This window comes from Anabas testudineus, chromosome 21 (genome assembly GCF_900324465.2).
Source record: "Anabas testudineus chromosome 21, fAnaTes1.2, whole genome shotgun sequence".
NCBI lineage: Eukaryota > Metazoa > Chordata > Actinopteri > Anabantiformes > Anabantidae > Anabas > Anabas testudineus.
Window position 1 is genome coordinate 3,158,280 of NC_046629.1, and position 60,866 is coordinate 3,219,145.

The following is a 60,866-nucleotide window of genomic DNA, read 5'->3' on the forward strand; positions in this document are numbered from 1 at the left end:
GGTCAATGTCACCTTTGCCTCACGTCCCTCCCATTTCTTTGGCTCACAATGTGAAGATTTAATGCCTCTTGTGTATTTTATCTGCATTTCGGGGACTCGATCATCTGATTCACTGAAAAATACAAAAAAGATAGAATTGCTGCACTGCAGTTATAAGCCTCTGTTAACTGGTGAAGATTCTCAGTCCAGGTGAAGTTATCTCTCTGTTTGTCCAGACTGATATTCTAATAAGCTCATGCATCTGTCCACATGGACACCCTGCAGGTGTTTAAAGAATGGGGCATACCAATGACCTGAGTGTATATTTGTGCTTTCTTCAGACAACATTGCTGGAAACTACAGCAGGAAAATTAAATGTTCAAGCTGGATTTGATTTGTTGATACATCAGACTGTGGAGGACAAGGCACAGCACCAAACAGTCTTCAACTTTGGTCCGGACGGATCTTTAAGGTGAAACCAAATCCACACCATGTCCACCAGAGAGAAATAACACACAACACAAACGGAAACCTTCTTTAGGTCTGCATATATTTTCAATGGTAACATTCATTCTACCAGAGCTTCAGTAAGTTTAAATTATCAGGGAACAACACTCTAGAAATATCCTGATGGGAGAATAAATTATATAACACAGGGACCAAACACAATGTAGAAGTTGATTCTGCCGCTGCTGTCGATGCACTTAGTGCCTGCACCCTCCAGGGGTTAGTCTCAAATTGTTCTTCCTTTATTCCTTACATCTACTCTGTCCTTGCTCGCTTCTCAAAACACATCAGAGGAAATAAAACCCAGGAGCTCGGGGAATTTCATTTATCTCTTTTGACAAACACACACAAAAGAGTGGGCCGCAGAGAGAAAGCAGAAACAGCAACAGACATCTTATTCAATGGAGGTGGGAGGATACATGCATCCTCTAATCTCTGGCGTTCTGTGTACTCATGCCTGTTAATTAGTAACTGGGCAGGTTGGAGTAAGCACTATCAGCTCTCAAAAAACATTTCCCATTGGGATTATAAGGATGTCGGATAGAAGAGACAGGCTCCAGTACACACAGAACAACAAGGGCGAAGAGAAAAAGAACTAAATCAGGCAAATTACATTTCCCTTCTATATTCACCTCATGTCCAAAGTCAGATATGAACTTCAGAGTGCAGTGGATGCGACCTACTGTGCTGAGAATCATCGTTCAGAGAGGATGAATAAAAACTAGATGAGGGTCAGGGGAAAATAAAACTCCAAAAATATATATTTATGTTTATATTTATATATATTTATATATTTACGAGGTATGTATCCACAAAAAAAGAAAACACCCAAAATTTCCAAATAGGCAGTCTGTGTTTTTTCAAATGTGTCCTTGCTTGCAACACCTAAAGGAAACATTAATATTAATATCATTAGTTACAAATTAAAAAAATAAAACTGGGAAGCTTTGCTGTCCTACAGCCATGCTCTTGTGTCAAACCTCTAGTCTCTGAGAGCCCATTCTCCATGATTGGGAGTCCAAAAGCACCAGGGTGGCGCCGGCTGCTGCACTCAAGACCAAAAAAAAAAAAAGAAACCCAGCTCAAATTAAAAAGTCCAAAAAGGAAAAAAGTTCACTTCATTGTTGAAGAAAAAGCAAGTGAAGCCCTCCTAACCGTTGATTTCCCAACAACCAGTCTCAGAGTCTCCAAAATGGAGTGAGGAGAACTGTTGATGTGGAGGTCGGGAAGTGAAGGGAGGCCAGCCACAGATCCATAAGAAAGGTGTCTTTGTGCAACAAAACAAGCGTCAAGAATAATCAAAACAAGACCAAAAAAAGAAGAACCAATGGCAGGTGTCCTCCCGTGATTGTTAGTTAGGCTGCCAGTAGAGCATCTGTCCCCTCTGTAGTCATGCTAGGTACTGCTGCATCGCCGTCTTCGCCCTGACAGAGACACAGTCAGTCCACCCTGATCAGCACTTTATCACCTGTGTGAATGTTCTGTGCTTCATGAGTTGAGTTGAGCTGTGCTAACTCACCTGTCACTGAGGGTGGAGTCAGAGGCCTGGGTGAGTTTGTGCAAGATGTCCACAAAGCCCATCTCCCTCAGTTTGTCCTGCCGCTCCTGAGAACCTGATGGAAAATAATTCATTCCACTTCAATTTCATCTCAACTGAGATGTTCCAAAAAGAACGGAAATGGCTTATTAATAACATTAAGCGTTCCACTCAGTGTCTAAAAGATGCATCTCATTATCATTCTGAGCAGAGGACACGAGAACCTCTCTTGTACCAAAGAAGCAGGAACACGTTGATCTGTAAACGGAGCGATGCAGGTGGTTTGGAGGAGGTTTCCGCTCAAGCTGTCTTCACATTATAACAGAAAAACAGCTTTGGTGCATGTCTCTAATGTTTAAGTGGGAAAGTAAATAGCTGTGGAGTTTGGACTCTTGGTCCTAATCTGCTCATCAATAATGGAAATAATCTTTACTTTTAGCCCTAACAGACTGCACTGAGCAACACAGTTAATGCAGCCCCAGACCCTTGTTTTTCAGCTGCTTTGTGAATACACCTTCAGCCATACAGCTTTTATCAAAGCCCTTACCCCCCCCCCCCCCCGCTTTTCTTTATTTGTCTTTCCTCTTGTGTGGTGTGTCTCTTACCATCCTCCTCATTCCAGATAAGGTTTGAGACACAGAAGGTGGCAGCAAGCTGCAGTTTCACATTCGAATGCCCCTGTGAGAACACACAATAGTCCGAAAAATTTCAAGTGAGGAAAAGCAGAATAAAAACACAGATCACATGGCCTTATTAAGATGTCTACTAAAATCAGCAGGTGTAGAGGTGTTACTGCTGCAACAACAACATCAAATACTTCATATGATCAGCAGGACAAGGTTGAGCTAGAGTAGAGTAGATGGTTTTATTTACAGTACCATGTAGTATTTGATTTTGTGGAGCATGTCGTCATTGGTCATGATGAGTTCCTTGGCTGTGTTGCCGTCGGCAATGTTGGCTAAGATGCACAGTGTCTGACGGATAAGAAAAATGTAATCTCAGTGCTGCTGTTTGAACATTTTGTTCTTTGTGATTCAGAAAAAAAAATCTAAAAAAAGCAAATAGAACAAACACCAGTGGACAATCTTATGAGCAGTGTTAAAACCAGTCTGCAATGCAGGTTTTTTATGCAGCTGCACGAAAACCATTTGTAAGCCTGACACAGAAGGAGAGCTCACCTGTTCTTTGACCTCTATATTGTGCTCTGCTTCTAGGATCAGGGTCACCGCCTGCATTATCTGCTTCCCATGAGAACTCATGATCTGGTCGATGTGCTGACAACATGACAGCCAAGAGAGGAAGAGGAGGCAGGAGAGCATCAGTATTCATGCTGTGTTTTACTTTTCTGCAGAATTCATGCAAATGCAGCACATACTGGGTCATGTATTCAAATCTGCAGAGTGGCTGAGAAAGTATGAAACAGTCAAGGTTGACACTACCCCACTGCAACCTCTCTGTAATAAGCTATAAAAGCCAATATTGGACATCTGTGATCACAGTACTTCACAGAATATTCCAAGAAGCAACAAGATCACTCACCAGTCATTTTTTTAGGTAGACCCGTACAATCGAATGATATCAGCCGCTCTAAATTCAACTTTTCTATATAATTGTTTTTTGCTGACACTATTAGTACAGTGGTTGAATACATGTACCTAAAGAAGCAGTTAGTGAATGTATAAATCAGTCACAGCACGTAAACCCTAAAGAACTCCTGTTCTGCTGTGCAGGTTTCGAGATACACTTAAGTCTATCATATGCTACAATACTGAAATGTGATGTTAACATAACCAATGAGAAGACAGTATTGTTCAATTTAATATTTATTCTAAATGACTTGTATGGATTTAAGGTAGGGCTAATGTAAATGTGTCCTTCACAATGCTGTAAGTGTCTTATTCTGTTAGACTCACCGGGCGTGTTGACAGCAGATTACGCAGCAAACCGAGTGTCTTCATCAGCACATTAGTGTCGGGGTCTGACAGCAGGCGGAACAACTGTTCTGTACCCAAACACCGAACTATCTCCACCTTCACCTTCTGATCTGCCTGGAATGCCATGTTCTTAACACACAAATGTTCCCCATTGAAATTATTTCCTATTCATTTATATATGAGCTGATATATTAATTAATACATATAAAGATAATATGACATAAGGATGAAACTTAAAATCTATTGCCTACCATCAGAGCCCAGATCCCGTTGACCCTCAGTGCAGGACTGTCACTCTGGGTCAGACTGCATAGTAATTCAATCACCCCTGACTCCAAGATGGGCTGCAGAATATCACAGAACAACATACACTTATTGCAATAGCTGATTTCTTTTGGTCATCAGTCAAGAACAAGTCAGCAAAAGGTTCATAATTATACATCCAGCAGTTGTGAAGAAGGATGGTCATTTTTATCTATTGTAGCCGTTTCTGTTCTCTACAAACTCTTGAGGGAAATCTCCGGCTCTCTAGCTGTTAAATCCTGCACCATGTTCACTAGTTAGTTTCTAACTAGTTTCTGCTTTGTGCACTACCTGTTGAGAGGCAGAGTGGCTTTTCAGAGGCTCTTCTCTACAAACAGCTACAGACAAAAATGCTTCGTTCCACACATTCATATGAGAAATCACGTACCTCTTTGCTGGGTGAGAACTCCAGTAGTAAATTGCATAGTGTAGAGGAGGCCATGACCAGGACTTCATCTGGGGCATTCTGCAACAACTATATGCAACACACCAGGTTACTCTGTTGTTTTTTTTTTCACTTTCACACTCAGTGCATATCAGGCCTGAGAGCCAAAGTTGTGTTTTTCTGCATCACAGAATCTCGTTCAAACTCCACTGACCTTCATTAGGGGTTTCCACACTGCGTGGTCATGGAAACTAGTCCTCAGCTGCTGCACTGATCGCGAAAGACTGTGAAGACACCTGGACAAAAAAGAAAAGAAAAAGTTATAATCCTGCAGCTGAAGGAATCTCACAATTTAGACAGTTAAATTAATTAAGAATGTCATATTCAGTGCTTATGCAATGTCACAAATGTTGTTTAAATTCTTGGCAGAGAGAAGGCAATGAGAGTGGGAACAAACTGTACCTGACTGCTGCTAAACGAACTTTAATGCTGGATTCTGATAGGCCACTGACTATTCTATCCATCATGTTTTCTGTCTCTGTGATCTGAGGAAAACAATTCGAACGTGTCAGAAAAAAGAAACATGTATGTGCAAAGTGACATATGCAGACAAAAATACACCGTGCACAGTAGGGATCACCTTTTTGCGGATGTCCTCATCGTTTGAGCCTAGTGAGGCATAAAGTTTGAAAGCAGCTTGTCTCAGCTCGTGTGCGTGTTTCAGGTCATGGTCCAGCTGCAAGTTACAGAGTGGAAAGTGACAGAACTTTATGATAAGAAAGATAATTCTTAGTCTTTAAAGTCTATCACAACACATGAGGAGTCAATTTTCACTTCCCAGTAATATGTTGTGATCTATTAAATGCATTAGTCATAACATGTATTGGCCATATTTATTAGTTTAACATGATATCTTGACATCTGTTTTAACATTTAGCTCATCTTCAGTTCTTTGATTAAGCATTTATGTAAAGGTACTGTCTCATACACTGTGTTTATATATAGAGTAAGTGGCAGCAGTAGTAGTAAACCGGTTACAGTCATGTAAACAACAACATAATCGTTTTAGGAGATTAAGAGAACCCTGATGTGAAGTGGGTTTTTCCTGAATAACAGAAATTTCTCTGCCATATATACATGTGATCGAGTGTCTAATCCATTTTTTGCACATGTGTAAGAGAAAAAGACTGCAGACAGTGATAGTAGTGAAGTAGAGAAAAGCATCAGGATCTATGACTAAAAACCTGTGAGCAGTACTTCCAAAGTAGTAGTAGAGCAGAGCAGAAATGTGATTACTGATCTGTTGCATGTATACGTGAATTTACAGCAACCAGGTTACGTAAGTGATGTAAATCCACTGATGGTGCCACTGGTCTTGATAGCCAAATGACTTGGCCTAACAAGTGGCAAACATCTTTAAAAAAAAAACACAGAAAATAACATAGCCTGTTCAGGCCCACTGACCCACCCTCTTGATGTCAGTGATGGCGGACACAGAGCTGGGGTATTTGAAGTAGTCAGCCAGCATGGCCACTAGGTGGTCAGTGGTACTGGCAATCCTCTGTAGCTCTATGTCAGGCTCCATCAGGTAGGCCAGCGTCTCTGCACCCTCCACCCTCTCCTCCAGTAGATGCTCTTTACTGCACATCCGCACGAGACAAGGCAGGGTCTGGAAGCATTCAATAAAAAGGTGCCACTTATACAATACACTAGTAATAATAATAAATCAAATTGAAGTTGTAGAGATCTCAAAAGACTCACCTTTAGGACTATGCAGCTGTCATCTGTCCTGATGGCACCTGCTCGACACATGTACGTTAAACTGGGAAAGAAGGATAAGGTAAGGTAAGGTAATAGGTTACATTAGAAGAGAAGCTATACAGGAAATACAGTCATTATTAATGAGTAATAATTAATCAAATGTTGTAACACTTACCATTTGGCTGCTGTTAGCTGCATTTCAATGGGTTGATCCCTTTGCATCATTCTGACAAACACCTGAGAGAGCAGCTCACCATCCACCAGTACTGGAAACACAAACAAATTAAACAAAGGAAGAACGACAAGAAGAAATAGAGAAGAGAAGAGAAGAGAAGAGAAGAGAAGAGAAGAGAAGAGAAGAGAAGAGAAGAGAAGAGAAGAGAAGAGAAGAGAAGAGAAGAGAAGAGAAGAGAAGAGAAGAGAAGAGAAGAGAAGAGAAGAGAAGAGAAGAGAAGAGAAGAGAAGAGAAGAGACTCACCATTCACTAGTGTCATGGAGACCTGAGTGTTCTCATAGGCCAGGACTGAGAAACACTTTAACGCCTGCATCCGGACCTGGATGTCAATGCAGATACACGAAAAGAAACGTCTACATAAGTAAATGAGTATTAGGTAGTGTCACACATCTGGGTGAACATATGGAATTACAGAGAAGCAGTCATGTACCTTGTAAGAGGGTGAGGTTAGCAGAGGAGCAATGTTCTGGATGGCACCATGGTTAAATAGAACTGTCTGGTGCTCTGGGGTCTGGAGACAACAAATGTCCAGTCAATAGAGAACCTTTGTTTGGCACCAGCTGTGATTTACTCCATAGTGTTTGTGTGTGACTAAATACCAACAAATACCTTACAACAGTGGGAGAAAATCTGTGTGATGTACTCCTGGGTTCTCTGTGAGCGGCTCAGTAGAGACATTAGATGAGGAATCACAGTGGGGTCCTAAAAACAAACATCATTTACATTTTTTGATCTTCACATTTGCATAATGCGTCATTAGGTATTTGTGTTTTAAATGCTTTCTATTCTTAAGCAGAAACTGTACAAAACAACCTACAGTATAGAGCAACTGCACAGGGGTGACAGGACTGACGAAGACAGTTCGAAGACACCGTAGGCAAGCTTCAATGAAGATCAGGTCTGGACACAGGAGACCTGCGAGCACAAAGGACAGGTACTGCTCAGGTTTGTGTCTCTTCATGGTACTAGTTCTTGTCCTTTGTAGTAAATATTTGCATGACTGAGTATGTGTATCAACCTTGAAGAAGAGCAGGGATGATGTGACAGTCCACCAGGGACTTGATGTTGTTCTCAGTGCCCATGGCTAGGCTGCCCAGCACCACAGCACACTCAGTCCGTAGCTCCAGACTGGACGAGCTCTGCTGCAGCAGGTATAATAACCTGGAACCCAACAACAAACACACACACACATTACAGTAAACTCACTGTAACACTTGAACCTGTGAGGTGTGGGGAGGAAGATGATAATGCAAGTCAGTTATACTCTGTAGCTTTAGCAGTTCTGTTGTTCTTCCAATTCAGTAAAAAAGTGAAATTCAATCAAAAGTGAGTTCATTAAATCGGTATCTGACACATGGACAAAACAACTGTGTCTTACTTAATCTGACACGTTTTAGTTTTTAAGAGTTTCTTGATTTGAGGGTAGAAGACTTTAGAGCAGAATGTTTAATGTGGGACAAAAGCATGATAATAAAACGAGGAGAGCAGCAGAGTAGAAAGGGCTAAATACAGACCTTGTTCACTGCACATATGATTCTATGTATCATCAACAACAGAAACTAAGATGGGGTGGAAGTAGAAAGGTGATCAGAAAGGTACCTGGGCACAGCTCCAAGGACAATCAGATTGGCCTTCTGCTTGTTGTTTCCGATGACGGCATTCTTCATGTCACTGTGAGGTCAGACACACACACAGAGATGATCAGATTCTTGGTAATGTATTTGAAGCAAGAGTCTGTACAGTAAAAGTTTAGATTACAGTGAAAGACCTCATAATTTTTAATGTAGCCATGCACCAGTAAGATGTCACGTTATAAGGAATAAAGGAAATAAATAATGTTTACATTTAGCAGCTGTACTAAATGTTCTTATATGACACACAATCAGCCTGTTTATTTGTATTCACTGCATTTTTCTCCATGCAGCAATTCCCCTGCTCTGAGTGTGCCCCAGATGATATCAAATAGCAGGTGAGTGAGGCTAGTGGAAAAGTACAGCTGTAGCAGGCGGTCAAGTCAGTCAGGTATACGGGTAGTGAAGCGGTACGCCCCGTAACCAGAGCTAGTCTCCTCAGAAGTTAAAAATAACAACAAAACAGTCAGAGTCCAAGGCACTGCAGTCGAGAGGGAGAGGGAGAAATTAAGTCACATGAAAGCCTGTGCATTAAAACACAGAGATTAGACTTAAAGTGGAACATCACAATTAATAATGTTAAACAAAAAAAATATATTTTGATATTCTAAGAGATATTTTTATTAGCAAATGTAATGAACAATTACAGCAATGTAGACTTTATTCAGCCAGTGCATTTCAGTAGAGGACGTTCCCCAGTGTTCATTTAAAAAAAAGAATCTGTTTAACTGGCTGAATAAAATCCCATACTGGAGTGTTCCAGTAAAGCCAACCAGTGAAATAGCAAAGAGACAGGCTGTCATTTATTTCCCCTGCTTGCACTAGGAAAGAAAACATTCAACATGTACAGTGCTGCTGGACTTACATGACTCCCTGCAGCACTTTCTGTGGGTCGGGGTCGAACAGTCTGTCAACATAATGGCGACTAGTGGCAGTGACTTCCTGTGTGGGAACAGACATAGCAGAAACATTAGTGACAAAATTAACTGGACTTACTGAGTACAGTTTTTATGACTTTCTATACATATATTTAACAACAATTTAAAGTTGTAAAGTTAAAACAAGGAGCCTAACAGACTGCACGTTTGCATAATAAAATAATTCTCAAATGTCAAGCATTTAAATAACTTTTACATTTATCAATAAAATTCAATTATACATAACAGATTTTCCCTAATTTAACTACTCTAATCAATTGTTAAATTGCTTGCAGACTCTGACAAATCCACACTCATGCACACCAACACATACAGCCATGTCAGGATCCTTTAAAAGCTGTTGTATATGGTACCCAGTGGCAGCATGTGACACCAGAAAACTTTGTTTATATCACTGACAGCTGGAACCAGAACTTTCCACATGACCCCAAAGGAGTAAACATCGTCCAGCTGACAACACGCTGCTACTGTTGCCGTCTGGTGCCGATACGTTGCTGACAAGGTGTTCGGCACAGTCTGTATTGTACCAGCACATTTGCTTAGAGATCAACTTTGATATACATTTAATAAATCCCCAGAGGGGAAGCATGTTGTTAGCTATTGCACAACAACCAACAGCTCACAGCAACACAGAGCATACAGCCGGAATACAACCTATTTGTAGAAGATAAAGGACAGGAAAATATAATGAAACAAGAGCCCTATTATATATTATATATTATTTTGATATACATTTTATTTATCAGCTGTTCATTGACAACAGTCTTGTTACCCGTACATACAGCATACAACAAGTCACTGGACTTGATCTACTCTGATTATAGAAACATGTATTGTGCCTTTTAATATGCTCTGACTAATTTATTTTCATGTATAGTGCCAAATATTTGTAAGAGAAAACTTCAATCTGATGATCATTATAACGTTAGATGATGGACTAATGCAACAACACAGCTGCTTATGCCGAAAAAGGTAAATACGATCTAATAAAATGTAGTTAAGAAGTGTGTTCATGTCTGGATGTTCACAGCTTTACGGTGGGGGCGTTTCACTGAGTGTGTATGTAAATTAGCTACACATACAACTAACGTTAAGGGGAGCTGCTTTCAATTTAGCCAAGTTAAAATACACATAGCAATTGCCGTCACACGCTGAATTAAATTACAAAACCCTACATATTTCTGGGCTTTTGGCTGCCGACAGAACAAATTAAACTCTGTTAAATCCTCTTCAATATGTAGTAACGTTAGGCAGCCAGTGAGTTTTGTTGGCTTGGTTAGCTAAACCGCATGCTAGCTAGTGCTTAGCTAATGTTCCTTGAAACGTTAGTTATCTTAACAATGTTAAGTTTGCAGTTGTAATTAGCAAGCTACAGTGGTTATGTTCAAATAATAGCAGGTGATGGGAATACAAATCACCTCCGTGCAACTTCTTTTTCATTATGATTTATGAAATATCTAAACAAGTTTAAGTGTTTTCTAGCAATTAGCTGCTAACTCATTCCGAGTGACAGTGACAGCTATGTTCGTTTGATTCCGTTTACATCATTCGCCGACGGGGCGAACGGGCGTTAACCGCGGGCACCCCTTCAAATGTTCGGGATGTTCCCGCCCGTACGGAGGAGGTTGACATTAAAAACCGCTCACCTCGACAGCTACGTAGGCACGCCGCTACATGTTGCTAAGCCTTTAACTTAGCTCGTAGGCTAACAGGAGCGGGTAACCCGTCAGTTTGACAGCCCCTAGCTTCTTAAGATTGCTCAGATTAAATTAACCACTCACTACTGGAGCGACCATAATGCACATTTGCCAACGCTACTTGTAAGTATGACAGTGGCACTCACAGATAGCACGCTGATGCGGAGAGGGGCCTCCAACAAGCACGACATCTCTCTTCCCCCGATTGAGCGCCCCAATCGGCGCACCACTTTGCAGACACTCCGCCCCCCAGAGCTGCTGTGAGCGGCTTTTAAAAAGTAAGTGCCCCTCACTCGCGCAGCTCCACGCTGGAGTTATCGTAAGAGCAGCTCACTATGGTCCTCTCCGGCGGTGGTTTGGATCACCAGCAGCAGATAAACAACAGAAAAGCAGCAGCCAACTTGAAGAGCTGTCACACAGACCGGGAGTGATCAATGAGGTAAATGTTGTTTATAAGTGACGTATGAGCGCCTCTGTGAGTTTCGACACAAAAACTCAACCGATAAAAACATGTAATCAATACGAACATATTAAAAATGTGAATAGCGTGTGAATTATAAATAATATTGATATAAACACTAAATGATAATAAAACATCCAAATGCCTTTTACACCTTTTTAAGTGGAATCTGCTGCCGTTGATCAAACGTCGTTTGCTTATGCTCGTGACGTAGCGCGCATGCGCTTCTCGTCGTAGACTCGAGGTGGGAAAATTCATCTGTCGTTTTGCTGAAGTCCTGAAATATAAACATGGTTTTCAGACAGAGTTTGTAAGTTTACAGCGTATCAGACGGGACGCACACGTTCTGCAGTTATTCGTTTATCATTGTAAGTGCTAATTTTGTTGGTATGTTTTGTTCTAGTGAGATAAATGTTTCAGCCGTTTCAACACGATGTAACGTTGTGGATTAACTTACTACTTAGCTAGCCTAGCTAGCTACTACATGCACTGTTCTCCTAATGTTTTTGAAGTGTCGCTGTTAATAGGACGTTGTAAGTGGACACATCTACACAGAGTAGACAACTGCAAAGCCCTTCTCTCCAGGACACGCGTGTAAAACAACGTTTGCCACATTATAATGGTCTGGTAGCATGTTTGCAAAGCAACGAGAGGCCACTATCAGCTCCATATAGCTTGTGCCCTCATGCAAAGTGAATCCTTATATGTCATGTATTACAAATAAATATACAGTGTAAGGCCTGTAGAGAACGGCTGTTGTAGTTAATGAATAGTCTTCTCATTAATCGAGCATTTGGTTAATAAACATATCAGAAAACATTAAACAAACGCTTTGATAAAGTAGAGGATTTAAAAGAGGAAAGAAATCTTTATTGTCATTGCAATAAAGATTTCTTTTGAGTATTATTTTAAAAAAAAGGTAAACAACATTCCAAAATCAGTAATCTATTTAATTTACCACACTGTAAGGCCAAGTAAAGCAGCACATTACTACATGTAAGAGCCTGGACCTAGAACTGCAATGTAGTAGATAAACAAAAAATTAATGGTTTGATAAATGATATTTTTAAGCTTTTTGGACATCATTATTCTAAGTCATTTCTAAGCAAACATGCCACTTATTAGTGGCAAGACCTGTTTCTTGTTTGCCAGATATGAGAATTTAATCTTGGGCTGTTGTAAATTATAGTCCAACAGGAATGTACTTTTTAGGAAAAGAACTGGAATCACCACTGAAGGCAGGGACTATCAGTTATTATTTTTTTTACTGTGGATTTAGGTGATGATTTTATTTATGTATATTTTTGACTAATGGATTAATTGTTTCTTTTATCAACTGTAAAAAACAACAATAATCAAAAAGTATCATCAGAACTTTGCAGAGTTTGAGGGTTTGTAAAGAAAGTTTGCCTTCATCTACCCTTTTTGGTTCAACCAGACTTCCAAAAACAATCATGTGTTTTTTTTTTTTTTCATCTATTTTTGCTTAAGAAATAACAAAAACAATCTGTAATCAAATTAGTTGGAGAATACATGTATTTTTATTATCAAGCAGTCATCTGAGATCTATTGCCACTGTTTTGAAATGTGTTTGAACAACTAACCCTAACCTTATCCTTGCATATGTTTATCATAAAGTATTTGTGCATATGGACACTGACAGCGTCTAAAAACCAACTCATTGTGAGTTAAATGTTCTCAGGGATCCTGCAGCTTACCTGACTCTACAGCATGAAGATTGCAGTAGAAGGCTGTTGTCATGGTGAACTGGACAAGATCTATGAGACAATTGCCTATCTGGAGAAGAAGGAAGGGGTGAAAGTTGATCTGTTGCTATGCTGTGGAGACTTCCAGGCGGTGCGAAATGAGGGAGACATGAAGTGCATGGCCGTACCGGCCAAGTACAGAACGATGCAGACCTTTTACAAGTCAGTGCTTTGTTTTATCTGTGTTTTTAAAAAGTGTTAGATATGAGTGAGAATATTTACAGATTTACTATTACTGTCTCTGCTGAAGATACTACTCTGGAGAGAAGAAGGCCCCAGTTCTGACCATCTTTATCGGAGGGAACCATGAGGCTTCCAATCACCTGCAGGAGCTGCCTTATGGAGGCTGGGTGGCACCCAACATTTATTATCTTGGTAGAAACCAGCAATATACATTGTTATCACTAGTCTACTATTCTGTTAATCTTCTGACTTGACATGAGTATATGTCCCTAGGTTATGCTGGTGTTGTTCGCTACAGAGGGATTCGAATCGGTGGTTTATCTGGAATCTTCAAGTCACATGACTACAGAAGAGGTGAGTGTTTTTGTAAATTATGTTTTTAACTGAATTATTTTTGCGGTGTGTTACAAGTAGTGTGTGCTCTTTAAGGTCATCATGAATTCCCTCCGTACAACCCTGAGACACTTCGAAGTGCCTACCACATCAGAAATATTGACGTATTCAAACTAAAACAGGTAAATATGCATTTAATGCTTTTTTTCCTCTTTGCCTTTCTCTTTCATTCATTAAAACAGTGTTGATTGATCAAGATTAATTCATTTTAAGATCCAGATGCCCATAGACATTTTCATGAGTCACGACTGGCCTCGAGGAATCTACTATTATGGAAGTACAGAGGAATTGTTGCGTAAAAAGAAGTTTCTGCGTCAGGAAGTGGAGTCCAACAGTCTGGGAAGTCCTGCTGCTGAGGAGCTCCTTGCTCACCTCCAGCCCAACTTCTGGTTTTCTGCACATCTTCATGTGAAATTTGCTGCAGTTATGCAGCATCCGGTGAGAATGACAGCAGCTAGTTGTGTTGCAGCTATGTCTTTATCCGTTGTTTCTTTTAAAATGTGTTGCTAGTTATTCTTTTTAAAAAATGGTGAATGTTCTTGATTTTAGCCTAAAGGAAATGCTGCTCCACGTGTAACCAAATTCCTGTCTCTGGATAAATGTCTGCCCCATAGGGAGTTCTTACAGGTGAGCGCACATTTTGTTAACAGATATACAAAAGGTCAGAGTCTTGTTTAAAGTGTACTTGGTAATCATTTCAATACAATATCATTTGTATCATTGTTTTACAGATTGTAGATGTTCCAGAGAGACCGGGTTCATCTGAAGGTCTTGAGTATGACCCAGAGTGGCTTGCTATTCTGAAATCCACAAACAGTCTACAGAGGACCAACCCTCATCCCTGGAACCCCCCAGAGAATAATGGCCTGCACGAACGGTACACAGATAATTAGACATACTGTTGTATGTAAAAGTTCACCACACTCACTACTCCTGGGGAATTAAATATTTAGGTGATTGTTTGTACTACACCAAATTCAACGCCTGTAGAAAACAGAAATAAAAAATTAGCCTTAGTTTAAAGGTTAAGGTAGTACAGTTTATATTTTTTAATTTCATGAATTTAGGCAAAACAACTAAACCATAATTGTTAATTACAAAAGTTTGGACACTCAACTTAGTTAACCACAACTTTGCATCGTTGATCTTCTGTAGAAGTCAACTGGACAATGATGCAAAAATTATTATTTCTTTCTGCTATTTGAGTTAATGAAGTGAAATGTGCATTCAAATTTGAGGAGAGGCTCATTTTAAATAAATGTTTGCTGCACAGGCTTTATTTTCTTGTTTTTGGATGGGGTGCAAAAACTTTCACACACAAAGGTAAAATAACAGTGAGATCCAATACTGTCAGTTGATAGTGAATTAAACATAGCAGAGCCTATGGAAGGAGATAGGAAGCTGCTGCTTACTAAATAAACATTGATGCAGCCTGAAGTTTGCCAAAGAGCTCATTGACACTGCACAGCTGTATTGAAAAATGTTTTGTGGACTGAAGGAACTATATTGAACTATTTGGAAAGAACCCACATATCATCATGAAAACATCATCCCTACTGTAAAGTATGGAGGACGAAACATGATTTGGGTCAGCTTTGCTCCATCAAGGCCTGACCAGCTTGCAGTCATTGAGGGGAAGATGAATTCCCAAGTTTATCAAAAATTCTTCAGGGTAATGTGAGAATGTCTGTAAGTCAGCTGAAACTCTGTCAACCACTAATTAATTCCAAGGGTTTTCCCACTAGCACTATGAGGTTTGTTCTCAACTAAGACATTAAATATCAGAATTTTTTGTTATTTTTAGGCACATTATAGTTGTTAATACTTTTAACTTAGATGAAGATCAGATCAGATTTTATGAGAAATTAATGAAGAAAACCATGAGATTCCACATACTTTTTCACGCCACTGTATAAATAGGTATTTCCAAAGCTTCTTTCATTGCGTGAAAGAGTCTGGCGATAAAACCAAAACACAGCTTCAGGGACTAAAGTTGCTGTAAAGCTTCTCTGAAGCAGTCATATCATGTGCGTGCATGTAATTCCAGCTGAACCTGTTTTTGTTAGCTACAAGAACTCTTCCTGCACCAAGTGAATGGTTCTGAGAAACGCAACACCAACATGTACAGTCTCTGGTTGTGTTGAACCTTCATATTTTTATATATTAATATCCACATATACTTTCTGATGGAGAGTTCACTTTACAGGTATTGTTCTTGGATGCTATAGTTTAAAGCACCAAGATGCTGCATAGTGTGGTGGTTGTAGCAGAAATATGTGTAGCTGACTTATACGTACAGTATATACATCAAAGTTTGTGTTTTGATGTATATACTGTAAGTAAAAACATGCATTTATCCAAATTATTGCATCATTAAACCTCTACTGCAACACCCAACGCAACAAGCCAGAAACAAGATGTGTTTGGTTTGGTTTGGTTTTGATGCTTACATTTTTTTTTTCTCAATTACAAAGTCAATAAATCTTTGTAATTTACTTTAACTGCTGCTGGTTTTTATATCTGTTTCATGCAGTCTTTTATGTTGTGGCCTGTCTGTACACAACAGGTGGGACTTCAGTGCTTCAGAAGCAGCCATGATGCAGGTGGTGGAGGATCTCAGCGGTGAACTTTCCATTCCAGACAACTTCAGCCAGACAGTGCCAGCCTACGACCCCAGCAAGCCCCAGCCCCACATCGCCCCAAGCTACAACACCAACCCTCAGACAACCGAGCTCTGTGCCACGTTAGGTCTCACAGACATCTACGCTCAGGTGGGGCACGCAGGTGATGAACTGCAGAGAGTTCGGGGCACAACTGGAGGAGAGGAGGAGGAGGATGAAGATGGAAATAGTGTAGGGAGTGTGGACGAGCCCAGCGAGTATCCAACCGACACATCGGGACTGTCGAGTTCATTTAATCCTGATGAGATTACTATAGAGGATGAGTGGGAGGAAGAGGAGGGAGAGGCCGAGTCAAAAGCAGCAGAGGAGGGAGTTAAGGTCTCTGACGTCTACACCCCAAGCCGAATGGTTCTGCCAGAGCCCAGATCTGATGTCTCACCCATTTCTCTGTCCCGTCCAATGAATCTGCCACCTCCATCCCACTCCACCCCAGCAGCAGACCGCTCTCCGCCCGGGGCAGAAGGACTCGGTGAGGGCGACGATGAAGACGCCACAGCTGCACGTACCTTAAAACGTACCAGCAATGAGACCGGAATTCCTGGCAGCAGAGGTACAACTCCCATAATTAAACGCAGGAACCAGGTCATTTATGCAGCAGAGGAGGATGAGGAGTGTGATGATTAGAGGTCAGGGTGAGGACTCATTCCAAATCATTTCTCCTCCATTAATTTATATTAATTTGCAAACCTTGACTTTAATTTGTGTATATATACTGCCCTCATTTTATACAGTTTCCAATTCGAGCTTTACAAAGTCGAATTATTAAAACGCCCCAGAAACAGACTCTACACAACAAAGGAGGATTAGTTTCTGGATCCAGTTTCTACAGAAAGGCTGTCACAGCCATAAAAAGGTTTCTTTATTCAAATATCACATTTTTATGTATTTTAATCAAACAAGGGCATTTTAGAGGACTGATTTTTGATTTCTGTGTTTAATGTTTTGTACATGTAACTTTAAGACAATAGCAATGCGGCTAGAAACTTTAAATATCCTTTTTTAAGTGAATAAATGGCTACTGTCAACAGGGACTAATAAAAATGTGGCTTTTAATGTCTTTTGTTTCACTTATTTGAAATGAAAGAAAAGCAGCATTGAGGACTCAAAGCGCCATCCACAGCTGATGACAGGTTATTGTTTTGTTCTTTTTTTTTTTTATTGTACAGCAAACCAAAATTAGTTGTGATAACTGAAGATTGAATGACTGCATGTAATGAGCTCATGATCCCTTTGTTTCTTGGTAGGAAAAGTATTTTACATTTTTACTTTCATTTTAATATGGATTGAAAATTTGCCTTTTATTTTACATGTCATTCTCATTTTGATCCTGTTAATTAGTTCACCATATTTTTTTTTATCAAAATGCCTTAATGTGCCTGTAAATGTGAAATAAAGCAGAACAGAGGATTCTCCTGGACACCAGTGTTTGTTTAAACCAAACCGATTTATAACATTGATTAGAGTCCTTTTAAACAATCTGTTCCACGTTCACTAGTGTGCTCTGCTAAAATCAACATACACTTTGATTAAAATTAAGACAAGAATATATAACATACAGTGTATTTGACAAGATCTCCTTACATCCATACAAAGAACCAATGCAGTCTAGTCTAGTCTAATGAAAGGGCGCCAAGTTATTGGGTTATGGTTCAAGCCAGTATCAGGGAAGTGGTTTTCCTGCACTTTGCACACAAAGAAAGCTTCAAACATGATTCACAGAGAAAGAAAACTGGGAATAGGCACTTCTGTTTTCTGTTTTCATTCATTCTTTTCTCTCTTTTTTTTTTTTTTTTTTTTAACAAATCCTTTTCACAGCAACCAAGCACACAACTCTGGCCTAAGAGCATCATACTCGATAAAAGAATCAGTAAAACTATTTCACAAGATCACTGTGATTCCATGTTCACCAACAGCTTAGGACATATGAGACATAAAACACAAGATGAACTGATCTTTTCCTACAGTGCACAATAGTTTTATTACATGTTTTTCTTCTTGTCTTTCACTCTGTCCGTAACATTTTATCTACAAAGCCCACAATATATTATTTATCTGATGCCAATAATTTAATCTGAGCTGAGCCACAGCTTCAATATAAGAAATTAAAAATGAATCTATTTATCCAAAACAGGGGCTTAGTAAGACGCCCTCCTTTAGTTTTGGGGGATGTGCTCTGGATGTATAAACATGCATAATAATAGTAATAAAGGAGTAGTTTGTGATTTTTTTGAGCTGGTCTTAATACAAAATTAAGGTGCATATCAGCAATATCTGTTTATAAGTTACAGTCAATTTAAACCAAATTTCCATCTTCAGCTCCTCGCTGAAATCCAGTGGGAGGATACCGTCTAGTTCTGCTCTGCCACATGAAAGACTGAAATTCATCTTAAATGACGACTTGATAGTGTAGTGGTTAGATCACAGCCCTCTGTGAGAGGCCGACACTAAATCGGAGGAGATAAACTTGACGTAGATTAGTGGGACTGCTGAAGTTTCAAATGAATGAGTCTCAGCTGAACTTTGTGAGTGCATGTTTTGTACAGAACAAGTGCTCTGCATGCTGTCTGCATGTCGTCTATCCAGTAACACAAACACTGTTGGGGAAAAAACACTGTGGAAAGCAGCCAAGACTTTCTGTCACGTACATTTAGGTCTTTCAGTTTTGTGTTAAGACCAGTTTAAATAAATCCTTTAAAGTCATGGGACTATATTAGACTCCATATGAAGTGGATATTGTTGCTCATGGTTAGTTATGAGCACTCAAGCAACACAGCAAAACCTAAACAAACCTTCTTTGATACACACAATGTAAAATCATCAACCTTTTACCTATTTTCTTCCTTCTAAATCTGAATCTTTGTTGACTATTTGTTTACCACCTATAATGAATTTCTGTCTCTACAAATGGACAGAGAGTGGAATGGATGCTACAGAGACACTGGAGCATCACCACCAGCAAGAAACACCAAACAAATATGCACAAGTTGACTTATGTTGGACAAACTGTGCCAGGGGTTTTATCTGCTATGGACCTGGACAGTGTCAGTGACACCAGGGGAAGGTCAGGCAGGAGAGAGAAGCGCTAGGAATTATGGGATCATACAATATGTGGCATTATTCACAGCAGGATTTCATTGTTTCAGGACTAGGCAGAGGTAAAGCAAGCAAGAAAGCAGCCACAACCAAACAGTTGGGCTTTTTTATTTCATCCTTTGGACGTTTTTTCTCCCTTCCTGTCTTGGCCACTCGCCATGTATGCTGCTCAGTTTGTGCACGTTTATGCAATCAAACAGGGCTGTTACTGACATGTTGCAAGGCAGAGTGAAAACGAAAGAAAACTAGTGCTAAATACTACAACAGGTTTGCCACTGTCTTCCACATTCTTTATTTTCCTCCTCTCAATCTCAGTTTTCACTTTACCTCCTCCTGTGATTTCCAAATGCAGAATCTCAGTCGTGGTCGACGGACACAGATGTGCAGCACTGTCTCTTTCTTCTCCATCTCTGCTCGCTCTTTTCTTCTCTTATTCTCTGCTATGAATTTCTGTCTGCTTTGGACAGGAAGATGAATGGAGGTGATGGGGTGAGCGGATTTTTGGGTTCCCCCACATCTGGCCTACCCCAGTGGGTTGGTTGAAGGAGACAGGATGGTTGAAGGGCTGTGGCGGTGTACATGGTGGAACACTGGTCGGAGTTGTTTGCGTCTAGTTCCCTCCACAGCAGGCTCTGGTAGAGTGGGCATCTGGGTCCTGGAGGTTGACTCCCCGATGTCGGGCTGCATGTGTCGGGTTTTGGGTGTCTGTTTTTGGCATCTTTTTTGCTGTATTTAGAAGAAAAGGTGAAATATCATCAACACATCAATCTAAGATGAAAGCGTATATTCTCAGAATATAACAAATATTAAAGTGTCTCATTGCTCTTACAGACAAATTTCTAAAAGTATTAAATATCGTCTGCATTGAGGTTTTGATCGTTTGGTCCATGTATTAGTTCATTATCATTCAAAAACCAGCACATGTGCAGCATATTTACTGGAACTTTGAACATAATGATTATTGAATTATCATATTATGTTTTTAGAATATTAATTGTACCAAAGTCATTAATTTGGTTAATAGACCCGCCTATGTTCTGTTGTTTATCTGGGTCCTAGTCACATTAACTTAATTACTCCTATGATCATTAGGAAGTATTATATTCTGCTGGAAACGTGATACAAAGAAAAAACAAAGCGTTTAATATCATCCCCACTGGTTTTTTCACTTTCAATAGTGTGATGATGAAAGTGGAATGAATTAAAATTATTGTATGTATATGTAACACTCATTTTAGAGATTCTTAGCTCTGCATCATAAATATAATCACTTATTATTATCTGTCCATAGTTTATGGATGAGGATGATGACTGATATTTGTCAAAAGAAAGGAAACTCACCAATGGCCAAGAAGAGCTCATTGACGTTCATGGCCGTCTTAGCAGACGTCTCCATAAAGAGCAAGCCTGTGTCTTCAGCGTACGTCTGGGCTTCCTACACCAGAAACAGACATAGAAATGAATCAGCATTAATTTCAAAACAGTTTTTAACAAAAATGAAATCAGTTATTTTTAGTTGAGTCTATATCCCACAAAGAGGGAGTGGACAGGAGGGTGGTACCTCATACTCTACGAGTCTCTTCTCCGCCAGGTCTGCCTTGTTCCCAGCCAGGGCAATAACAATGTTAGGACTGGCCTGCCTCTGCAGCTCCTTCACCCAGGCTTTGGCTCTCTCAAACGTCTCCTGAGTAAACACAGCACCAAGGTCAGATAAACCATCAACACATGTAAATAACGTGGGGACGTGGAAGCTGTGCATGAATCAATATAGTTAGAGGACAAACTGCTCGCCTCCCTCAGATGTAAACATACAACTCAACATTATACTGCTATGATAATCAGATCAGATTGTCCTGGATATTGCTGATACTGTGATGTAGTTTCTACCTTTAATGACTGTAGAACCTCTGCATACACCAGTAGTCACTTCCTAGAATAATAGGACTATATACACGGTCCGTCCAAAAACGAAAAGGACCACTTCTAGTTTTCATTACAGCGCTCACTCAGCGTGGCATCGTTTCGATCAGCTTCTGCATTTATTCTCGTCCAGAGTTGCATTAATTTTTAACAAAGATCTTTTATTGATGAGATTCTCAGTGGGGTTCAGGTCTGGACTCAATCCATGTGTGAAAATGATGTGTCATGCTCCCTGAATGACTCTTTCACCATTTGAGTGCAATGAATCCTGGTACTGTCATCTTGGAATATGTCCGTGACACCAGGTAAGAAATAATCCATTGATTAATAACATTAATAACCTGCTCATTCAGTATATTCAGGTAGTCAGCTGACCTCATTCTCTGGACTCATAATGTTGATGAACCTCGACCTGATCAACTGCAGCCCCCCCAGATCATAACGTGTTGGCAGCTGAAGAATAATCCTCCATGCAGTAATTATCCAATAGGAGGCTCCTTCCTATTTGCTTAGTTAAATCCAGGTGGTGACTTTTTTGTTTTGCATTGGCAGTAAATATACACAACCAATAATTACTGTTACTAATAAGTACATACCGGCTTGGTGATGTCGAAAACAACAATGGCAGCCTGAGCACCACGGTAATACATGGGAGCCAGGCTGTGGTATCGCTCTTGTCCTGCAGTGTCCCAGATCTCGAACTTCACAGTGGTATCATCTAGACACACAGACTGAGCCAGAAACGCAGCTGCACACAAAGACAGACAAACGACAGGTTATCAGACGTTTTAAAAACCTGTTGTGAATTACGTTTTGACAGTTTCAGTGGTAATAATACTGTATTTTCTATTTTATCCGACTTGATATTGCCTCTTCACTACATTACAAATCCACTTTCACTATTCACCTATTTGACCATTTTAGTGACTTTGCAGATTCATTTTAATACCAACTAGTACATTTGGATGCAATAGTTAGAGCTTAAGCCAGCCAGCAGTATATATGGTAATTATTATTAGCACCATCGTTACCAGCTACAACGTTTAAGTAGTATCTTATTAAAGATGAATCTGTCCGTGATTTTATTGATGAACTGAACATTCACTTGGTCTATAAAGATATTCAGTTTACCGTCATGTGGGATGATGAGAAGAATAAAACATAACCTCATAACTGAGAACTGATTCCGGAGTGGTTCGTTCTGCTCTCTACTAATCACCTGATCAGCATTCTACCATCCACATTTCTAGCCCTCACCTCCGATGGTCGTCTCCTGGAACTCATCAAACTGTCCTTTGACGAAACGCAGAACCAGACTGGACTTGCCAACGGCCATGTCGCCAAGCAGCACCAGCTTGAACTGGCAGATCTTGGTCTGTGGTAGTGTGCCGTTGGAGCGGCCTCCACTCCCTCTGGAGCTCATACCGACCCGTGGAGGAGACGGTGGTGTGCTGGGGGGGCTGGGCCTCCTCCCTGGAGCGGAGACAGGTGCTTCAGGGAATCAGTCACGTCCACTGCCTCCCAGACAGCCTGAGGACGTCTTGGTCTCTCTTCTCTCTTTGCTTTGTCTGTTGCACAAGTGAAACATGTTTTGGTGACTTTTACCTCATGTACACATTTCTGTCTCTAGTCTCTCCCCGTGGATCCATAATGAACCATGATGGTTTATAGCATGAGTTAACATAATATATCATGATACCAGTCTTCACTACCTCAAAAGGGTAAGTTTGCTATTTTTGAAGTTTGCTTAAATCAATATTCAGTAAGTGTTAAGTATCTAATATGTATTAAAACTGGAGTTTCTTGCTGTAACCATTGCTCCTGTTCATATTGGACACAGTAGATTCCCTATGATTCCACTTTCAATGTAAATGATGGGAAATAAAATTCACAGCATTTATCTAAAGTTAACAAATTCTCTCAACACTTGGAAACATTAGAGTTTTCTACTTAATGTGAATTAAAATGAATCTTTTAGAGGACAGTATGAACAGGAAGAATGATTAAAACAAGCCCAAACTGTTTGATACAGACACCTAGCCTGTCCTTTCTGGAGGATTCATGCTTCCACTGTTTTTATATAAGACCCTGTGATGAGTGATGAGTTTATCAGCTGTGACACAGAATCAGGCTCATGATGAAAACAAAGACACGGAATCAAACTGCAGCAGCTACTGTGTTCAGTGAATTAAATCCTCATCTAAAGATAATACCTCATTCCCAGCCATAACCAGTAACAGACTGTAAGAGCATAAGGGAAATGCTGCGCCTCACATTCCTGTCTCCCACCTCACAGACAACAATGGTCAGCACCCATCACTGCAGCACATTACTCCCATGAAACACTCTCAGTTATATTAGACAGAGAGCAGCTCCTTCACTGTCAGATTACTCCCATCATAAATGTTATCAGATCAGATCAGCAGCTCTTATCTTGCGTTATGTGCTAACGGGACATCGACCTGACACAACTGGACCAAAGCTTGACATTTCGACGCCCAGTGAAACACATAAATACACCTTCTGTGTCCGACGGACATGCCAGCCGAGGGGATCACGTTAAATATTTACCGTGTGTGCTGTGTTTTCGTGAGCGCAGGTATCGCAGGTTTATCTGTTGACAGTTCGTCTCTCAGCTGGTGGAGGAAAACGTTAACACACTTCCTGGAAAGGGACGCATGCGCGCTGAGTGTCGCATTGTCAAATAACCGCATTCCCCAAGCAGCGGTGTCAGATGTGACAAAAAGCACGATTAAAGCATAAAATCCGCTCAAGCGTGTTGGATATGGCACAATTAAGTAAGCCGAATTCTCTATTAATGGTTCCTGTTTGTAGACAAACAGCTGCCAATTAAATGCCTAATTAATTACGACGACGAAAAATTAAAAACGTCATATTCATCAGTCAAAATCTGGATGTAAAAGAAACGTCTTTTTTTACGGGTGGCTGGACGTTAATTAGTGGTCGACATCAGAGATAATGGACTGACAAAAGGTTTTCTAGTCTTAACCTAGCGACAAATAAGCACAAAGAACTCCTGCAGCATCCGTGGCCCTCTTTCCTTTATAATAACCCAGTTGTCACATGTTTATAGTGATCAGTCAAAGGGTCTTTATAAAAACATTTAAGAAGGTCTCTACAATCTAATCTATTCAGACTGTGATTACACAGACTGCTTTGTTCTGTGACCCCTCACAGATCATTTTCATTTTAAACTGGAATGATGTTTGATTTATATTTATATTAATTTGGTACTCTCATTAACTCTATTATTGATGTTGAATTTGTGACATTAAGCCTCTCTGAAATTAATACTTTAGTTAGTAATCACTGTCACTGCTGTGTCTCTGTTCTTAATATATCATTTTTCTGAACGGAGTTTTGAACAAGGCCTTTGCGGCCTCCGGACGGCAGGGGGCGCTGTGCCACAGGGAGGCAGGAAAGTCCGGAAGTCATTCCCATGTGCAGGATGTTTGAAATGTTTGAACTCTTTTAACTCTGGATCCTTCTGACACCGAAAAGTGTCCAGTTAACGATCATTTTACACTTTGTACCATGAGCGGAGGTGTTTTTCTGTTGTGTTGACATTATGCCAGCTACAAACAGAAAGAAGCAGGGCAGAGACACCGCGGTGAGTGGATTACTAACTATTACTAGAACTGTGTTGAAGACAGTATTTGTACTTGAGTATTTCTGTTGCACCACTGTGAACATATACTGTACTACAGTTAGAGGGGAGATATTGTACACTAGTTACGAATAGAATATGAGGATGTAGTTTGTTCAGCTGATGCTATAAGACATTATACAAAGCATTGTTTTAATCTCCATGTTACCAGGTAGATCCTGCTGAGGTTAGCAACCAGTTTGAGGTAAACATCAACATAAAGTGGATGAAGACAATAAAAACCAACATGAAACACATGCACTTACAATACTGAATATAAGATTAAAAAAACAAAATGTGTTGTACTCAATATCCCTCTACAGACAACTTTAAGTGGCTGGAGCAGAAAATCTAAATGAATCTTTTAGCAAATACACACGTCGTTCATCTAAAGAAAGAAAAAACTGGAGTGTTCTGAAGTAGCTGCTTCAAATGCTTAATTCATATGAAATGTATTGAACAAGCTCAAACTGTCGGTAGAAGATGCCTTGTAAAGCTGATAAAACTGGAGCAGAAGAGTGGAATGGGCTACCAGGAGAGAAATGAACGAGTCTCCAAGTAAATTAAAGTAAAGTACAGTTGTGATGCGCTTCTGTTGCTTGATGTAGGTCCAGGGAACCAACGACAGCAGTGTGGTGAGCAAGGTGTCTGCTGCAGCACAGGGCTACTTCCAGGATGATTTCCTCCAACACTTTGTCTGCAAAGTGGCCAGGAGGGCCCCACTCATCAACAGGTCGGTCTAGATGGATTCTACTTTATTCTATTCTTGTGCTACATACAAATATCAATGATAATATGTTGAACACATAATAGATGTTTGCACGTTTTAGGGGCTACTATGTGCGCTGGAGAGCTGTGGACCACTGTGTGAGGAGGTTTCTACACATTACTGAAAACTGCCCAAGGAGACAGGTAAGTAAACAGTACATCCTCCCCTCTCATAGTGTATTTAATATTCAGTTTTTCACCTGTTTCTCTGACATGATCTTGCTCATTTTTCTAGATTTTGTCTTTGGGCGCGGGCTTCGACTCTTTGTATTTTCGCCTACACGCAGACGGAGCACTCGAAGGAGCTGTTGTGTTTGAAGTGGATTTCCCAGACGTCACCCGGCGCAAAGCTGCCCTGATCAATTCTAACATCACGCTGAGCGGGGCGTTAGACTCCCATTTGTTTTCTGTTGCAGGTTTGTCGTTTCATTTATACAACAAAAACTCGTGTCCACTAAGATTTAAAACGATCTTCAGCAGTCTAGAAAAAAAATGCTTTTGTCTTATAAGTTATGCAAAATATCAAACGCATTTGTCTGCAGGACCTGTGTATGTGTCCAGCAGTCGATACCGTCTGCTAGGGGTGGATGTTAGAGACGAGTCCCAGCTGGAAGAGGCTCTAGGTGCAACTGGGATGGACTGGGCTGCCCCTACTCTAATTCTCTCTGAAGTGGTGCTTACCTACATGGAAACACAAAGGTGAGCCCCATACTGTTTATAACACAAGAGCTAGAACCTCATCTCACTTTCATACAGAAAGGAATGAAGTCATTTTGATCTTAGCTGTAATCGTCCAGTTTGTTTGAAGCTGTTGTGTGTCTTCCAGGTCAGATGCTGTTATTAGATGGGCAGCAACGCTCCTGCACCAGTCATTCTTCGTTATGTATGAGCAGATTCATCCACATGATCCTTTCGGTCGAATCATGCAAGATCACTTCCTGAAACTGAATTCAACTCTGCACGCTCTTCGACAGTACCCAGACACGACTGCACAGAGACACAGGTTCCTAGATAAGGCAAGTATGCAGCTTATAAACCTACTGCATGTAGTTCCTGTTGGTGTCAATGTTGTCTTCATGAATGTCTGTTTTTATCTTCAGGGCTGGGAACAGTGTGTCTGTCTGGATATGAACGACTTCTACCTGGGGCTTATCCCTGAAGAGGAGAGATGCAGGGTAGAGAACCTGGAGCCATTTGATGAATATGAGGTCAGCTGTTATAGTGCAGCAGCTACGAGTACATCCTCCATTTATATGATAACTCAAGCTGCTCAGTGAGCCAGGGAAAATGTACAGTACATTCCTAATTTGTGAAACAGGGAGTCTTACAGTCATAATATTAGACAGAATAATCAGTCAGGGACTGTGTATCTGCCCCCCCTTCAGGAGTGGCACCAGAAGTGTTCTCACTACTTCATCCTCACTGCGTCTCGAGGCTCCTGTGTGGCGCGGTCTTTACTCACACATCGTCCAGGTAGCTTTATGAAGCATTCTTACTCTTTTAGATAATGTGGTTGTGTGTTTCTGCTTATTTATTTATTTCTTAAATTTTTCATCAGTACCATCCATTAGTCCATCTTGGAGTCCCACAGTGCTGAATGTGAGGACTGTACCAGCTAATCTGGAGGGGCTAGGGATGGCTTCCTCCTTGATGAGCTCAGGGCAGGTCTTGCTGACAGGAGGCTCCAGCAGAGGAGGCAGAGGGACAGTAACTAGGATCCTCCTCAGGAGCCAGGAAGGTTGGAGAGCGATCAGCGTGGAACCATCAGTAGATCTGAGTGAGGCGACTGTTTTCAATGCACAAAAAGTCAGAACCAGCTTTGATTAGAAATTGTGTCTGTTGTAAATGCCCCCATCATAAATGTCTCTTCCAATCTAATAGATTAGCTGGACGAAATTGATATTTATGTGTAGTAGCTCTGACTATAGCCCCAGCTTGTGCCTCTCAGGTATTACATACATTAGAGTCACAGTGGTAACATAGAGCAGCACATGGTGACTGTTTCTAACTCTTCTAGGTTGTCAGAGAAAAATATTCCAGTTCAGTCCACAAAAAAAGCATAATTTTAATTTCTGAGAGAAAACAGTTCTCCATTCTCCATTAAAACAAAGATGGCGACTTTACCAACATTAATATTTTAGGTGTTTTCATGTTTTTTTTTTTTTTTAAGGAGGAAATGAACATGATGGCATAATGTATTTAAAATTATAGACATTTGTCACCATCTTTGTTTTTGTGGAGAAGAAACAGTTTTCGACTCTAATAACCCCGAGTCCTTCAGGACTTAGGTGAGTGTTGTAAAAACAACTCTACTGATTTAGAAATGGTCGCCATGTTCTGCTTTACAGGGTATTCAAAGAGTTAGAACAATCTGGGGCTACACCGATGTAGGCATCTGTACAAAGAAGATCAGAGAGACTTGGTTATGGTTCTGGTTCTGTGTGGTTATTGTGCTGCTCCTTCCCAGGTGTGCGACTCTACCACTCAGCAACCTCTGTTCCTGGAGGAGGGACTGTGGTATACGGAGGTCGCTCCTCTCCACTCAACCCAGTCAAAGGCCTTTTCAAAGTGACCCCTGACCCTGTTGGTCTACCAGGACCTGGTGACTCAGAGGAAACAGTAAAGCTTCATGTAGAGCAGATAGAGTGTACAGGTGATCCACCGCTGCTGAGGTGGAGGCACACTGCTTCAATAATCAGTCACCAAGGTGAGAAAAAAAAGGAAAGTTTCTCTGCCTCCTACTCTTTTATTTCCATATTAACTCATCACTCAACAAACCCTTATTTTCTCTTCTAGGCAAAGACTTTCTATTTGTGTTTGGTGGAAAGAATGAGTCAGAGGCAGCTTTGGGTGGTGGCCACTTCCTGTGTCTGGACCGCTGGCACTGGACCGAGGTTTGCTAATGCGATCTTCATAAATAGATATTTTTAAGTCGTACAATATGGTACCGCCTACGTTACGTTGTCTCTTCACTTTAAATAACACCAGCATGTTATGTAAGACAACAGGTTTGTTTATAAGAGACATGTAGGAGCAATTTGAAGAGCGCGCCCACTTCATTTAATTTAGAAGGACAAACATAACAAGTACTTCTTAATATAATGCAAATATGTTGCTGCTCCTCTCTCATGGAGAAACGTTGATAATTAAACAATTGAGACAGTAGTAGTAGATTAGAATGGCCTAGGCAACAGCAGGGGGGTAGGAAATGATTTATGTCAATGAGTGTCCTCACAAAGACTGCCAGACAAAAATGTGTGTGTACTACGTATTATATATAGATCCCGGTCGGGGGGGCAGCACCAGAGGCCCGGCATTCCCACTCAGCGTGTTCATATCAGGGAGGTATGGTGGTGTTTGGAGGACTGGACAGAAGAGGAGTGCCCCTGGGGGACACCGTCGTATTAAGGCCAACTGAGAGAGGCTTCTGCTGGGAAAGAATTGAGGTGCAGCCCCCTCCTGTTCCCAGGTCTGTTGTCTGATTATAAAAACCTCACACCCCGAAGTTCCTGCTGAAGAAAACGAACTGAACATTTGCTGAAACGATGTGCTTTGTTTTTCAGATACTCTCACTGTGCCCGTGTGACCGGTGACAAGCTGGTTGTGGTGGGAGGTGTTTGGCTGCATGCGGACGCTGTGCCGGGTGTTGTCGTGATCGACCTCATCACAAGCAGCAGCGTGGAGTTCGGTTTGGACACGGTCAGTTTACTCCAGCCGCTCCAAACCACTAACTGCATTCATGTTTCAGTGATACTGGAAAACTAACCACTGTGTGTTCTGTGATCTGTAGACGTCGGTGCCCTGGCCTCTGATGCTCCACTCTTTCTGCTCTGAGCTGACAGACTCGGAGGAGCTGCTCCTCATCGGTGGAGGAGGGAACTGTTTCTCATTCGGGACTCACTTTAACCCTCAGCCGGTTACTGTGGACCTCAGACCTGTGCTGGGATGGAAGACTTCTATAAGACCGTCACAGACTCAGACACCTCAGGACCAAGACCAAATTATTTGAGACAGTCTGAAGAGATCAGAGGTGGCTTCAGGTCAGGTCTTACTGAACCCAGATGTCTTAAATTTAAAGACAAAACTGTTCAAAAGACATTAAACAGCTCTTTAAAAAAAACACCGTCAGTCTGCTTGCTGGACAGGTTTTTATTTGTGAGACCTCAGTTCAAAATTACTTAGTAGTTAATGAAATTTCGAGCCAAATATCCTCTTATAATGCCCTGACAGAGATCATAACAAGTCCTTTAATGCTTTGGATGGAGGGGAAGTCATTCGGTGAAGCGCCTGAAGGACTGGACAGTAGGACTGACGGCACCCCAGTCGCCAGGCTTGCGGTATTCCCCCTTCTCCAGAAAGTACTGGCGTCCGCGGTAGTTGGGGTGCTCGTAGAAAACCCACCAGCCGTCATAGACCTTACAGGAGTTGACCTCCCTCCAGCGGAACTTCTCCAGGAGCGAGGGGCAGTCCTCCGTGGCCTCATAGGCCTGGCCCCCAAAGTCGGCCTTCTCATAGAGCTGCATCTTGTACTGGGTCCCACTGGTCTGCAAGGTAATGGGAGACATAGTAGAGGGTTTGGGTGCAGGAAGGTCAGATTAGTGTCTAACCACAGGAATGTGCAGTATGTTTGTAACACTTAATTCCCTATTTATCATTTATAAGCAACATGAAAATGTTTACTGGATTTATAATACACAGAGGCAACTGGCTTTTGGATGGACTGTGTGCTCAGTGTATCTTGGATCATCTACTCGTCCAAAAGATCAGTGATAAGATTAAGCTCCAGTCGTTGTTGCTTCCCTCCTGCATCTGTTTCATGCCTTTATAAATAGTGCTAAGCTGTGCACACAGCTCGTACTAATTGCATTGATTTTTATATGAAAGTGGTCTCTGAATGTGCCCACAGGCTCTGGGTCGGTTGGACCAGATCCTGATCACACAAATAGGCTGATTCAGGTCTTCATCTTCGGATTCACATCGGCATCAAAGCGTGACCTCTTCACTGTCCCCTGCACTCGCTGCAGTTGTTAGTGAACTGAGTCTGAGTCATGACGCTCACAGAGTAAAGCTCCTGTGTTTTACAGCTGAGTGAAAAAATAATGATCAAGAGAAATTAGACTTACAAAGTGAATCATCTTGCAGGAGCTGAGGCGGTCGTTGAGTCCCATCCAGCGCTGGTACTCTGGGTACTCCCCCCTGGTAAGCACATACTGGTATCCCATGTAGTTGGGCCTCTCGTACACCACCCAGGCCCCACTCTCCACCCGAATAGAGTTGCAGCGGCTCAGGTAGGTGTGGAAATCTGAGCAGTCGCTGTCGCACTCGTAGCGGCGACCCTGGAAGTTCTTATCCTCATAGAAGACAATCTGGGGGGGAGGGCAACACATGAGGCTCAGCCTTCATCAAGATTTTACAGTGTTAGATTCTCTAGGAAGGTGAGAAATGTCCTGGTCCGTTTGAATGTTGATCACAATCTTTACAAAATGCCTCGCTAAGATTTTTCTTCCTCTCTTCAGTTCAGCTTTAACCTTCACCAGAATAAAAACCAACAGATCAGCCCAGTCAACAACACTGTGTGAAACAAAACCAAATTCAAATGCCCCCCAGCAGAGAGGGTCACATATACAGCCTGGTCCACAGCTTAAACCCCTGCACCTTCATAGTTGACCTACCTGCCTCTGAGGGACCTGACTCTATGCGAGCCCCAGGTTTAGTTTGTGTGAACTCACCCTGCCCATCTTGGATGTGCTGTGTGGGTTAGCCCTGGTGATGTTAAGTGGTGGTGGTTCCCCTGAGGTCTCGATGCAGCACTGGCCCCTCACCGGTCCCTTTTATACCCCCTCTCTGCCACGTTTATAAACAGCAACAGTGGAGGCATAAGGGGAACAATCGCTTTGTCATGAAAATGAGATCCAAAAATTGAGTCAGTGATTCTAGTGCTATTCAGTTTTTCCAGAAAAGCGAGGAAGGATTACGGCATAATGGCCGGGCATGGTGAGCGTCCATTGACCCCTCTTCTCTACTGGCTGGCTCCAGTGCCCAGCCCCCGGCCCCAGCTCTCGCACCACGTTTCACATGCCAGCTCCACCAGTTTGCCCCCACATGCCAACTCATGACTTATTTCTGCCTTACGGATTTATCCAGTGCTCAGATCCTTCACTTAATTAAAAGTAGCAGTACTGCAGTATAAAATACTTTATTTTATATACTGTACCATGCAAAATAAAAGTATAGCAGTATAGTAAGATCAGAAAATGTACCAAATACTCCAAGTTAAACCGGCCTTGCAGAAAAAGACTGTGAGTTGTAAGTTATGTGTGGTATATTCATTTGGGCGGTTCAGTCTGATGCAGCATGACAGATAAAATATGCTCAGAACAAACATAAGTAGGTGTAACTGTGCCTAATAAAGTGGAGACGTTTGGACTGGAAAGCAAGTTGAAACTACAGTAACAAATGTGGTAGATAAAAATATATAGTATTTCCTGCTGAAATGCAGTAGAGTGGTAGTATAAGGTGAGTATATAAAAGTCTAAAGTGTGAAAAAGTACTGATACTACTTATATTCAACTATAGATACAACAAATAGTGAGTATACATTGTGTGTATTTCAGTGTACACTCAGCTGCAGAGGTGGTAAGTAAACACATTTCCTTTAGTTCTGTATAAGAGTAGTTTTGAGATACTTTTACTTTACTAGGGTATTTTTGGCTCCACAAACTAAAACTATCTGATCCAACAGTGCTGCAGTGAATCTTCCTTCATACTGTCAAAATGATGGTGCAGTCATTCATTTATTACTCACATGAGGTTCATGTTGATGTGTCCAAACACAGAATCAGAACAGGTGATGCTTTAAAGTCAAGTTTTTATTTTTTAACCATCAAAACTTATTGTGCTTTCTTAAAGCAACAGCATAGAGGTGAAAATGTCTTCATGAGCAACAGCAGTAAAACATTTTACAGTGTAATCACCTTCCTCAGCATTTAGATTTATCTTTTGTTATAGTTCTGTCATCTTATCCCATCACTAAAAATGCCGCCTTGAAGACACATGCAGTACTTCTGTTGTATGGAATGTCTCTCAATCTGTGAAGAGGTTTTAAACACTAAAAGTTTTTCTAGAAACGAGGCGGTTTTATGAAAAATTAACTCAATATACATATTTATCCAGGTGAATTCATATAAAAATAAAGATTTTGGATTTGTTGCACAACTGGAAAACAAGTTTGTTAAATGTTACTGTAAACCTGTTAAATGTGTCAAAATCAGCTAGTTCTAGTGTAGGGAAGGAAATTAAAGGACAAGTCCGCACTAACTCTAGGAAACTCACAAACATTTCATTCAAACAGCTATTGAGAGATCAATAACTGGTGTTTGGCAAAAAATACAACCTGCTTGAAAGATTCAGCCTAAGGAGAGCAGTGTAGCTATGTACGCTTCAGGTTTGGACAGCCCAATAACATACCTGTAATAAATCATGTTATTATTTCTTCATTTTCAACAATTGTGGAAAAATAATTTCTAATAATTTATATTCTAATGACACAAAAACCTAAACACCATGACCTGAGCTAATGACAACAGATGCACCAACATGTCCTTAAAATCTAAAGTGCTACATTTATTTAGGAACTCCATTCTGTGTCATCTCCCCTAATGCAAATACTGTTATATAGAAAATAGCATGTTTATATATACATATATACTTTGACTCCAAACTGTGCAGAAGAACTCAGTGTTTACAGCAGGTCCTGGACATGTTCTCGTTTTATCACGTCATGTCACTCTAAGCTAAAGCGTCCCTGTGACTGACAGTTGCAGATGATCTTGGTGCTGCAATAGAAAACTTTCACCAGCAATGGTGGCTAAGGAAGGAAAAGAAAATGTCTTCATAAACCTGTGGTGACTTCACAGATGCTAGAACTATGTTTCTTTTTATCTTTACCTCACCTCAAAACAGTGGTGATGTGTTGTAATTTAACAACAATCAACCCCCCATTTAGAGCAGGAACACTAAGGACTCTGTAGCTGCCTTTTCACAAAAACATATTGTACAAAACTTGCAGCAGCTCCTAATGTCAGGAAGACCACATGTACTCTGTGCTACCTTAACGTACAGCTACAATTATCCTGTCAGTTCAACAAGCCATAGGTGACTGCCCCACTGCCCGTCCAGTTCTTGTAAGTTTTGTATCATTAACTCGAGATGTGTCGGTTGCAGGCTCACAGGGATCCTTTAAAGAGGCTATGGTGGGTGGGATAAGGCTGTCAAGTTCCTGCCTGTGTCCTGTTTCCAGAAGCCACTCATGGAACTTGATTTCCACCAACTCCTGGAACTGCCTCTTCTGCTCCCTGGAGAAGAGAAGATGAGAAATCAGCTACAAGGGGAAAACTACAGAATGCAGTACGATGAGTGCTGTGTTGTTGTGCTCTGCGCTGACAGGATCGGAGTGTAAAGACCCTCCAGCAGGTTTTCTGACTCTAATGCCACCACTGACCTCCACAGTAACACCAGCTGAGCAGCTGACACACTCTTATTGATTTTGGATGTTCTATCTTTCCACTGATCATAACAGAATGCTGGGTTACACAATAAAACACTTTTACACATGCAAAACTGACCGAGTCTTTAAACAGATCACATTTATTAATGGCGGGAAAAGACCCGACTTGTCACTCACTTGTTAAGCCGGGCCTCCATCACCGTCTTCTGCCACCTCTGTATCCTCTTCTGCTTTTCATCCAGTGCTGCCTGATACTGAGGAGGCAGCTCGCCGGGAACTTCACACGTGTCCCCCTCCATCTGGAAAGGTACTACCATTGTGTGAAACTCAGCTGGGGGGAGCAGGCGGAAGCAGGCAGCGTCTGGGTTGGACGATGCATTGTGGGAAGGGTTGACGAGGCCCTCTGCCCCCAGAAGCAAGGGTTGATCCCAGGCATTGGGAACTACAGCGAGCCCCACACTGGCCATGTGATCCTCCAAGGAGGGGTAGAAAGTGTGGAAAGGCCCCAGGGTAATGTCTGTGTTCCCAGGTAGGAGCAAAGGGTTGGTGGGCGTCAGTACGTGAATAGTGCAATGTGAGGAGGCTCCGATAGCGATCCTGCCGGCCACGCACACCACCCGCACGTTCTGGCAGCTGTGGATGTGGACGCTGGTCTCAACGGGACCCAGAACCACTGTGCTGTCGCGGCATTTGTCGATGCTGACTGATCTGAAGGAGCAACAACAAAGATGAAGAAGAAGAAAAAAACATGACAGAGGAGCTGTGTCCCAAAATGTCCACGACATACTGTAAGCTGCAGTAATGGAAGCTCACTTCACCTGAGAGGTGAGAGAAGGTAGATGAAAGCTTCAGAGCATCTGTGGATTTTGATGTTGGTGCCCGTCAGCTTGTCTGAGGTCTTAGCCAGAGTCTGTTTGAAAACCTGGAACATCAGTACAATCTTACTGCCAGGTGGAGCCGTGTGGGTGTTCCTGGCTATTTTGACTCTCTTCATGGCCCCCTCCACTAGAACAGACAGAGACAATCAAAGAAACAGACTTAACATATTCACTTTTCTTTCCCCTTTTACACATCAACTTAAATCTACAGCATGAAATTCATTCCTGAAGATGCTTAGATACCTTGTTGAGCCCAGGCTAGTTTCTTGCCTGAGTGCAGGCAGGCTGTCATCCCGAACGGGTTGAGTGTGAGGCTCTGCTGCAGACAGGACAGTAGCTTGTGCAGGGGGAAGGAGCGGCTCAGTGTGGAGTAGCCAGCTTGTGTCTGAAGTGAACCTTTGATCAACAGTCTGTGGACAGGCTGAACAGCTTTACCGCGGCTAACTGAGCCCTCCAAGAGCAGGCCCAAGCTCCGCACAGCTTCCAGGGAAATCTGAACAAAGACAACTTATCTCAGCTACAACTCTACGAACATTTGTGTGTTTTAAAACTTGATTTCAGTCAAGATTTCAAAAAGAACAGGTGATGGTATCTCCTTACATAAATAACTTCAAAGTACTTTAAAGTACAACACCACATATTCATCTTTTTGATGTGGCTGCTGCTGATTAACATTGATTTGATCAATAAAGTACATGCAAACACACATTTCTGGTAGATTACTTTGTAATGTGAACACTGTACCTCTGTAACAAAACCCAAACTAACAGTTGCGGTCAGGTGTAACTAGGTGTGTCGTACTATAAACCACTGCCCTCCATTATATTGGCAGTTTGTTTTACCTTCTAGCTTTGTTTGGTTATTGTTATTCATCAGTTGCTGTGTATGGTGACCACAGTCACGCCATGTTCCTGAATTGAATTTGATGCCCTTTTAACCAAAGCAGGACTCTCAACACACCTGACAGTCTCTTAGGGCCTGTCCAGATTGTGACAGCTGGCCCGGCTCCACCAGTAGCTCCAGAATCTCGGCTAGGTGGCTTTGCACAAACGACAAATGGGCCTGATCATCCCAGTTCTGATAAAGCAAACAACAAAACATTTGTGCTTTAAACCTGTTCGTGTACAGTAGATCGCTTACACTGGTCAGTGAGTAGTTTAGTTACAGAATCCTGCATTAACTGTCACAGAAGCACAGACCTTGTTCTGAGAGCTTGTCTTGGCCTCTCGGTCTGATGGAGACGGGGAGCGAGTGCGGTGACTGGGCCACTCTTCACCGATCATAGATGTGCGCAGAGACACACGGTTAAGCTGCTGGATATAGAGGAAGAGGAGGAACTGCAGCGTGTCCACAGACAACTGGAGTAGAAAAGGAGACAAAGAGTAGGATCATGGAGTTTGGCATAAATAATGAAATTCCCCTTAAATAGGAGTAAACGTATTGTCTAAATGCTGCCATCTCTGTCTAAAAAGGGCATAGAGGTGCATTTAGTTTTTACAACATCACTAAACTCAACAAAACATTTAGCAGCACGCCCTCCTAAACCAGTCAGATGTAAAACAAAACAGTTAACTGGGACAATGAGATAGTATTACATTCGTAGGTAAACTGAGCCAGCTGCTCAGGTAACATCCCTGTCACTTTTTTCACCTTGCTCCTTTGTTGGTCAATATCACTTTTGGACGAGCACTGGGAAAGGCACTCAGCCCACTCCAGCCTCTCCTCTGGAGTGTGGCCTATGAGAAGATCGAAGGTCTCGAAGTAAAGCCACGCAAGGTCTTCTGGAAGCTGTAGCTTTCCACAGGCAATGTGCCTCCACATGGGCCAGCGCAGAATGGGGAAACAGCCGTCACGTGTCCGCACATACATGGCCATCTTGCGGAGATAGTGCAGGCTGAGCTTGGAGGAGGGAGGCACCTGCAATGGTATTCACTCCAGTTATTTTACAACAACCACTCTGTGATATCATTACATTAAACAGTTGTTATAAGGTATGCTTACCTGCAGGGCGCCCAGTAAGAAGGGTTCCATGCGAGGCCATATGCTCACAGTGTCAGCCTCCACGTCTAAATCGAAAGGAAAAAAGAAAAACATGTGGAAGTTGAACATTATTAAACGTTTTTTGAAGTCTTCTTCAGTCTGAATTTGACATATTACACTGATATATTTACTGGATACATTGCTTTCAGTATCAAATTCTCCTTGTTCTTTTCATTATCGTTTCATTAGGGCCAGTAGGAGGATGATCGTGTGTTGGCTACAATCTGGTAATTCGATGCATATTATGATACAGAGATTTTAATACAATAGTTTATGATAACACAGTATATTGTGATTCTTTTAAAGTCTAATGTTGGGAAGCTGTCGTGCTATAAAAGACCACACCTCCATGTGGAGTAGGAGTTTAGTTCAGAACATCTGTAAAAATATAACATACCTAACAAAGAGAAAAACTGATTTCTGTGCTTAAAATGTTTCATATATATTATATCTAATAGATCTGTTAACTTTAACGTGTAGGATAAACGTTTGAAAAGACTGTTCTCCATCACTTCCATTACATGTGCATTGATAATTAATTATACGTGTTGCTGACGTCACCTGTTGACCTCAGGTGATCGTTACCTGACGCCTTCACGCTCCCATGACAACTGGGCACCAGGCTGCTGTCGCCAACACCTGACTTGACTCCATAACACCAGGTAACCGAGCTAAAACTCGTCCAGTCAGACAGCTAGTAAAGCTAATAAAGAAACTAGTTTGACACAAACCCACTCTCTGTTGTGATAACATGTTAGGCAGCAGTCTGGCGGACAGAGAAGTAAAACTACAGCTGAACCAAAGTTAACTAACTAACTTAGCTACCGTTAGCTAAAGGCTAACAGGAGGAGACCGTGAACAAACTTACTCTCTGTCCGTGTCCTCGTCCCCGCAGCGCGCTGCTCCATCTCGGCGGGAGGTGGGTCGATGGTTCGGGTCAAACGGACGTGAAGACCTCCATGGGTCCGGGTCTGATGCGGTTTCTTGTGATCGGAGCCGGACTCACATCTGCACTTCTTCCTATTTGGCGCTCGGACCTGAGCCGACATCTGTTGCGCGCAACTCACGCGAACGCGCTTTATGTTGCGTTCAAAGTCTCCGTAGAATCGTCCACCGTCAGATCAGATCCAAAAAACAGCCACAGTTGGAAGGATCAAATCCGGACTAGATTATCGAGGAGAGTGTAAAGACTCTCTAACAATCTCTTGCATTATGCTTTAGGTAAGAACCCAATTTAAATCACGGTACAATTTCATATCTGAACACGTTTTATCATGTCATTTGTAATTTATCAAAACTGCATCAAAAAGTTTGTTTCCTGAATGCAATATTGTTTATTAATTAGTATTATACAGTATTTTATTTAAATCACTATTTACATTTCTAGATGCAGACTCATCTATGGCTGTCAGCTCTGTCATATAGCTGTTTAACTATGTATTCACTTTTATACAGGTAAGGATCTTAGATCAGTGTGTGAACAGGTGGGTGCAGCTCTCCCAGCTGCAAAACTGATCAAATAGCGTGTTACAGTGAAAATAAATAAATGAATATCTAAATAATGAATAAATTGTAGAATTATTGCAGACTGTCAGCTTTAATTTAATGCAAGTCAAAAATATAGTATGGACCAGGTAGTAGGAGGTAGTCAAAATAATCTTTTACATATTTATATATTCACAAAAAGAATAAAGTGGAGGAAATGTACATAGGAAACCACAAACAGACTCAAATCGACCCTGAAGAAACTAAAAGTGACCACAAAAAGATGCAAAAAACTAGGTTAAAAAGAGAAAGAAGAAAAAACTAATCGACAAAACAACAAAGTCGTTTTTCCAGTTAGGGGGCTGTTACCTATAATTATGCCCAGAAGCTCATCCCGTCTATGAGTTGTGAACAGTATGAGTTTAATTTAAAAATCCCTGAATTAAAAGTCATAAACTGACATTAACGTATTTTTCCTACTGGGCTGCTTTGAATTTCGATTTAAACGTTGGGACGTGAACGCAGCATTACTCTGCACTGTGGATCTCTTTCAGACAGTTAATAAATGATGTAAACTTCATTTTTTGCTGCACTTGAATCACTGTGTATTTGTTATTATTATTATTTATTATTATTATTATTATTATTATTATTATTATTATTATTATTATTATTATTAATAATCATACCAGTAATTAAAAAACAAAGGCGGTGTTTCTTTAACGGTGGGCGGAGCTTTGAGTGACGTGCAGTGGGCGGGTTTAGTGTGACAGCAGGAAGAAGGTTTGAGTGGCAGCAGGACCGAGCTCCAGAAGCCGGCTGTTCTCTTATTGCTCCCTTCACAATTATCTGGATCTTACTCATGGCGAACAAAGGGATGAACCTGTGCAATGTGTGCTGCCTGCTGCTCTACGTTATCACGGCGGTGCTGGCGGGGTAGGTGCTTGGTGCTCGGACACAGCGGTGAAACAGCATCGCCAGCTGGTACACATGTTCCTCTGTGATTGGTCCAGACCGGTTCTACATGTGCGGACCGGACTCGAGCTGAACGAGGAGCCGAGCAGCTCCTAAATGCGTTTTCTGGTGCTTTGCTTCTTTCTAGCTGAGCTGTTTACAGTCAGGACTGCGACGACCACACTTTAGATGACGACGTAGCTTAGTTAGCTACGAGCTAGCTAACAAAGCTAACCCCCACACCAGTCATACTACGCCGGTTCTTCTTAGTGACTGTAGCTAGCTCCAGATCGTGTATGAAAAGTATCACATTTTTATTTTCTCTCGTGTGTCAAGACAATCCAGTGATACTTGGATGTACATTTAATGATACATAACAAAATGCATCTGCAACCAGCTTATTCGGCGTGATTTATTTTCAAGGACGTCAACAAATACAGGTTCTAAAACTGGACTCTTTTAGTCCTCAGCTGATCGGCGGCCGCTGTTATCCAGCGTATCGACTCTGTAAAAGCCCCGTTTTCTGGGTTCAGTTTTCTGTCTGTGTCGTCGCTAGCCTTTATTATTTCCTTCTCTATTCTAGGCGAGATTTTTACAAGATCTTGGGGGTGAGCAAGACTGCATCAATCAGGGACATCAAGAAGGCCTATCGAAAGCTGGCTCTGCAGTTACACCCCGACCGAAACCCGGACGACCCGAAAGCCCAAGACAAGTTCGCAGACTTGGGGGCAGCTTACGAGGTGAGTACAGACCGTGTGCTCGATCCCTGTGAAAGCTGAAGACATGGACGTATTTTTCAATCAGATATTAAAATACTGTTGTGATTAAACTAGTGTTTCGACAGTTTTACAGGTTTTGTCAGGATACAAACCGCTTTTATACGGTTGTTGTTGGAAACGGTACGAGCGCTGTGATTGGTCGACAAGACCGTGTGGCTGCATCTGATTGGCTGTTACGTAGGCCAGGTGGCGTTCAGTAGTGGTTCAGAAAAGCTCTGCAGGTGTTTTCATATTAAATAAAGTAAATTAGAGCAACAGTAACTCACCTAAAACTACCCTGCAAAGTATTTAAACACTATTAAACTTGATTCTGTTGATAATAGGAACGTACAAGTGTGGTTCAGATTTTTTCCATATGTGACTTATTAATAATGTTTTTAATAAAATGCAATCTAAACTTTTTAAAAAGAGAGAATATTGGTTGTGAGCTCATTTGGTGCTTGTGAAAAGTCTAAAACATTACAGAGTTTGGGTAATTTGGGACTCACTAATTCTTTATTTGCAGGTGCTGTCGGACGAGGAGAAGAGGAAACAATATGACATGTATGGAGAAGATGGACTCAAAGAGGGTCACCACAGCTCACACAACGATATCTTCTCCAGGTTAGTTTCTTTAGCTCAGCTGGCTCTGTACACAACAATAATGAAATGGGATACTTGGACATAAGCAGCTAAACGTCCTTCCTTTGTAGCTTCTTTGGTGACTTTGGCTTCATGTTTGGAGGCAACCGACAGCAACAGGACAGAAACATCCCCAGAGGAAATGACATAGTGCTAGACCTGGAGGTCACGCTGGAGGAGGTGTATTCTGGCAACTTTGTAGAGGTAAGGACAACATCCAAAGTCTCAGAATGAACATTTAAGGTGTGTAACAATGTTTGACCAGTTGACCAATAAAAGACTTGCATTAGCTGAAACGTTTTTCAATCCATGATCTGATTTGCTCCCTCACACTGACTTTTTCAATTATTATCTTGTTACATCTTTTCTTGTTCCTGTTTTCTTGTGCAGGTTGTACGTAACAAACCCATAGCCAAAGAAGCTCCTGGCAAGAGGAAGTGTAACTGCAGACAGGAGATGAGGACGACACAGCTCGGACCTGGTCGCTTCCAGATGACTCAGGAGACTGTGTGTGATGAATGTCCCAATGTGAAGTAAGTCTCTGCTTTCCTCAACAACGCTGGTAATGAATAGGCCAACGTGAAAGTACATGAGAACACAGATGTGATTAGGAAAAATGATTTTATAATCTGCAGATGTTCTAAATAAGTTTCATGTATCTATTCAGCCTTTAGTTACTAAGATACGACCTGCGACCCGAGACAACTATGAAACATTAGAGCATAAGATACTGTAGATTAGACTCCTGCTAAAAACAGAAAAGCTGAAGGTGGAGAACATTAGTACACTACAGCAACACTACATTCCTATCATTATCTGATCCAGATTTTAATCAATGCATACATGAATTAAGGCTTGATTATTATAATTAAATTTGTTCTGGGATGCCCCGGTCTAATGTGCTGCACATGTGCAGATTTAACTAAAATAGGAGCCCCCTGCACACAATAACAACAATAATGTAATTTGTATGTGGTCAAACTGTACAGGTTACAGTATGTTCCTTCTAGCTTCTTCATTAATGTCCAATCAACCAAAAACATCCTAATCTCTTCACGGACCCCCACCTCTGTTGTTGAGCTCCTTTATTTTTATTTTTACAGGCTGTGTTGAGGTGACGCTGAATGATGATGACATGCGACATGTGTAATGCAACAGCAAAAATCAGATTTGTTTTATTCACATGTCCTGTGAGCCTTTGAACGCAGCCTTGGTCCTCTCCTCTGAGTCCTTCTCTGAAAAAGAGGTTCAAAGCTACTCTAATAGTTTCATTATGTGATGAAAATATATTTTTATTGTTAAAAATATAAAACAATTGAATTTACCGTACACAACAACTCAACATCTGTTTTCGTTGTCCTAATAATTTACTGAAACCATCTGGTTGGGTTGGTTTTAACCATGTCACTGCAGGTTTTATAGCCATTGTTCTCACGTTAATAAAAATCAGTGTTAGTAGCTGTTTTCATTGTTCTTTGTGTGTGATAATGCACTTTAAATTATGACTTGACTGTTTCTAGACACCTTAGAGTTAGTTGAGTACATTGGTTATTATAAATAAAATGTTTATTTTGATGTATTGTTGAGCAGCCAATCACACTGGTTAATATGTTCTGTTTTTCTCATGTGTTGATCTTTAACCTTTACAATTACAATGTGTTCCCAACTCAGCATATGAGGAGCAGCTATTTGCAGCAGAGGTGTAATAACTTCACAAATCTAATGTCACCCAACATGTTGTCTATGATTTGTTCTCAACCGCAGGCTGGTAAATGAAGAGAGAACCTTAGAGGTCGAGATTGAACAGGGTGTAAGAGATGAAATGGAGTACCCTTTCATTGGAGAAGGTGAGATTACAGTACATACTGTAGAACCTAAAGCAAATCATTGTTTTTTCCACATATTACCAGCTGTTAACATCTTTATGTGACAACAGGGGAGCCTCACATCGATGGGGAACCTGGAGATCTGCGCTTCCGCATCAAAGTGTTAAAGTATGTAGAAGCTTTTTTTAGCCTGTGGAACAAAACATAGAATCTTGACGGACTAGTGACCACAGAAATGTGATCATGTGGTTGCTTTTCTCTGTAGACATCCTGTGTTTGAGCGCAGAGGGGATGACCTGTACACCAACGTCACCATCTCCCTGGTGGAGGCTCTGGTCGGCTTTGAGATGGACATTGTACATTTGGATGGACACAAGGTTCTGGACATAAATGTTATATTTAGATTCAATCAAAAACAAAAAGTCAATAGTAAAAAGAGTGATTGAATTCACTTGTAAAATTGTTCTGTCTGCTTTTGTTTTTCTCTGTCAGGTCCATATAGTGAGAGACAAGATCACCAAGCCCGGTGCTCGAATGTGGAAGAAAGGGGAGGGCCTGCCCAACTTTGACAACATCAACATCCGAGGTTCCCTCATCATCACCTTCGATGTGGAGTTTCCTCAGACACAGCTCGATGAACAGCAGAAAGATGGTGAGCATGAAGGGGTCGGAGTTAGGACAACTTAATAAGATAAACTGTCCAATTAGCTAAATAGTTAACAGGTAAAAAGTGAAACTCTGCTAAACCACATTTTATCTTACAAAAACGGACCCAGTTCAATTCTCGCTCAGTTTGTTCCAAGATGCCTAGATCGTGCCGCAGTTCTGTGAATTCCACTGAATGATTCCAGTGTAAGAGACAGATGACTGAGTGGGAGGGAGCTCAGCGTCAATACAGGAGCCAGATAAATGTCTTTCAAACAGGATGAAATTCCTCTTCTTTTTGAGATTAAAGCAGCAAAGGCAAGAGCATCACTGAGAGAAATATTCAGATCACCAGCAGAGAGAAATCTTGTGTAGGCTGCTCTGGCTGAGCTGTACTGAAGTCCCATCCAGTTTATAACAATGTAATAGAACAAAACCAAATCTTACAAAAGCCTTAAAGTGTTCGTGTTGTTGTGTTCTGATGTATTTAGCACGAAAAGTCTGTGTAGAAATATTTGATACGATGCTGGTGTCAACACTTACTGTTCTGTTGCAGGTATTCGGAGTCTCCTGAAGCAGGGCTCTGTACAGAAGGTTTACAATGGACTACAAGGATACTAACGCACCACCAGACACAGCCCGGACTGAGTTATCTGCCCACACACACACATTTACATCTGGCCAGGGTGTATTTATTATTTCCAGATTGTTCTCAGGATGGCTCGAGTCTAATTTGTTTTACTTTTTAATGTTTGACATTTTGACAACAGCAGTCGCACATTGATGTTTTATTTTGAAGTGTATACAGGATGCCATATCTTTTTTTTGTTTTTGTCCCCCAATTCTACTGTAATGTTTTAGTTCCCCTGTTTCTGTCAGAGTGACTGTTGAGATCAATCCAATACTGTCCACTAATGTCTCAACCACTGTTTGTCTCCGGAGACGACACTCGCCCACTACATCTACTGAAGGACGAGCCGCTGACAAACCGGACGTCTGAGGATAAAAATCCACCTCGTACTTCTAAAGACCAGAAGTTTTCCTATATGTTCCCTTTGTTTCCTCCTCTGTTGCTTTAAATTAGTTTTATGAATGTACCGTCTTTTGCTCTGGTCAGATTCCTGTTCAATAATACTTTGTAAATAGGGACGAACAAAGCATCTGTTTGTTGTGTTTTAGTTTCCTAATTTATGGGAGAACATTTCACAACCCCCAGTTTCACTGTGACAAGAGTTGACCTCTTCAATTAAAACAGTGACGTTTGATTATTTATGGTTTGAACCTCCAGCACCACTGCACAGTCTCCCTCAGCCCAAAGGGACTTCACACCACGAAGCATCAGCACCTCTGTTGCTGTTTTGGTTTATAAAGTGGTTTTAGGATTTCTCTTCTCTTCTGTTTTTACTATCGACGGCAACGCTGCCTCCCAGTTGTCTGTGTCATGGCCTTAAATGTGAATAGTTTGGCTGTTTCTACACAGCGCTCTTGGGGATAATGTTCTGACAAAATAAAGATTTTTTTAAATTCTCATGTCATACCCCAAATTCACCAGCAGATGATGTCAGAGTCTAATTAACGGCCTCCAACAAATGATGGTCAGCAGCTGTGAGTAGAGAGTTTTCAGGACAGCTACAGGACTTTTCTTACCCTGAATTTAGCATCAGGTATCGACCTATGGTTCTGAATATGCTGGGATTAGAATCCCAATAAATATAGGTTTCCCCTTAATCATAACCTAACCTCCACTATGCCCTTAACAGCGGTTTTATGGTGCGTAATCTGTCTCCAACCAACCATATTCTAACTATGAACAGTTACCTGTGTATGGAAGCACATTTTTACAGATGGAGGAAAAGAAAAAATAAAAAGTTTATCATTAAAAAAATAGTGGTCAGTCAAAATTAGGACTTTTTAAGTCTTCATTTTAACTTTTAAAATTTCTTTCAGTGACAGAAATTGGCTTCATAATAATAATAATAATAATAATAATAAACATAAATAAAAAACTACCATGAAAACTATAAAGGGAATAATTAGAAGATCATCTGATCTCTATAAACAAGTATTCCAAATTCCAGGATCTCAAATTTGACAGTAAAAGTACAGTAAAAACTAATATTTATCCAATGAAAACTGACATTTAAAGTGTAACTTGCAGATCAGAAACCTCTGTCAATAAGTATGTAGAAACTACATTTAAGAAATATACATCTCTACACACACTACAGTAACATTTAAAGTGTTTTTTGAGAGGAGGATGTATGTCTGCTTCAAAAAGGACAAAGTTACCTCACAAGGCGTCTCACGCTAGACCTCGTCTGGGACTGATGTGGATCATAACGCACGTTTTTACACTGAAAATGCAAAATCACATGCACATGTCGGATCACAGCTATGTAAAAATTAACGTGTTACAATACATTAGAATTGATCATAGAATAAAAAGTATAAAGTACACACAGTTCAGCCTGTGGTGAAAAATAACTAATAGAATATTAATGAATCTAATATGGATTAGTACACGTTTAAAATAATGAGATGTGTGTGTGTGTGTGTGTGTGTGTGTGTGTGTGGTCCATGTGATAGCAGGACGCCCCCAACACCCCGCTGACCCTGTGACCCCGCTGTGACTTTATATCTGAACTCAAGTAGATCAGCGTCACACACTTGAGGCACGCCACTCTGTCCCTGCCCCTGAGGCACACGCCTACACCTTGTGGGTGGAGGGAAGGTTGTCGTGGAGTCTGTCTGCATGGGTGGGGTGGGGGATGTCCACAGAAACATATTCATGCAGTTAGTTTATAGTGTGGTGAATGTTGTGCACATCTGCCCACCAGGGTTCAGGACTGTGTGCATACTGTGAATACAATATGTGCTTATGATGAATGCGTGTGTGTGTGTTTGTGTTTATAGATGCATGTGTTTGTGCTGTATGTCTGTGTGTGTGTGTGTGTGTGTGCACTCGTGTGTGTGGCCGGTCTGTGTGTATAATGAACTCCCACAGAGATAGCAGGGCTGTGGTGAAGGGAGTTTCCTTCCTGGCTCACCGCACATCCCTTAGTCATTTTCAGCCTGAAGAGGCTCTGGAGGAGAGAAGAGAAGCTTTGTGATGCAGCTCTGATAAAAATATCTCACCTCGCTGTTTTTACATCCCATGACCCACGGGACCACGTCGCGTTCAGGTCTTTAAAGGCCACCGTCGCACACGATGCTAAGCTAAACAGTGCATAGCATCTTTCTACCTGGTCAAAGCAGCTGGACTGACCCACCTGAGGTTCAGTGTCTTGCACAAGGGCACTCCAACATATGATGGAAGGAGCTGGGAATCGGACCACCGACCCCACAATTAGTCAACAGCTGCACCCCCTACCACAGAAAAGCTGTGGATGAGTTGGACTGTCGCCGTCTCTCCTCATATTATGTTTATCTACAGACTGTTTAGTATTTCGTGTGTCTGCAGATCGTGTGATTCTGTTGATTTTGTCATTTAGAAACGTGTTTTTGTGTTTTTGTGTTTTTGTAATTTGTCTCTTTAGTTTTTAACGTTGTGTCGCTGCTTTTGTGTTGTTTTGTGTCCCTTTGTAATCAATTAGAATCTGTGATTGTTGTAGATTTATTTTATTTGCTGTATGTGTTTTTTTTATCTAAGTTGTTGATGGTCTCTGTGGTTGTTGTGCATCCTTTGTGTTTTATTTATTTTGTCTTCCTATGTTACTTCAGCATCTTTTTGTTGTAAGTTTGTGTTTTTCGATATTTGTTTTGGAGCTTTTGTGTTTCTTTATACTTCTTCTAGTCTATTTTCGTCTGTCTTTAGTTGTTTCTCTCTTTCTTGCTTCTTTTTACACTTTGATTCGTGTTTTGTGTGTTTGTTTGTTGTTGTTCATTGTGTTTTTTTTTTTTGCATCCTTTGTGTATTTAGTATTTTTGTCTCTCTCTAGTCATTTTGCATATTTGACATTGTGTCGTATTGTTTTGCAGCTTTTCGGTCATTTTGTGTCTGTCAGTGTGTAATTTTGTGTCTTGAAGGACATTTAGCATCGTTGTGTAATTTTCTATTGCCTGGTAGTTGTTTTGTATTTTTATGTCGCTTATTGTCTCATTAAAGTTCTTTTGTGTTGTAATGTTGGAATTGTGTGTCTCTGGAGTAATTTTGTGTTTTGTTCTACTCATTTTGTTCACGCAGTAAAACATTACATACTGACAGTTGGTGACCTTTTTATGAGATGTGGTTCTGAGAAGAGAGGACTGAGTGAGTTATGTCCGGGATTTTCCAATCATCCACAAATAATATCTTTTAACCACTTGTAATTACAAATTGTAGAGCACATGAGGGCAGCATTGCCTCTTCAATCACATCCCTCCGTAAATCACTTTTTATTACCAAGGACACTCACCAGAGGTCTGTGAAGTTAGTATGTATGACTGCAGTATGTGTGTTTGTGTGTGTAAGCGGATGTGTGTGCATGAGCCTGGGCGCCTGCACTTGCCAGTTGTTGATGCAGATAAGCGAAGGGATCACACTTGACCCTGAGTGTAATGACTTGTAAGCATAGCTGCAGGGTTAAGTGAGGCACAGGCTATAGGGCTAATTGAGCAATCTGTGTGTGTGTGTGTGTGTGTGTGTGTGTGTGTGTGTGTGTGTGTGTGTGTGTGTGTGGTGGCGCCAATGGGTGTTTTGACCTGCTCTGACTTGGCAGTGTGCTTAGTTAATGGTGCCTGACCTCTCAGACGCAGGGTTTGTAAAGCGCATACAGCCCCAGCGTCACCGGAGCATTACTCAGAGCAGAACATAAATATGATTCCATTTTAACAACATTTCAAACAAAAAATAGAAATTATTGAGATCTTCTGGGAAATATGAAAACACATCCAAGTATTAACACCTCCACTGATTTGATGTGAAGTCTCTGCAGTTTTTGCACTATTGGTTTTCATTAGATGAGAAACCACTGAAAGCCATTAGAACCTTTTACTGAAGGATGAGGGCGTCTACGTCCAAGATTCAATTCGAATGAACCATATCTTCCAAAATGGGCATAAGAATTGTGATGACAGTCTATTTTATTTTGACAGATGATGTATGGAAAGAGGAAAGAACATTACTCACAGTGGATTTGGAAGCTTGATCTATATATGACATTAAATATTGAGGCTTTTGATGAAATAGCACTAAGAGGTGATGTTTGACGACTTCTCACTGTTTGAATATGTTCATTGCACATTTTTCATTTGGCAGCTGAACATCTATTTTAGAAAAGATATTTTCCTGTCCTGTGCTAAAGCGTGCAGATGATTTGTGCTGAGAACAATTCAGACTTAAAAAGAGACACAGTGAGGAGCTGCTTCTATAATACAGAGATATGATACTACAACTGTCATGTACGATGTAAGTTCTGAAATGCCTGGCTTTAATTTTGCACATGTGATCCGCACAGGGCCAAGACTGACGAGCCGCCTTCGTCCACTGCCAGTCCCCAACGAGCAGCAGCAAGGATGAACTCAAGAGACAACAAATGTGTGTGTAGTTATCAATGCCATGAAGCTCCAATACATGCCAAGGCCACCGAGGACAGCAGGAAGGAGGGGGGGGGGCGAGGAGGGGAAAAAAAGGACTGTGCCCGAAATAAGAAATGTTGACGGACAAAGCCTACAATTTGTGGGATCTGAGCATAAAGCAAACAAAGGGCAGCTTTTGTAAGGAATAATGCATGTCAGCCGTATCCTTATCCCGCCACAACTTTGAACACTGCTGGGGATGTCCATTGCTACACTGTGTATGTCGTGTTGCTATATTAAAGCCAGTCACCTCAAAGGGAAAAGCCTCAACTATTCAACAATTGAATGGTGGGGCTCTCATTATGGCCAGTGTGGGCAGGAAAATGTGGCTTTGGAGGTTTTCAATTCGGCGACTTTAAGCCCTCCTGTTAGCTAGGACGAGCTGCTGTTTATCGCAATGCATTTCTGGGGGCTAAACATAGTCAGCTGTCATTATGGATCTCACTCTCTCTCCGTTCCTGACTCTGTCTCTTTCTCTGTCCTCCCCCTCACTAACATTTATTTATTTCTCTCCCAATTTTGTCATCTAATGACCCGTGTTGTGTTGTTGTTTGAAGGGGCTGATGGCTCTCCGGTCTCCCACATCCTGAGGAAGAGAACGGGTGGCTTGGATTCTGGAGGGCGAGCACAGGACAAACAGCGCTCCAGACCACCTATATGGATGAAAGCCACGATGTCTATGGACAGCATTCCTTGAGCAACATAAAGCTGATGAGGCAGTAGACGCCTTGGCTGTGTGTTACAGCGCTCTGTATATATGTACATGTCCTGCAGTAATACTTCATAAAGGAACCACCTTCACGTTTACAAAATCATTTTTATTCAGACCATCAGTGTCAGCAGCTCGGATGGTTGGCAGAGCAGATTTCTAGCAGTTCAGGGGTCACATGAATGAGGCCATATTAGAAAAACTGTATGCACAGCACATGAAATAATGTAAATATGTATTAGTGGGTGTGGGTGGGAGGGCAGGAGGGTACATGGTGGAGCACAGAGGATACTGCGAGAGAGGTGAAAGCGGTCTTTGTGTTTAGAGCAGAGCCCTCTGCTGGACCCTCCCCTCGGCGCGGGGTTGCCCAGGCCCCGTGGTGGCGGATCACAGTTAATAACTGTGTGGTGGGCTGTCAGAGCCACTTAGGCTGATGCTGGACAGGCTGGGTCCACATACACAACCGGCTCTGCCTCATGAGCTTGGACCAAAGCACTCAGCCATGAAGAAGAAGAAGAGACAGAGAGGGGAGCTAGATAGTTGAAAAACAAATAGGAATATTACAGGAACACGTTCAGTTAGTGTGGATCCTGCTTTTATGCATGAAGAGAGTAAATGTCTGAGACAAGACCACTTCTCCAGACTGAGCTCAGGTGTCTTCATTTAATCCAGGATGGGATCTCAGTCCAAGATGCAGCTTGTTCCACCCTTTTTAAAAGTCTGTCTAAAAGCAATATTCACGTGCCAATATGTACACAGTAAGTGTCCAAACCAGCCATGACGACGTCCGTTTGTACATGATTTAATTGTAAGAAATCAGAGCATGAATAGTCCAAAAGAGAAATCACATCCATGGAAAAACAAAGAGGGAATCTGGGGCTTAAATGACCCAAATCTAAAATATTCTACCTCAAACTTTAGCTTTTTCTGAATGAGTCAAATGTGTTTTATTGATCAGGTGAAAACGATTAAATTATCTTTCAAACAGCAACAACATTGGTTGGTTAACGCTACAAAACCTTTAAAATAATCCTCCAGTAATGCAAAGAGAACCATCTCCAGTCATCAGCACCGGACGTTATCTGACCCCCACAAATCTTATCTGACCCCCTGCTTGTAAAGGCCCTACTCCAAATGAGGACCGTCGTGGGAATCCACCAATGAAGACTCGTCTGATCTTGAGTGGCGTTTTATCCCTGTGCCAAACAATGCTTGTGGACAAACCGCCCCGTCTGTCTGTGAACTCCAAAGTCCAGCTCATCCCTGTTGACTAGATTAGATAACCCGGTTTTAAAGGCAGAGATACTGTTTGCCCAGTGACTCCTCTCTGCTCTAATAGTATCTGATCTAATGGGAGATTACAGGCTGCTTGTTGACAGTGGAGATCCACACAGCGTCATGGCGATGGCCAAACAACACCGGGAAACAAAGCAGGGCTGAGCTTTAGTGCCTGCAATTACTGGATAAATATCAGATTCTTTGCAGCAATAAATAGTATATGTTGCCTTAATTACAGCTTTATATTGGCTTTATCGCTTTAATACGAAACGTTCGTGGAGACTGGACTAAAGTGGGTTGCTATCTTTATTTATTGGGCTTCACTGATTCATTAATTACATGCATTGAGTATAGTCTCCAGTATAACACTACTGCACAATGAGGAAATCTAAATATCAGAGCATTTTGCTGTTCTGTGATAAATTCTGATGCTGAAACAGAACAAAACGGAGCCAGTTCAGCGGTCTGTCAGTTTTCTACCTGTGATATTTCAAAATGTTGAATTTATGCAAACAGATCAGATACGTAACCAGCTATGTGCACCTATTATCATAAGAAAATAATTTTTCCTTTTGGGAAATTATTATTAGATTTCTTGCAAGTAGACACCACAACTGCTCACTAAGTATGAATCTACAGCCAGTTCCTGCTAGCTGCTCAGCACAAAGACGACAAAGCTCACAAATGATTTATTACTTATTGCAAAGAGTCATCGGACAGAACAGTTCTTGATTAGAAACCTTCTAATTGATATGGAAAATATATCTGGTGAGCTTTAGTGGTGATGGCAGTTCCCTTGTTTCCAGCAACAAAAAGCAGCTCTACCCAGGAGTTAGTGTAACGACTACTATAGAAGTTACTATAGGAGTGTGATACTAGTCCTGCAAATTCTGTAATATTTTAGTTTCTTATATTTTCAATTAAAGGACTTTTGTGACTGGTTTAGTTTATATGCTGATTGTGTGTATTCTGTTGTATTTTAATACAGTGACATTAAAAGGCTTCTGTTATATTTTAAAGAGCAGCATCAGCTTTCATCTAGAGTCATATTTCTATCTACGTCATGAACATAAGTCCATCTTTGACTCTTGGTTTTAATTCATCTGAATCCCCATTAGCTGTTGTATATATGTGATAGCTGTTCCTGCTGGACTCCACATTTTAATTTATGTGTATATATGTGTGTGTAATCCAGGCTACACTTTTATTCCTCTGTACTACAGTATGATGCACTGGTTTCAAAACCAGAAGTAAAACAACCTAATTGTGATGTGTTACTGTCAGTGTCGTTGCCATTACTGTATAAAAGAATTCAGGAATAAAATCAAATATTTCTTCTGCATTAAAAAAGGGAAATAAGCTTCCTGTCCTTCCGAATTCTGGTGATACTGGTGCTAATATCTGTGATTCCAGCCGCTAAACACTCCAACAGCGAGTCGGTAACGTGATGTTTGGCACTCAGCAGGTTGTGCACATTGGGTTTTTAAATCCGTCTGCTCAAGATCGAAAGTAGTAAAATCGTAAAACCGTGAAGTCACAGGGCTGAAAAATGAAAGCAAAAAAAAACAAAAACCTCCTCTGAGCTGAGTTGGACAATAATTCTCTTCTATCAGCAACACTTCTCACACACACGTAGTCATGCGATCCATTGTTGATCCACTTTAAATGAAATTACTCTGTAGCGGCGACGTGAATGTGAAACATAATTCAGAGCTTACCTGTTCCTTCCAGTGTGTGTGTGTGTGTGTGTGTGTGTGTGTGGTTAAGTAGCTCTGTTGCTGGCGTCTCTGGAGCTCTGTTTAAACCATCACTTCCTGTTCTCGATCCCCACGTCTGCTTATCCATCATTTCATAAGCACGCGTGTGTATGTGTGTGTTGATATGCTCGGGGTCCTATTGCACCTACTCCAGCCTCCCATGAGTGAAGAAAGGGGGCTGCTCCCTCAAGACACCCCTCAAATTATGGTCTAATCAGTTAGCCCCAAGAGCAGGCCTTCCCCAGCCTCCAGACAGACAGACAGCCCCTCCTCCCAGGCCAACGGCAGCCTCATCTTACCCTCCGCTCCTGCCTCCTCCCTCGTCTCCTGGCCACACAACACCGAGCATGGCCTTGTCCCTGCAAAGACCCCTCTCCCTCCTTCTGTCCTCACACTGAGATAAAACAGGTCTGGCTTCGTGTTGGCTGTTCCCGTTCCTTGCTTACTCCTCTTGTCTAGTCTACCTGGCCCTTTCACCCCTCCTCAGCACACACTGTGTGTATGTATAAGTACGTACTGTAGGTAGCGAGCTTACTGTCGATGCAGCAACACTGTGGTCTCACTGTGCTACCAACAAAATCCTAAAACCTTTTTGTCTTTATTTGAATAGTTTCTTTATGAGTTCAGTAAACTTTAAAGTCCACACCTACACCAAGAGTCCCGTCTGCTGCTCAGATACTAGAGCATCGTACTGTTCTCTACCTGTCTTCTTGACACTACAACTCACCTAATTAGATTTCTTTTCTTGCACAACACCAGTCGACAGAGCTGCGTTGCATATCTGTTATAATTCCCAACAGTTCTTCTATAACAAAAGCCAAACAATTGCTGCCCTATTTTGTTCTGTTTCAGTATTTACTGTTGCTGCAAAGTGTTTTCCAAGTACACGTTCCAAGAAGGCATAGCAGTCATTCTCAATAATCCCTTGGTAATAAAAGAAAAATAGCACCGTGAGAAATTAAACAATGTCATGATATCACTTTGGCACCTCAGTTTATGTCAACAAGTATCTGGCTTTTCCCTGGCTCATTAATCTACACACACACACACACTGGGATCCACAGCACTAATGTGATGCTTTGTCAACTAAATCATTGCAACTCTACCCGGTTAATCAATGACACATGGCAGGTTCTGGCAATGTCAGACCTTCACTGACTCCATCCCACCATTCCCCTCATCTGCCTCGCTGTTCCCATTCCTCCTCCTCACACACACACACACAAACACACACACACTCTTCCCATGCACCAAACCAGACCACTTGCCATACACACTAATGCTTCTGTTCCCTCTGAGCAGCTCCATCAGTCATGTTCACCTCACTTAGTTTTCCCATTCATTTTCATTTCACAGCAGAACACCACACACGCACACACCAACACACAAGTACTGCATCTGCATATGCATGTGTGAACAACAGCACGCAACACAGTTATGCAAAGACACAAGTCAAACTCATCACCTCTCCTGACCATGTGCATGAGGTAATAAAGTTGCACTGCCGTCAGCAGCCATGAAGGACACAGATGGGAGCCAACAGGTGCCGTGTCACCGCAGAAAATAATTTAAATGCTGCACTTTGTTATGTAAAATGGAGCAAGAACCGCTTTTATCAGAATGGAGCCTGAGGACCGACATGCACTCAGATGCAGGAGGGGATGTGAGTGAGAGAAAGGCAGGATCTGAGGTGGAGTGATCCATATCTGGTATCTGCGCTGTGATTATTTGAACAGCAGTTATAAAGCCATAAGGCCTGGTTCTGGTTCCTGAACATGTTGACTTTAAACCTCGCTGGGCTATAAATAATGGCTGATTAAGTGGATACCTTCTTCTGCTGTCGCTCCCTCGCTCTTTGTCTCTCTTAAATGTCCGGCGCTGTGGTCCTGCACCCCACTCCCTCCCCAATATGTTCTATATTAGTAGGTCTTTGTTGAGTGTTTGAAGTATGAAAATGAAGGAGGTGGGTGGGCAGCCGACCACCATACTCAGAGGAGACCTGTGACGCACACAGAACTATCCTCTGACTCCATAAGCATACCTCTGCTGGCACGGCTACAGTCAGCACAAATGCCTCCACAGCGCTCTTATGTGGCTGCTATTATATTTGTATAAAGGCTACGCCACAGAAGTATCTGGAGGGGAAAGCCTGTCGATTAAATACATCAAATCCTGTGAGATCTGTGACTGTGTTTTACATAACAAAAGATTTAGAGAGATTTAAATCACGGGTAGAATTCTCTCTAGGTGAGAATAAAGTAAGTCTGGGAACAATATTGTTCTGCAGGCTTCAAATTCATGCAACTTATAATTCACTCAGTTTATTCCAGTGCAGTTTTCCTCACAAACAACAAGGAGGAGTATTAGTACACAGATAGATTTCACATGAAGTATCTGAACTGTGCACCACCTGCAGATAAATAGAACATTTATTAGGCCTATTTTGTTTTCGTATTGTTCTGTATTTGCATTTACACAGGCCATGCTCTGCTGAATCTGTGGTTTGGATGTTTATGTTTTTCACAATGTCTGATATGTTGATTTTTGTAAATAAGTTCTGTCTGTTTGTTTTACCTAAAATAAACCAGGTCCATAAAGTGGTTTGGCTGACATACTTACAGTCTTTACAGCTGGAGAGCAACACGATCGCTGAGAAAGTTTAGCGCAGAATGTGCAGGATGAAAAATACTGGAGACGTGTTAGCGCTTCTGTCTATGTCACCTTCATAATTAATGTTTAATTTGAGTTTTCTAGATTTATTCTGCTCTGGTGTTTCTGACTTTTGATGTGATTTTTACTCCAAATAAACAAACAGCAAATGCATTATTATTTATTATTTCAGGGAAATGTGAATAAAATAATGCACGACACAGTTCATGTCTATTTATCCTAAAATCAGAGCTTCAATACTTCACATAGATCCAGTTAATGTCTAAACAAGCAAATCAAACGTGACTCTTCAGCACAGTAACAACTCCTCCACCTGTAAATGGAGGCTGCCAATTCTGGATGATAAATATGCCTGTTCAGTGTGTGATGCAACAGAATGAGGCTGTAGTTGTGAACTTTTAAAGGATCTCACGGGAAGATTAAAAGAAGCCTCGAGCCTCCCAGAACGTCTCCTATTAGACACTAGATTAAAGAATTCACTGAATTAAGGGGGGAAAAGTATCTGGAAACGACTGTGTGTCATCGTGTGGCGGGAACATCGGGATTCAGACGGCTAAAAACAGCTGTGTTGATTTATCTTTGCTCTCCTTTATCACCGTAAGACGATGACACAGCAGACACAGTGATCATCTCTATTTTTATTCCAGATTAACCACAAAGCAGCTAATTTATGTTGGTGCAGCTTCTTAAACCTGGAAACTCCAATTTACACTCAGGTGAAAAATTCAAACTAAAATATAAAACTCTTCGCACGCCTGTCTGAGCGCCACAGTACTAACCTGGATCTCTCCACGGTTGTTCCCCCCGAACATTAGGGGATAAAAAGAGCAGTAGTGGGGGCCATTTGTGCTCCTGTCCTCCCTGTAGTGGGATAGCATTTCACCAGTTTAGATTAGCTCAATGAGGGCCCATCAACACATGTGGAAGTGACCCTCAGACGCCTCTCACGGGCCAGCGTCTGAGTGTGTGTGTCAGAGGAAGTGCACAGACCAGCTGATGCAGTGTGTGCTATGTTAACCCGTCCAAGGGCAGCATAGCAATAACAAACACAAGATCACAGCAGTGAGGTCACCTCTGACCCCGCAGCCTCCACACAGCCGGCCAGATTATTATCGCTCTGACAGCCACACACACATTTACACACACTCGGTACTCAACCGGCCAACATGGGTGTCCCTCAATGCGTGTTTTCAATCATTGACTCCCTGTAGAGAATTCAAAGAGATTTACTTTGGGAGACAAAAGCTTCCTCGTTGGTGTGTGACAGTAAATGATTGACATTTACTTTGAATGCATGGACTCCACCCACCCAGCAATGTGTGTGTGTGTGTGTGTGTGTGTGTGTGTGTGTGTGTAGGACGGGGGGGACCTGCAAAGTGAAACCGTCCACTATCACGCAGTCATGTTTACCCACAAGGCCGTCTGCTCGTCTGCGTCCTGGTGGTTAAGGAGCTGGAGATGTTTTGGGGAAGTTGTGACGCCGACAGCGACTGTGGACAACACGTTTCCAGAAAGCTTTCCGGAGCTGCATGGTAGGACTGGTGTGTGTGTGTGTGTGTGTGTGTGTGTGTGAGCTGGTGGATTTGCAGTTTTCACTTTCTTCGGCTGGCACCATCATTCCCTGCGACCTCCCTCCACGACAGTGTAAAACCTCTCCCTGCACAGCCTCCTCCTTCTTTTCACTCGCTCCTCTTTAACTTATTTCACCCCCTCGTTCCACCTCCGACCTCCTCCAGCGCTTTTAAAACGTATCGGTTTCCATTTCCTCCAAACATCAGCCCGCTCTTGACTCGAGGCTCTCAGGTAGAAGAGGCCGGCCGCTGGTTATTAGAACAGACAGTTTGACATGGGGAGTGTTTGCCAGGGTGATGGTGTCAGCCTCGGAGCCTGGCAGAAGTGGAACTGAGCTGAATGTGGAGTGACTTTATGGTGTGTCAGTGCAGCCTAAATGATCCCGAGGAGCCAGAGAGCCTTTTAATCCACTGGCAGACGTGGTGCACGTTGCTCTACTCGACTGTTCTGGCTGTTAGCCGGCTTCATTTAGGTGCAGCATTTTAAGAGAGAACCAAGTATCCACTGAGGAAGAATTTCATGGTATAAACGATTTAGTGGCAGAGAAAGAGTTTGATCTAATTTAACGGAGGCTGAATATTAAAAGCTGAGCTCAGGACCTCTTTGATGACTTGACCCCATTTTTCTTAATGCAGCGCTGATATTTGCTATGAAGGCCTGGACGCCTCAGCTGGAAGACAAACCCTCTGGCAGGTCAAGTAAACCCTGGCCCCCAAACACCGAGCACACTTTCCAAACCTCATTACACAGACCTCCGCTGTTTTGATGCTCCCCCCAAATCAAATTCTCCCAACCTCCCCCTCCTCCCTCCCTCTTTCTCCAATTCTTTTCAAATGAGAATTGAATTTCTCTTCTTTTTTTTCATGGTGTTTATGTTATCATTTGTAAATCTTAACCAGAAGTGGGCCATGAGGCACAGGAGGGAAACTCATACACAGTTTAATGATGTATTTACAGATAATTCCAACTGTCAAATACTTGCGTCCGATGACATAGTGCAGAGTGCTGACGCTCACAACTGCCTTTCTCTCTCTCTCTGTGCAACTCGCTCCCTCCTCGTTAAGCAGGCGGATTTGATTTCAGGTAAGAACTTATTGGGAGGGAAAGAGGCTGTGGGGGCTTCCAGCGAGGCCCGCGGCTTTTACCAAAAGAAAAACAATAGTGTGTGTTGGAGATAGGAGCTGAGGGGCTGAGAAAGGCTGCGGCTGTCTTTCTATTACAGAGAATGAAACAGCTTTTAAGGTTCCTCCAACACTAGTGAACGTCTCTCATTTAACTTCCTGCACATTTGTGCATCTAAAAAGTCATTTGCAGTGTGTCATAAATCGGACTTTTAAACATTAGGTCTCCATTGAATTGTTCTGAGAGTCAGCAATGGTGTAAAAAGAATTTAAATAATTAGAAAAATGCTAAAATAGTCTAATGAGCTGCTGCTTCTAAGAGTTTATAAGATGTGATTAATGTTTAATAACACATTTAGTCATAAGCCACCATTTGAAGTTCCATATAAAAAATACTCATTTGAGTTCTGGTAATAATGCAGCTTATAAAGTTCAGACAGTCCGGGATTATTCACAACCTGGCAACCCAAACGTTTTATTATAAATAACTGATAATAGTTCATAATTTATTAACAATAAATTAAGGCTTCAATTACTGCTTTAAAATATATATATTTATAAAAATATATGTTGCAGGTCGATATTTAACACACACACAATCTGCATTTGCGCCATCTTTAAAATCATGAAACTATTTATAACAAATAAATTATTATTGTTATTATTATTTTTATTTTTTTATTATTGGTAGTATAAGTAAAGTATTTATTGTCACTGGTCCTTCCAGATCTTTCCAGCTGTTTTGCTGCGGTGCAGTGAAAAATGGTGTGAAGCAGCAATAATGAGTCGTGAGTCGTGACCTCTGGAAGCAATTTGGAAAAAAGGTTCAAGTGCGCGAAAAGACAAATTAATCTTTGACGGAAACGAGATACATCCTTGAAAAAACCATTTGGGCCGTTTGGGCCCATCAGTTAGTCCAAGCTGAGGAATATTAGAGCAGCAAAGGCCCCAAATGAGCGAGAGGGAGAGAGAGAGAGAGGATGAAGCTGAGCGAGTTCACAGCCTCTAAACTTTAAGTTTCCTTCGATTCGCTCCAATCAAGCAAACGACAAACAACAATCAGAAATAGGTGTTCTGCAAAATATGGATTTATTTTCACTCAGGCTTTTTGTTTAATCGTCTGCTCTGCGTCACACGTCTGTTGCTCGTTACGCGTTAAGTTAATTTCGTTTTCAATTAGAGCTGATTCAAACCATGGAGCAAGAAAAAAAGCGGAACACACGTCGATTAAAAAACATTTTCCTGAGTCACAGCAGAGGAACGGAGACTAATAATGAAAAAGAATAATAATAATAATAATAATAATAATAATAATAATAATAATAATAATAATAATAATAATAATAATAATAATAATGTATAATGTCGGTAGAACACATGATTATAATAGATTAAAGGGTGTTGATTAAATACACACATCATTATTCATATTAAGATTCATACTATTATTATTATTATTGTTATTATTATTATTATTATTATTATTAGTAGTAGTAGTAGTATTAATAGTAGTAGTATTATCTATCTGCTTTATTATTATCTACAGTTTCGTCCTCATGTTTCTTCAGTTCAGGTTTATTCTGATCATTTTCCTCCGATGTAAAAAAACTACATGATATAATAATAATACCCTTCACTCAGGTTTATTAATTATTACCTTTGGTTTTATTTGAATTTTGCAGCCCACTGCTTCGTGTTGCGTTTGCGGACGCGCTTTAATATTTTCCGCAGACAGAAATTCTCCCACTTGTTTTTTTTTTTGATGTTATAACGAAGATAAAACTTTTCCCCTTATTTCTCATTAATACCAAACTGAACCCGTTTCATTGCATTAATGTCCATAACACCGTCCTAGTGAGTTTACAGCCTCCTGCTTCGTGTTATCTCCTCATTTGTCTGACAAATTTCTGCCTCATAAGTTTCCTTTACACAAATGACAGTAAACACTTGTTGCTTTTCATTTTTTAGCCTCCCTGCAGCTTAAAGTCAGTGAGAGTCGTTCCAGGACGCAGCGCATCTGACACTTGCTCCAGAGTTTCCTTTGGATCTCTGGTTGGTCCCGTTTCCTCTGTTGTTGTTGTTGTTTTCTGCCTTTTCCTCTCCACCACACAGCCGCGCTGTTTGCACAAAGGATGCCTCTGGTTTACTCAGTCCCACACTAACAAGGTGACAACAGGCGTCTGAGAAATCACACAGAGCCGAAGCCGATAGCAGAGAAGTGGTGAATAAACAGCTGAGGATAAGATGAGAGTGTTGTGGATCAACATCATGACCAGAACTGATCAGAGAATCTTTATTCTCCTATTTGATCAATAAGATGTTGTATTCTAATCAGTGATTGTTCTTCTTCATGTAGGTTCTGTATCATCTCGCCTGTTTGAGTCCGTGGTGTAAGTTCAGGGCTGAAGCTGTGTTTATTTATCAGTACTTCACTTCAGTTAGAGCCAAGCCAGATGCATTCTGCTCTAAATGATTCTGCTGACGTTTTGAATTTGAAATGAGTTTTGTGCTCGAGGTGTGTTCTGCTTAAAATCACTGTGATCAGCTTCTATACACCGGCCTGGTCCTTGGATGGGAAATAAATAACAGCATGTTATTCTTTTCTCCTTTTTTTGTTTGGAGGGGCCTTGT

At 41.4% G+C, this 60,866-nt stretch overlaps 7 protein-coding genes across 8 annotated transcripts; 3 read left to right on the plus strand and 4 right to left on the minus strand.

Annotated features, from left to right (window-relative positions):
- Nucleotides 1-510: 510 nt before the first annotated feature.
- armc8 (armadillo repeat containing 8) lies at nt 511-11,185 on the minus strand. The gene is made up of 22 exons (XM_026375711.1): nt 11,054-11,185; nt 9,138-9,214; nt 8,241-8,312; nt 7,660-7,802; nt 7,459-7,556; nt 7,251-7,343; nt 7,072-7,152; nt 6,885-6,960; nt 6,582-6,672; nt 6,407-6,467; nt 6,114-6,314; nt 5,286-5,381; nt 5,108-5,190; nt 4,860-4,941; nt 4,649-4,735; nt 4,209-4,301; nt 3,937-4,086; nt 3,202-3,297; nt 2,902-2,997; nt 2,629-2,701; nt 2,006-2,099; nt 511-1,910 (listed from the first exon to the last, which is right to left on the minus strand). The coding sequence occupies exons 1-22, from the start codon at nt 11,096-11,098 to the stop codon at nt 1,877-1,879; spliced, it is 2,022 nt and encodes a 673-aa protein (XP_026231496.1). The 5' UTR covers nt 11,099-11,185; the 3' UTR covers nt 511-1,876.
- Nucleotides 11,186-11,228: 43 nt separating this feature from the next.
- Nucleotides 11,229-18,179, plus strand: dbr1 (debranching RNA lariats 1). Of its 2 annotated transcripts, none has more exons than XM_026375713.1 (9): nt 11,229-11,346; nt 13,070-13,295; nt 13,384-13,508; nt 13,590-13,670; nt 13,746-13,831; nt 13,923-14,147; nt 14,259-14,336; nt 14,441-14,586; nt 16,276-18,179. In XM_026375713.1, exons 2-9 carry the CDS (start codon nt 13,099-13,101, stop codon nt 17,012-17,014), a joined length of 1,677 nt encoding a protein of 558 aa, XP_026231498.1. In that variant the 5' UTR covers nt 11,229-11,346; nt 13,070-13,098; the 3' UTR covers nt 17,015-18,179. The 2 variants fall into 2 exon arrangements, with proteins under 2 accessions (XP_026231498.1, XP_026231497.1); XM_026375712.1 differs by lacking the exon at nt 11,229-11,346 and adding an exon at nt 11,600-11,735.
- On the minus strand, nt 18,159-24,101 carry rab5b (RAB5B, member RAS oncogene family). Its single transcript, XM_033326846.1, is given in 9 exon segments — nt 18,159-20,209; nt 20,825-20,918; nt 21,045-21,167; nt 22,000-22,151; nt 22,661-22,834; nt 22,837-22,909; nt 22,911-22,971; nt 23,975-24,060; nt 24,063-24,101. Coding segments are annotated over 9 exon segments (918 nt in total). The 3' UTR covers nt 18,159-20,093.
- A 767-nt stretch (nt 24,102-24,868) lies between these two features.
- On the plus strand, nt 24,869-30,136 carry lcmt2 (leucine carboxyl methyltransferase 2). The gene is made up of 15 exons (XM_026376227.1): nt 24,869-25,034; nt 25,679-25,803; nt 25,901-25,982; nt 26,074-26,254; nt 26,381-26,537; nt 26,665-26,854; nt 26,939-27,046; nt 27,224-27,311; nt 27,397-27,615; nt 28,306-28,545; nt 28,635-28,732; nt 29,120-29,307; nt 29,402-29,537; nt 29,629-29,878; nt 30,069-30,136. Exons 1-14 carry the CDS (start codon nt 24,993-24,995, stop codon nt 29,845-29,847), a joined length of 2,073 nt encoding a protein of 690 aa, XP_026232012.1. The 5' UTR covers nt 24,869-24,992; the 3' UTR covers nt 29,848-29,878; nt 30,069-30,136.
- Nucleotides 30,087-31,831, minus strand: crygs2 (crystallin, gamma S2). The gene is made up of 4 exons (XM_026376744.1): nt 31,814-31,831; nt 31,568-31,666; nt 30,962-31,204; nt 30,087-30,382 (listed from the first exon to the last, which is right to left on the minus strand). The coding sequence occupies exons 1-4, from the start codon at nt 31,829-31,831 to the stop codon at nt 30,110-30,112; spliced, it is 633 nt and encodes a 210-aa protein (XP_026232529.1). The 3' UTR covers nt 30,087-30,109.
- Nucleotides 31,832-32,689: 858 nt separating this feature from the next.
- On the minus strand, nt 32,690-38,476 carry tbccd1 (TBCC domain containing 1). The gene is made up of 9 exons (XM_026376228.1): nt 38,131-38,476; nt 37,224-37,288; nt 36,873-37,139; nt 36,422-36,580; nt 36,183-36,299; nt 35,466-35,715; nt 35,163-35,349; nt 34,522-35,052; nt 32,690-34,192 (listed from the first exon to the last, which is right to left on the minus strand). Exons 1-9 carry the CDS (start codon nt 38,309-38,311, stop codon nt 33,979-33,981), a joined length of 1,971 nt encoding a protein of 656 aa, XP_026232013.1. The 5' UTR covers nt 38,312-38,476; the 3' UTR covers nt 32,690-33,978.
- A 1,015-nt stretch (nt 38,477-39,491) lies between these two features.
- On the plus strand, nt 39,492-45,102 carry dnajb11 (DnaJ heat shock protein family (Hsp40) member B11). The gene is made up of 10 exons (XM_026377289.1): nt 39,492-39,683; nt 40,285-40,441; nt 40,986-41,083; nt 41,173-41,305; nt 41,492-41,634; nt 42,866-42,948; nt 43,038-43,095; nt 43,193-43,304; nt 43,420-43,579; nt 44,129-45,102. Exons 1-10 carry the CDS (start codon nt 39,610-39,612, stop codon nt 44,191-44,193), a joined length of 1,083 nt encoding a protein of 360 aa, XP_026233074.1. The 5' UTR covers nt 39,492-39,609; the 3' UTR covers nt 44,194-45,102.
- The last annotated feature ends 15,764 nt before the right edge of the window (nt 45,103-60,866 follow it).

Bases quoted from the DNA above. Each gene is read 5' to 3' on its own strand.
- dbr1 (XM_026375713.1), top strand. From the start codon at position 13,099: ATGAAGATTGCAGTAGAAGGCTGTTGTCATGGTGAACTGGACAAGATC. The intron at 13,296-13,383 runs GTCAGTGCTTTG...TCTCTGCTGAAG, and splicing joins ACGATGCAGACCTTTTACAA to ATACTACTCTGGAGAGAAGA. The intron at 13,509-13,589 runs GTAGAAACCAGC...ATATGTCCCTAG, and splicing joins ACCCAACATTTATTATCTTG to GTTATGCTGGTGTTGTTCGC.
- dnajb11 (XM_026377289.1), top strand. From the start codon at position 39,610: ATGGCGAACAAAGGGATGAACCTGTGCAATGTGTGCTGCCTGCTGCTC. The intron at 40,442-40,985 runs GTGAGTACAGAC...CTTTATTTGCAG, and splicing joins ACTTGGGGGCAGCTTACGAG to GTGCTGTCGGACGAGGAGAA. The intron at 41,084-41,172 runs GTTAGTTTCTTT...CTTCCTTTGTAG, and splicing joins CACAACGATATCTTCTCCAG to CTTCTTTGGTGACTTTGGCT.
- tbccd1 (XM_026376228.1), bottom strand. From the start codon at position 38,311: ATGTCGGCTCAGGTCCGAGCGCCAAATAGGAAGAAGTGCAGATGTGAG. The intron at 35,350-35,465 runs GTATCTAAGCAT...TGTCTGTTCTAG, and splicing joins ACTAGCCTGGGCTCAACAAG to TGGAGGGGGCCATGAAGAGA. The intron at 34,193-34,521 runs GTGAGTGACAAG...TCTCTTCTCCAG, and splicing joins ATGGAGGCCCGGCTTAACAA to GGAGCAGAAGAGGCAGTTCC.
- lcmt2 (XM_026376227.1), top strand. From the start codon at position 24,993: ATGCCAGCTACAAACAGAAAGAAGCAGGGCAGAGACACCGCG. The intron at 25,035-25,678 runs GTGAGTGGATTA...TGCTTGATGTAG, and splicing joins AGCAGGGCAGAGACACCGCG to GTCCAGGGAACCAACGACAG. The intron at 27,616-28,305 runs GTGAGGCGACTG...GCTCCTTCCCAG, and splicing joins GGAACCATCAGTAGATCTGA to GTGTGCGACTCTACCACTCA.
- crygs2 (XM_026376744.1), bottom strand. The intron at 31,205-31,567 runs GTGAGTTCACAC...CCTCCCCCCCAG, and splicing joins GCACATCCAAGATGGGCAGG to ATTGTCTTCTATGAGGATAA. The intron at 30,383-30,961 runs GTAAGTCTAATT...ATTACCTTGCAG, and splicing joins CCTGCAAGATGATTCACTTT to ACCAGTGGGACCCAGTACAA.
- armc8 (XM_026375711.1), bottom strand. From the start codon at position 11,098: ATGTCGTGCTTGTTGGAGGCCCCTCTCCGCATCAGCGTGCTATCT. The intron at 4,302-4,648 runs GTACGTGATTTC...GATATTCTGCAG, and splicing joins AGTTCTCACCCAGCAAAGAG to CCCATCTTGGAGTCAGGGGT. The intron at 1,911-2,005 runs GTGAGTTAGCAC...TGTCTCTGTCAG, and splicing joins GACTCCACCCTCAGTGACAG to GGCGAAGACGGCGATGCAGC.